The following is a 72,089-nucleotide window of genomic DNA, read 5'->3' as shown; positions in this document are numbered from 1 at the left end:
CCGCTTTCTAACCACTCTTCCCCCAGCCTGTAGAGCTGCATGGGGTTGTTGTGGCCAAGTGTAAGAAAGACCCGGCACTTGTTCTTGTTGAACCTCATGCCATTGGTCTCTGCCCATCTATCTAACCTGTCCAGATCCCTCTGTAGGGCCTTCCTACCCTCCAGCAGATCGACACTCCCACCCAGCTTGGTGTCATCTGCAAATTTACTGAGGATGCACTCAATCCCTACGTCTAGATCATCTATAAAAATACTGAACAGCACAGGCCCCAGAACTGAGCCCTGGGGAACACCGCTAGTGACCAGCCGCCAGTTGGACTTTGCCCCATTCACTACCACTCTCTGGGCTCGGCCATCCAGCCAGTTTTTAACCCATTAAAGAGTCCACCCATCCAAGCCCCGGGCAGCCAGTTTGTCCAGGAGGATGCTGTGGGAAGGGACCAGAATTGTTCAAATTCTGGTCCCTTCCCACAGCAAATTCTGGTCCCTTCAAATGAAGGGACCAGAATTGTTCAAAATTATCTAAGATTTGTGCTCATTTTTATCCTGTGAGGTCAGAAGATTTGAGCTCTATCACCCATTAGGAGGGATTATATTTCTATCCCCTAGTATACCAAGCCTGTCACTCCACTGTGAGATACAACAAGGCAAGTTCTCAAATCAGATGCTGTCTTAGCTAAGACTTTACCTATCAGGGAGGAGAACAAATCCCCAAGTTGCTTTCTAAAATCCCTCAAGTGTTTTAGTGTGTATCTGCATTACTGCCTTGCTCTCTTCAACAGGTTTTAATGACCTGGTTTCTTGGAGCTTCCTTCATCAGGAGTTCGTTGTTAGAAGTTAATGACCAGCAGTTGAATCTTTCCATTATCTTAACCAAGGCATTTCCCTCAGGTACGTGGTTTCAATCTCAAAGGGCCATTCAATAAAGTTAAGAAAACAAGGTGCAGAAGTCTCACCTCTTCACTTCAATCTCAAAGGGCCATTCAGTAAAGTTAAGAAAACAAGGTACAGAAGTCTCATCGCTTCACTTAGGTAACATGTCAGTTTAGTCTTTCTCTTTATAAATATACAGAAAAGTACAAAAAGTAGAGTGTCACATCATGAGCATAAAATATTACCCGCGTACTCTTCATTAGCTACTTTAAGAGGCTTCCTCAGCAAAACTCATTCAGAATTCACTTTTTCGATAAAATCATGATCTTCCCACAAGGCTAATCTATGAAGGGCTCAATTCTGTAAGAGGTACATGATTCACACACAGGCTTCCAGGTACAAAAATGCTGTGCTTCAGAACACAAACTCTTTTCCAGAAAGAGACAGAAAAGTTGAGCCATATCACCCAGCAGGATGGTCTAGATTTCCATTGCTTCTCTCAAGTAAACTGACTGCAGAATGAGGCAGACCCACTGGCAAGACACTATCCCACACCTTCTCCAGAGCTGGGGCTATAGCTGGCTCATTTGCACAATGCCAGTTCTTGTGTACCTACGACTCTACGAGCTTGTCCTGGGATAGCTACAATCCTCCACAAACAAGCTGTGCAGTCACAATTCAAGAACGTATGACCACACAAAATCTGTACCCTGCTGAGTGGGCAAATAAATAGCAAACATAATAAATGAATAATATAGTGCAAAATTGAGTGCATAATAACTACACAGAAATGTTCACAAGGCAATGGTAAAATCATAAATAAGGGGAGAGAAGGCAATGCCTCCAGTGACACATTACATCTCTTTTCCATGTTACTACACCCCCTGGAAAATAAATTTGTGTCTGGAGAAAGTACAATTCCAAATTTGACCAGAATCAAAAAACACTGTGGAAGAGTCTTCCTTTGAGAAGTAGTTTTAAGATAAATATTATTCTGTACCTGTGTGGTTTTCTTTTTTTAGATCCAGATTATTTCTCCTGATTTCACTGCAGTTATGCTATTACTTCTTTTGCACAAGGAAGGAACCAGCAACAATAACATTCAGAAAAGCCTTAAAAAATTTTGACATGGAGCCCTTGGTATGATTGCGGTACTGAGCCAGTTGTGTACAGCAGAACAAGGCAAGGCTAAGCAGAGGTTGCCTTTCAGCCACAAAGATCAGGTTATTCCACAGGGGAAAATAATTATTTTTTATATTTTCTTCCCTTGGATTTTTTTTTCCTGAAAAAAAGATTACAAATAATGATAAGGTATTAAAAGAATATCATGCAATATTTCATTACTTGAATTGCAAACAAGTACATTCATGCATAGTTATTTTGCTTTCTGTGTATCATGCATTTGCAGCAATCCTAAATACCCTAAATGGAGCCTGCAAGGAAACTTAAATTCAACATTAAATCCAGTCTTTGCATGCAATTCATATACTGTTCGCCTAGTTTTCTCACCTTTCTTGTTGACAATAGTGATATGCCCCAGGGATTTTACTACTACACGCGTATGAATGCTGGTGAGAACTAGAGGACTTACAAACTATAAATGTAATATATGTTACTTTACATAAAAAACCTACACATGTAATATAAGTTATTTTATGAGAGCAGCTTTCTGTTAGAATAAACTTAACATTGTAGTAATATACAAGACATTTCAGATCAGATGATCAGTGTGGATCAGGAGGTGAGATATAAATGAACGAAATACTTAGAATTCTCAAATCTAAATGAAAAAGTGCCTTTTCCATTTCCATTTCTTTTCATTCTCTCACTCTTACAAATAGCAATTAATCTAGTCATTTTTCCTACTGATGGATTTTTATTAGGGCTTAAAAAAGTTGAAATGTGTTTAACTACTAAGATAATGTGGGACCTTTTAAATGCAGAGTTAAATGGTCTCCCTGTAATTGCCTCTTCACAGTGAAAATGTTCTGGAAGACAAACTTTGGTTTTAAGTCCTGATTATGGCCTTGTTTATTGTTAATTTATGGGTGTATTCCCAGAATTTTCCCAACAGTTGCACCTTAAGCTGGGTTGTAGATGTACATTTATGAAACAAGCAGAGAGTATGCAATTTTTTCTCTATGAAAAAATAGTTATTTGCAGAAGCAACATTCTATCATTTATATTTTTGTTTCCTGTTTGAACTGTTTTACAAAGCAGGTGCCCTGAAACTCAAATTCAGAGTTTATTATACATTAAAATAAAACTTCTCCAAGGGTGGTTGTATATCTGAGAAATCTCCTTATACTCTCAGCACATTCCCTGCACTCCTCTGTTAGACTGCCCATCTTTTCAGATCTGAACTCATCTCCCAGTAGACCCCATTGCTACTTCTCTCTGATTTCAATTTTGATTTGGAGAAGTGGCATGAAACATATGCTTCCCAGCTGGATCTTCTGTGGTGGAAATTTTATCTGTTCATTGCATTCAGTTCCAAGGGACATCAAGGTCCCGTGAAGGAAAGGATCATAATGAGAAACTATCGTCTGGCTTTCGTCTTCTCATTTTTCAGCATCAGAATCAGAATATTACTTACTTCAAAAGCTTCAACTAATGTTATGCCAAAACTAAATTTTTCTATTTCTGGATCTGAACCAGAGAAAGAGTCACGATTAATTTAAATATGATTTTCACAATATAGGACAAAGGAATGTTTCAGCTAAAATACACATTTCCTGGTATAGGAAAATAATGTTTCTCTGTGATAAAAATGAACATGTTTTTGAAAGACATTTGAAAAGAAAATTTTTGCATTGTATCACACCAGATAAAAATAACAAGGATTGGTAATTTAAGTTAGCTTTACATATATAATACGTATGGAGGAATAGTAAGGGATAAGGCAGTAAACTGCAGCAGAAGTTTACTTCTCTTCATTCATTTTGTTTGCAGGAAGTTGTGGACAAAAATTTTCAGTAATTTTCTTGTTACAGTTAGTCTCATAAAATCAATAAAAAACTTACATAATAATAAATGGGAATTGCTTCTTGCAAAGTTAGCAGGGCTAGCAGATGCAATATTACTTCATCAAAAATGATTAATTCATAAATAGTTAACTCTTCCTTTCAAAGCCACAAGACTGATTGGATTATATATTCTGAGGCAGTACCAGTGATACTAGTGCATTTTTAATTTTTTTTTAAAATGTTTAGAGAAATCTGTCAGTTAAAAAGAAAAACAAAACAAAACAAAAAAACACAAACAACCATGCTTAGATTTTTAAGGAAAAAATCATCTTTTGTTTCCCATGTTGTTCTTAATTACCACTCAGCCTGCCTTAGACGAACACTGGATACCAGTTGGAGGTCCTGAGTGTGTAGGCAGACTGAAGCCAGGGGACTAGACCAACTCTTTGTCTTTAAGGTCTCTATGAGCCACTTCAGAGATTAGCTTTGCTGTGCTGTGAAGTGCAGGGTCCATGCCGGTTGAATGGGTCCTTTGGAAAACATGTTCTACTCCGTGACGGTTCCCAGAACCTAAGCATCTTTCTTGGTAGACCCCAGAGACATCATCTGCAGGCAGCCTGCAAGCTGCCAGCACATTGGCTGGAGGATGGGAGATGGTGAATTAGAGCTGGTTTTTTATCTGGTTATAGCTCAATAGTGGGAAAAAGCAGAAAATGACACAGCCAGTCTAGCCAGAGGTTGCAGGTGTTAACATTTCACAAGATTCTCAAATGTTTAATTTAAATTATTTAAAGACATGTTCAGTTAAACATCTAATGCCATAGGATCCTCATTCAAAATGGAAAATTCTGATGTTTAGCCATAATTAATAACCAGTACCTGGCTCTTGTATCTAAGAATATTAGTGGTTTCTCAAAGCACTATGTTGCTCAATGAGAGATGAAAAACTAAGTCCTACTGTAGGGATTAGCATTTCATGATTATGCAGATGCTAAAAGAATCTTAAGTCAAACGTACTCTGAGGGGACAGATACTGCATTAGACATGTAACTATATGATAAACAACAGCACAATGTATTTAAGAGGTTCATGAGTTTTAGAAAGGCTTTCTGTATTTAAGATTTAACTTGAATCCAAATCATCGTAATTCCTGCAGTACAGAAACTTTGTATTAGTGAGTGGAATGAGATGCCTGATGCCATTTTTAGCAATTCTGGATGGCTGAATAGATTTGGATAAAATGAAATGATCATTCATACTGCTCCCAACTTAAACTTTAGTCTGTCAGTCAATTAGAAACACTGGCATTCCGTCAACTTTCCATCATATTTTTATTAATTTCTCCCCTAGATTTTGATCAAAAATGGAAATACTTAATCCTATTCAAACAGTCCTTTAAAGTCGCTTTTTAATCTATGGGACAGATATCTGAGAAATGCTCTTCTAGTCCTTCTGGGAAGTCCATTCATTCCCTTTGAGCTCTTTTCAAGTTATTGGTTCAAAGTCAGCCCTTTGGAAAATACAAAAGGTACCTAAACATGGACTCAAAGACATTATGAAGGCTGCTCTTTTAAAGGCTGTATCCCTTATTTTCTATTTATGAAAGAGAAATCCAACACTATAGGAATCTATAGCTTCCTAATACTACGGTGTGGGAAGTCATTTGGACCTTAAAGGAAAATATAATGAAAGAGATGAATTCCACACTTAGTATCTAATATGGGTGGTCTGAATGACAAATGAGTCTCAGGTAATATTCACAGACCGTTCAGAGATGTTAAACTAGTGGATGATGTCCTCTAAAGAGCATTTAAATTAGATGTCTAAATTAATCAGAGTTAAAGAGAGAGTATATTCCCCATCAACTAGCTGTGACTTTTTTTGAGTAGTTTCATTCAGAGGGATTAAAATTTAGTGGGGTAATTTGTCTACTCAGAGCTGTGAAGATCAGCTCATCCACTTTTACTTGTGACTTAAAATGAAAAAAAACTAGGATTGAAACTAATTTTGTAGTCGAAAGTTTATAGCTGTTTTACCATAAACTCTTGGCTTAAAGGACTGTAGAAGAAGAGAAGAAAATGAAAATACTTATTATAAACCCTCTCCTCCATACACACCTGTGTATACATGTGGACATCTATAACTGTCCTCCAAAGCCAGGAAAATAATCATCTGTTACATCAAGATTCCAAAAAAGAAGCATTTAATGAAAAGCAGTGTTTGCCCATTCAAATATAGATTCACTACTCTAATAATAAGTAAATTTTATTCCTCAGGTGTCAAATAGGTGAAAGATTTGTAACATTGATATGTAGTGTACTGGCCCATTATGTTACATTATTGAACACCACTTCTTAGTTCTTTAGTGCACCATCTGTTCATAATGCTTTCATTAATTGTCTCCCATGGATAATATTAGTGTATAACAGAAAGTAAAGTTTGCTGATAATTCCCAAGGACATTGTTTTAAACAGAAATCTGATATACAGATAAGAAAACGTCAACACTTAGCAACCAGGAATAAGGTAGTTTACTTGGCTGGGTACTCTGTGCAGAAACTGATTTTCTCTAATGTGACACCTAAACTAGACCATGTGCACTGGAAAATAGCCAAAAACTAAGTCAAATTGTAAGATGTTGACATTTGTCAGAAATTATGGTATTCTATGTTATAAACATAGTAAAAAACAGAGCAAAATTTAAATTTCTAGCCATGAAATTCAGTTATTCTTTGACAACTGAACAAAAGTTAAGAACTTTTAATTGAAGAAAAAGATTGGATCATAGAAATCATGTCCACAGAAAATCACTATTATTTACAAACAATAACAAAAATGAAAATATTGTCATTCTGCCATGGTAGAAGTATTTTTATTTTTTTTAGTTTATTATGTTAAGCTAAAATTTTGGTTTTAATTTAATTAGTTGATTTACTTTCTAGAGGCTAGAAGTTTTATATAGTTCAATGGTATTCAACAAGAAAAGAAAAGAAGTAAAGCCTTCATGTTGTTCCAGTCTTATTATCTGACCATTGAATGTCTCATTTTGCTTGACTTCCATCTTATAAATTGAACAAAAATAGCACAATGCTTATCCACGGAGCGTGCTTTTCCTGAGTTCATTGTCATTACAAAATAGATGGCCTAGTTTGTGACTAAAAGACAACAAAAATGACATTTTAAATACACAGGCAACTGCTGCTTTTTAACCAGATCACATTATCCCACAGAAAACTAAATTAATCTTTATGCGTCTAAAGCAACGTGGAATATCATCAAATATATCCAAACACTCATTCTATAAAATATTGTTTTAAGATCTCCAGAAAGATAAATCTCTAGTATTCCTTCAAGTTCTAAAATGAGTAAAATGGAGGGGAAAAATCAAAACCATATCAGTCTCGGAAGCATAATGAAACATTCTACTACAGTGATATATCATTTCCAGAAAAGGACAGCTTTTTTTTCTGGGTTTGTCCAAGACTGTAGGAAGAATTCTTAGAAGATTTAAGACACCACCAACCTCACCTACTTTTCTGTGTTCACAACACCCTTTGTGACCTAGTCTTCAAGAGTCAAAAGGTATAATATGTCATACGTGTGAAAGAAATAAAACATCCATAGCCAACAGAGGATCAAGAGAAGAGTCATATGTTCCAGCTAGAACTCGTTTCTTAACATGCTACTGGAAGACACTCAGATACCGCAGCAGAAAAACATTAATAGAAGTATTATAGACATGTCTATATTAACAGTTAAAGGATACATGGAGGTTTCATCTTAAGACATCACAAAAATCAGTTTTGCTAATTGCTCAAGCTTCAAATTTATCATGAAACTTTTCAAAGTAAAATTCATATTATCTATGATGCCCCTCAAAGTTAAGCTTGATTATCTCTCTGAGCTTTCAGGCCAACGAGAACAAAGTTTAAATGACAAAGAAAATATACATACATACAAAGAGAACTCAGAAAGTCATTATTAGATAGAGAAAGTGCTGAGAGATGGAATGAACTTTCAATATAGCTGATGCAGTTAAGTAGTATAAATGTATTGAAGAAAAAAATTATAAAATTGAGGAGACTAATAAGTTAAAGACATTCATCAAGTCTGGGATTCTATGTAGAAAGCTGTCCTCTTCAAAAATAAATGCTATTTTTATTAATGTTACTATTATGTTTTTTTCTTTAAAGTGCCAAGAGGCCAGCTTCATATTATCAATTTACAAGATGAAAGTATTTCTACCATGATGTAGGACAGAATGATTCACTGAAGAGCTCCAAATAGTCATAAACTTAATGGCAACACGAGCTCAACATGGAATAAAGCCTCAAAGCCTCCCTCTACACATATACATGAATGTGTATTTATGGGTCTGTGCATATTTCTGGATGTGTTTAAGAAAAGAATGGACATGGCACTTAGTGCCATGGTCTAGTTGACAGGATGGTGTCAGGGCAACGGTTGGACTCGATGATCCCAGAGGTCTCTTCCAACCTGCTTTATTCTGTGATTCTGTGATTCTGTGATATATATGTGTGTGTGTGTACAGATAAAGCATACATATTTAGTTTCTTAAATAGTCTTTCATGACAATCATAATGTCTATCCCACCAGAATGGGGAGCATGATTTTTCAATAGATTCATGTGTGTTTCAGCAACTTCGGAGTTTAAGAAAGAATAAGCTGCATCTGAAGGTTTCCTACAGTTAAAGCACTTGTATTCCAGTTTGATTGTCCCATGTCTGATAATGCCCAGCTTCCTGCTGCGCCTCTTCTTCTGTCATAAAATGGTTAGGATTTTCCTCCTTTATTTGGCCAAACCTGTTTTTACGAAACTCTAGAAAACCTAACTAACAGTCAGACACCTTCCACTGCAAAATTTAGTTGAAACTAAGCAACTGACTCTAAAGATTTAGGTGCGATCATTTCTGTAGGAGACGAGATTGAAAAATAAGAAATATTCTAAGGACGCGATAAGGATACAGAGGAAGCACTTCAGAAAAAAACCTCCAGAGAAACATCCGTGTTGATTCTCCTCACTACACACAGGTTTTTATTTGTGGGCTTCAAAATACCTCTTATCAGCATAGGGGAAGGGGTTACATGTGTGTATATATAAATGTATATGTATATGAATACAGATATATAAACACACACAGACATATGCATGAAAAGCAATATATGTGAGAAGCACAGTAGTTCAATAGCCAAAATGTTTGTCTACCAGCTGGAAGGGCCCAGAACAATTGTGCAAACACTGATACAGACATTTTTATATAACATTTTGCACAAAAACTAAACACATTAAATGAAATCCTGACTCTTGTAGTAGAAACAATTGATTTAAGTATGGCAGGATTCTGCCTTTGAGTTTGACACCCACCTAGACTCTCTTTCTATGTTTTTTCTAGTAGATCTGCAAGCACAAAACTCTGTGAATCTGAAACAGAACAGTTATTGCTGTGTATGAGAACTGTGAAACAGCAACAGCAACATGGAATTTCACAGGCTTTGAAGTACTGCAAACATTTAACCTATGTATATTCTATTTTTTTTGTCATGCAATACTCATTGCCAGTACAAAATCTTTTGCATTTGAGTGGATCAGTTTTTAGAACTGGTGTTCAGCCCCTCACTGAAATCATGCAATTAAAATTGCAGATGACAGAAGTATACAAAACCATGACTGATGTAATACAGCAGAAAGACTAGAGGCTAATTCCGTGCCATGACTGGGTGGCGAGACTAAACAAATGGACATACTTTTTCACAGTGTAAGTAATTAGATCATAGAAATCTTTACCTCAGGAGATTTTTAGTGCTAGGTTAATAAAGGCATTGAAAAAACAAAAGTTCCTTAGAAAGGGAAAAAGTTGGTGGAAAGCCTACTAATTATGAAGAAGGAGATACATTCCCAGTGCGGGGAAACCCCACCTTTGAAGAAGCTGGGTGCCATCCCGGGAAGTGCTGCCATGTATTAAGCTGAATACATGCACTTCCCTTAGTCAACAGACCTGCTGGACTCACAATACTGAGTTTGATTAATCCTTGCTTCAACACAGAACAACCATTATTCTGGTCTTAAATCTGTTCTTTTTTTGTACATTCTGGCTGAGGCATGACAAGTTGGTTAAATATTAGACCATTTGTATTATAGTTCATTTTTTATCCATTAGATAACCAATTAAAAGGTAGTGTTTGACTTCTGTCAAATGGAAAACAGGGAATTTTCCTTGAATTTATTTTTATTAGGACTCTTCAAGCCATTTCTCTTTGCAAAATTAAAGGAAATGTCTCCTGAAAATGTTTTTTTAGTCATTACAGATAATATTTGTGCTACATTTTCATAATAAGACTTGGCAAAAATTGAGTTTGCATCATTCTCCCTAAGCAGTTTTCTGTGTCATATTTGATAAAAAGCACTATACAGAAGTTTTATGCACATTAGTTGGAAAGAATGTTGATATAATCTCTTTTATTAAAACCAACATATATTACTAAAATGTATTTTAAAGGATAGGAAAGAGGGACCATAATTCTTTTATCTTCTAAAGTGCATTTTTTTCATGTGTAATAGATTCTGGAATTGCTTAATCTCCTGACAAAAACTATAAATTACAATACTCTTCTATTAATCACGGGGTATTTCTTTCACTCTCAGGACATTACCACACTAGTGGGAATTATGGTCACACTTTAAGAGGATTTAATTCAGTATTAGGGTAGCAATTGTGTGTTAATTAAATACCAATTGATTATTTAAAATGCATGTGCTGAGTTTTAGTGCATTTGTATTAGGTACATATCTGTTGATCTTGATTACGATGTTTTGAATGATAGATTCCAGGTGCTGATATAGCAGAAAGTGTTTAAGTGAGCGATGCTAAAAAATGAATAAAGCAATCGCATGATGTTCAAGGAGACCATGGCAGAAGTAGGTAAATGGATGTTCCCTGTTAAGCCATACTTACCATTGATTGTAATGCTTAATAAAGTCACTTAAAGGCTTTACTAAGTCTAAGGGCCTGGTTTGTTTTGGTTTTCCCCTATATGAGCAAGCTACCATACCCTCCTTTCTAAAAATATAAAAAGATTTGAAGAAAAGGTGTGATTTCTGTCTTCTCACACCCTGGGGATTACAGACACTGGGGCAAAGAGGAGTTTCTCAGGTAGGTAGGTTTATGCTATATCCTGTGTTGAATAGCCAATAAGAACAAGCAAAGCTTTTTTGCTTTATTTAAACATGAGGTCAAGCATCTTTTATAAAATCTGATCCATACCCATTTGATTAGATATTAGATGAAAGCTTAAGGGTCATAAGAAAATACAGCCAATTTATGGCAATCAGCAAGGTTTTTGTTGGTATTTAATTTACCAGGGGCTATGCTGAGAGAGAAAAATTCATCAGGCGTGGCTTCTGTGTTAAGGTCTGAGCTACAGATCAGACTGAAACAATTTCATGCTTTCATCACTTTGCAGAACTCCATGATTTTTGGGTGATGTGTTAGCTGAGTCAGCATGCTTTGTGTGTAGGTGTGAAAGATGCTTTTACCAAGAAGAATAGAAAAAACTTAAACCAAGAGATTACAGAAGGAAACCAAATGGCAGTATGTGTCAATGCTAGCAGAATAGGTATTATTCCAGTAGAAAAATGCTTCTGATTTTAACATTTTTCCAGATTATATATGTACAAACAACTCATTCAATTTATTTAAATACCCACCAAAACAAAAACAAAGGAAACACAGAGAATTCCTTTGTATTTTTTCTACATTAGACTGTTGTTTTCTATTGTAAGAATTTCAGGGTTTAAATACATAAGTGCCTTACACTATGGGGTATTATAGCAGGAATGAAAATGACTCTAATAACATTTGGACAATAGCAGCTGTTTTTATCTGCTGTGCCAGATTAATTTTTGGCACCATTCCTTCTGTTTCCTGTGTGCAAACCCAGTGGGGTGAGGATATCAAGACTGAGTTTGTGTGAATGGTCATTGCCAAGGTTTTGCCTTTCTATTGAAAAGGAAGAAAAAGGGAGCACAGATCTGAACAGACACTGGGCTGACAAGCCTAAAGACTGAAGTTCTGTGTTTACCAGCAGAATGGCTGTATAACAGACAATGGCAGTCCAGGTTTCAGCGTGCAGGTCTGCCAGCATCCCTGTTCAGAAAAGATCAGGGTTGTGGGTGAGAGGCCAGAACAAATCTTCACCGTCATATATCCTGGTATCCTGGGTTGCATTAGGAGTGTTGCCAGCGGGTGGCACAAGGTGATCCTTCCCCTCTATTCAGCACTACTGAGGCCACACCTGGAGTACTATGTCCAGTTCTGGGCTTGTCAGTACAAGAGTGGCATGGATATACTCGAATGGGTCCAGGGAAGGACCACAAAGAAGATTAAGGGACTGTTGTATCTCACCTATGAGGAAAGGCTGAGAGAGCTGGGACTGCTCAGCATGGAGAAGAGAAGGCTCAGGGGGGATCTCATGAATATCTATAAATACCTGAAGGGGCGGGTCAAAGAGGACAGAGCCAGGCTCTTTTCAGTGGTGCCTAGTGACAGGACCAGAGGCAATAGGCACAAGCTGAAATTCAGGAGTTTCCATCCAAATATCAACACTTTTTTACAATGAGGGTGACCGAGCACAGGAACAGGTTGCCCAGGGATGTTGTGGAATCTCTGTCCTTGAAGATATTCAAAAGCCATCTGGATGTGGTCCTGGGCATCTGGCTCTAGGTGACCCTGCTTGAGGAGGAGGGTTCAACCAGATGACCTCCAGAGGTCCCTTCGAACCTCAGCCACTCTGATTCAGTGATACAGTCTTTGGCCTCCTTGCTGTGATTGCCAACAAGGACTTTTTTCCCATATAAAAGTTGGACAGAGACTAAATGCCAAAATTTTACATAGGACACTGAAAAGATGACTAAATTCAGTCACCAACCAGCAGAACTTATCTTAGGAAAACAGCCAGAAGTGTCAAAGTCTGCACTGTCATTGTTTGTGCCCCAAGTCACTCCTCTTCAGCAAGGGTGCCAAGGCCTCTGCTGAGACCACATTGTCCTCTCTGTCCCATGCTCTCAGAATGACAGGCTTTGTCTTTCACAAGCTTTGATAATAATCACTGTGGGCCAGACTCTTCACTCAGGTGGCAAGCAAGATTCAATACCTCAAAAATACTTCTACACACCACCACTCTGCAGTGAGATTCTTTGAAGTCAATTTTTCTTCTGTAGGAAAGGAAATCACCTGCTACCCCTTTATTTCAGAAGCCACATCCTAATTTTCAGCTAAGACTGTTTTGCCACCTCCTCCCTCCCTTTCTCAGGGGCACCAAGGGAGTAGAAATTACTACACTGGCCAGTCATACCTATCACGAACACATGAAGCTATGCAAGAATGCAGAGAGAATTTTGTTTCTCCCTCCTTCCTAGCAAGACTGCATCTGGCCCTGCTAAATTCCAACCTTCAGTACTTCAAATGTCAGATATCGGATTTTTATTTATTTTGAAGGTCACTGACCCCTTAGAAGGAACACAGAAAATGTTGGGTATGCTACTTTCTCTGAAATGCAAGTCTCTGATTTCAGTATATGTTACTCATTCATAATTGTTGGAAAGCCGAAGGAAAGGCAATAAGGGAAGTCTTGATTTTTGTGGAGGTGTTTTTTTTGTTTGTTTTTAACTTCAGTATCCTTCCTTCCTTCCTCACATCTCTCCATCAGTATTGTGTATAACTATGTGACTGGGTGGAAAAAGTCTAGCTAAAGGTATATGAAAGCCATTTGTGGTGTGTATCTTATTTTACTCATTGGGTACAAGACAAAGCTCCACTTGAAAGTTTGGAAATTGGGTATTATGTCTGCTGTTCAGTAGTGAACAATAACAGGTTCTTCATATTGCAAGATAAACACGGAAAAAACCTAAGCTCCTTATCAGTGAAAAATACTCTAAGAACAATACATGCACATTTGGATAGAAATAGAGAGTGATTACATTTTGACTAATGTTAAGAAAAAGGGCAGCTCTCAAATCCCTTAGAAGAAAAAAAAATGTCAGATAAATATATTCCACCAGAAAAAACAGTTTAATCATATATGCTGCCTACTGCTGTTTTGTGGTTGCAGTGACCAGTTTCCAAGGAATGGACTCCTTTGATAAATAATTCTAGAGATAAAATACTGCTTCTATGTGTGGAGCTTGTTAGTCATATCCTGATGTGTCACTGATGTCTCAGAGAGATAAAGAGAAAAAGAAGGGAAACATGGCTGATGGAATAGGTAGTTGTTCACAGCAGTAATTTACATATGAACACATGCAAACTTCTATGCATATATACATTTACTCAAAGGTATACATACAGAGACAGTTGTACTAAATCTATTCTCCATGAGAGAAGAATGTTTTTCAATACAACACAACACAGAAAATACTGTACGATCTGTTTACCTTTGAAACAACAGAAGAAACTGAAATCCAGCCTCCCCACCCCGCAAGGTATTCTAATTACAATGTGTAGTATTATATAAGAATACTGTGCGCAGTTAAATAAACATAAGACTGAGCAAATTTCCCCAAGTGGGAAAAAAGCTATTTGAAGACTTCAGCCTTTTTTTAGGTGGGTCAAAGTGTGGTCAGTAGAAGAAGCAGGCACAGCTCTGAAAGGAGTAATGAGATGGTAAAAGGAGATAACACCTGAAAGAGCATCCATTGTGTACAAAGGATGCTATTCTGCCTTTGTTGTGTACTGATCGACACATGTGCAACTCAGGATGGTGTCAGAAATAGGGTTATACATAGGGTGAGGAGTCAAAACCCGAAATCTCTCTTCCAGCTTCCTGTTCTGAAATTTGAGACAGTTACGGATGTGCTAAAAGCTCCTCACTCTGCTCGTGAAAGAGGTACAAACACTTGTGGTAGATGGGGAGGCCAGTGATCCAAACCATGGGTACTAATGCCAGCTGAGAAAAAGGAAATATTTTGCTGCTAATTCAGCAGCTTTACGTCTGATTTAAACTATACATGTACTTCAAATACTCATTGACTGCTGCGCGACTAAAACTTTTGAAATCCAAAGTAACAGGTTAGTAGTTTGCCAAATTAGAGTTTAAAACCTTGACACCAAGTGGGTACATTATGTGTGTGTATACATATATTTATGTGCTTTCCTTCCCTGGGAAAGTAAGTTTTTAAGAATGAATTGAAATGCCTTATTTTCTTAAGCCTAATCTGAATATAACTAATTTTAAAAAAGATTTCTCCAGCTCACCCACCCAAGTGTCCTAGACTAGGCATCTCATTCTCACACTACATATCATGAAGCATGCTGTGATACATCAAATCATATATCAAAATTAGAGAGGAATGAATCATAGCAGAATGAAATTTTGGATGGCTCACTTTTGATGTCTGTGGTTTGCAAATTGGGGCTGAGTAGCTCAGAAGACTGCTGTTTTCTCTGGCTTCTTTTGTACCTAAAGACAGCAAAGAGCCAGCAAACACTGGGAACACTCTCAATCCATTTCTTCCAGTATTTGCATGGGCACTCTCTTTCTGCTCTTAGCCAGTGGTCCAGATATTCTGCCAGTACTACTTCTCCCTCCAGGCATTGCTTCCCTTCCTTTCCACCAAGCAGAACATTATTCTTCCTTCTTCACATAGTTAACACTCAGTTGCGGCTCTAGTACCAGCCCCCTCACCTCCAATAGATTACAAACATAAGTAAGTTAGACATTACTGGCGGAACTCATTTAGCTGTTTGTCTGCTTGCCTCCTGTTATTTCATGCACATGTCTGAGATCTTAAACTCGGTCCACAGGCTTGCTATACTGCATGCCTGGTTGTCTCAGAAGTCAAGTGCTTAAATATAGCCTTAATCCACAAGTATAATATCCCCCATTTTAGGCCATAGCTAGAATCCCAAAATAGAAAACAGCAAAATAATGAAAACCTTCCAACTAGTGTTGAACCTCAGATCTATTTTTGAATGAAAGTTCTGTCCTGGCTTTCTCTTCTACAGGTCAGCTCAACCATCCCCTAGTGCAAACACAACAATCTTAAAAGAACAGTGGTGTGTCACCCAGTGATTCATCATCCTGCAAGTCAGAACTAGGATAATCATTTCCTAAGCAGGGAAGTACCACCATGTGATATAAGAAAAGCTGACATTTAAAAATTATACAGGGAAAGATACATTTTCAAAAGTTTACCAGTCAATACCCCTGGAGAAGTTGCTTAAATAAAACTGTAGCTTGTAAGTCTATGCTAAATGCTTGCCCTGAGGCCTTATTCCAATCCCATTGATGCTGATGGAAGCAGATTCTACTGAGGCAGAAACAGCAGGCTGGAGTAGCTAAACTTCAGCTATGCGAAAATTCACAACCTTTTGCAATCTCTTGCTACTGCAGAAAGAATGAGGCCAATCAAGTCTAGGCTTTCCCTATTCCTTTACTGTCAAATTCTTCCTTACTCTATGCCCAAATATTTTCTACTTGCTAATACCTGTTGTGTCTCTTACAGTCCCTGCTTTGTAGATCTGGAGGTTATTAATCAAGAAGGTCTGACAAATAAAACACATCAAAAGCATGAGAGGATCTGCCTTCATGCTCAGGACAATGGTTCAGTCTCATAAAGGATACTAAAATCTTTGTGTGGGTTAGCATTACCTTTCCTATGACATGTCCTCTCAATGCCTTCCACATTGTTAGTTCTTGATTTATGTCCTTTATATCCCTTTTTTTTTTCCACTTTATCTAAAGATGTTCTTATTATCCATATAAATGCCTGTTTTTCTTTCTGAACTCTATGTCTCAGTGAAATCTTATGGCAGTGGGTTTGACAGATTAATTATGCATCGTATAAAAAGTTACTCCCTTTTATCAGTTTGAATTTATTTCCTTTCAGTTTCATCTACTGTCTCATTATTCTTGTCTCATGACAAAGGGCAAGTAAGTTTATCTTGGTTTAAAATCCCTGCATATCACTCTTCCTTGATGTACACTATTACTATACCTCCATTACCTATTACAACAAGGATCTCAATATGTCTTGATCTTTGGATGTTGTTGGCTTTCATTTTTTGTTTTTCAGAGCCCTAAAATCTTCCTAGTAGATATACAGGTCCTGGTTAACTGGATTATCACTGTGTTTCAAATAAAGACGTTCTGCAGAAATTTAGAAGCAATCCAGAGACCTCAGGATCAGGGACTACCAGCTAAAAACATTGTTTCTACACTGACCTCTGATCAGTGTTCAGCACTCTGGATATTAACTTGATTTCTGGAAACCATGCTCATTCTGTGTTGATGTTTATGTTGCTGATCAGCTCTAATTAGCTCTTCTCCAAATTATTCTTTTTTTACTCTCTTCTTATCTAGAAGCTTTCATGTGGTTCATTTGCTTCATTATTCTTTCACCCTTTGCTTAAGTGTTCTGCAAGCACAGAGCAAACATGAGTCAGAGTGCTTTAGAGCCTACCTCCCTTCCATCTCACTTGGCACAGCCATTCAGCATGGGATAATGCACACTTAGCTGTGCAGTCACCCCTCCTTCATCCTTAGGGTTCATATATCCATATTCTGATATGTTTTCATTTTTCCTGGTGAAAAGATTAGCAGACTAATTATATGAAAGCATAAACCTGATGTGCACTCATAGAAGGCCTCTCTTTTAACAACGGAAACTTGAAGCTGGTATACAAACCTCCAGGTAGCTATAGCTAACCTTAAACTGTCAGTAGAACCAACAACGTCTGTTTGACACTATTCCACTAATTTTTGTTAGGCTGTAGTTTGAGCAGGGCTCAGTTAAGTAGGACCCAGGAGGGTTTAGTTTAAAACTCATTCTGTACTACTTCTCCTCTATTAATCTCAGCTGTTTCCCAGTGTGGCTACATTTCCAGGTGTTTAATTTCAGTAGAAGTGTTTAGCAATGGTCAGAAGGGCTGTATGGAGAGAATTTCTCTCAAGGACAAAAGGGTTTCCTAGATTTTGTCACCATTACAGTGATGTAGATGGCAGCCTGTCTTAGTCTTCTGGCTATGCAATGGACAGTACGGCTCTGGGAAAGATTCTGGTTGAGGAAAACAGAAAGTAAAGTTTAAAAGCTTTGATCACTTGTATTTGAATATAAATTCCATTTAGTGTAATCAGCAAAAAACATTTAAAAAACTGATTGAAGTTTCAGTGTTGATAGGCTCTGTATGAATATTCTCATACAATTTTAGGTCCATCTTACTTTTTGCCGTAGATTAAAGACAGTTTATGAACATATTATAAAATACCCTTTTGATACAGAACACTGAAGGAGAAAACTGATATCATCTTACTACTGCAGGGCAGATAATTTCCTCCTGGCATTATCTTTGTGCCTTATCACCAGAGCTGTTCATCTGACCACATGACTGGTGGAGGGGAAGGAAGCACAGAAAAGAGCATGACAAAAAGCAAATCCTTGCTCTGTTTAAACCACCTTGCTGTGCTTTAATTAGAGGATTTCAGGAAGCCCCAGATTAGTAAATGGAAATCTTTGTGATTTGCCTTGGTAATTATTGGAATGAAATTTCAGGAGCTGAAATAATTCCCAAGAGAAAGTGCATCTGTGCACTTCAAATTAGCTGCTTATATGCTCACTTAGTTTCTTTACATGCCTTCCAAACCATGCTGACATACTTAAAAGGTAAGCTTAGGTTGACAGATTTAGAAGGAGGAAATCCTTGGTAGATTACCTTGGCAGAAATTTCCCCCCAGTGTAGCATGTAGAGTGTTCCTCTTCCTCCTAGAAAAGATATCCCAAGGGAATTCAGCTCTTTCTCCAGGGATATCTGCCTAAATCCCAGGAAATCAAAATTAGGACAGTAAAAGCATCTTATTTGAGACCCTCAGCCTCTCCTAAAACAATGTACACCTGGCAGCTCTGGCTCTGGTCCCAAGCTGGTGTAATTTTGACTCCATGTATGAGCAGTAGGCTGCCACAGTTTAACGTTTCATGTCTTGTCACCTCGTAGGACTGACAAATGAAGTAGATACTATTGGAAAAGGGGTGGCTTTAGCTTCTGAAGGCACATAGATTGTGATTCCAGCCCTAACCACTTTCAGGTATCAAATTATGAAGACACGGCTTTTCTTTTCTACTGTTTTATTTGGAAGGTTTTACAGCATCCCTTATGCCTCTGAGCTATGGCATCCGACTTTACAATTAGGGTATTCCAAGGTGTTCCTGTAAGCTTAGTGCTTCCTGTTTGTTTTAACTCTTAAAAACCTTCCTTATTCTTTTACTTATTTGTAAAGTTACTATAAAGTACTAATTCTCTAGTATTTATTCCAGTTTTATGTTGGTATGAAGCTCTGAAAATATGAGACATAATTCACCTGGCTGAAAAGTTACACATATTTTAAATACATTTCTACAGATCACTTTTAGAGTTGCTGTGGTGTTTCCACGTGAATGTACCAGCTGTTAACCAGCATTGATAAAAGCATACATCTGACTATGAGGGTTATCCAGAAACACAGGCATCCAGTGTTGTTTGAGATATCTCACATAATGCCTCTGGCTTCCAGCAGCCCCTTCAGAAAGGTGTGAGTCTCCTGTAGTCCAGTGTTGTGTTTACCAAGCCTCTGTAGCTGTCTTGGGTTTGCTTATATGGTTTCATAGGTGCTGAATGCTTACCTTGAGTTAACTGAATCCCTTACTGAATATCACTGGAAGCTGGGTTGTTAGCTCCTGCTGAGGCCTTTTTAAGACATTATAGCTTCAGAGATCTCCACCAAAATCTGTATATCCCTCTATCCCTTGTTTTCTATATAGACGCAATTAAATATTGATGTGTTCCATATCCCACAGGAAGTGTAGGGAGCATTCCTGGCTGCACTCCTAGTATAGCTCAGTCTCAGTCTTGAATTCATAAATAAAAATCCCATGCAAATTAGCTCATTTATTTGCAGACAGGATGATGCTGGCACTTGTCATAATCATGTATTCTACATTTATTTCTATCTCTCAGCTAGCTTTTTTTTTTCCCCAACTATTCATATTTTTATCTCCTGTTATTTATTATCTTAGGGTGTAGCTCATCTTGTCCATTACTGTGGCCAAAGCTGAAACTGCAGCATTCAAATCAATCAGCTTTCTCATCTTCTCTTTTCTTCCATTTTTGAAGAAGAAAACAAAAAAATAATAGGTCTTCTAATCTTTGGTCTATTCAAGAAGAGAGGGCTAGTCTCTTTTAGTCTGTGGAAGTGAGACTGTTATTTTTATTTTTTCCCCCCTCCAAAATTCCATTAATAAACCGTAATTTAGATGATGGGTAAGGAAGAGCTTTGATATAGGGATAGTGTCAACACACCTGGAGAAGCCCAAAGAAACTTAATTTTCCTTTTGGCCAAAATACACTGTAAAATAATAGTTTTTATATCATAGTACTTTTAAAAGTTGGTTCATTATTATTATCCAGTCATTTTATGCAGGATGAAAATCTGAGTGAAATGTCTTGACCTAATTCCTAGAGAGTCAATGACAAGTCTGAGGTCAGGGACAAAATTGCTTTGTTACAGTTTTCTCCTGCTGACTGAGATTCTTAAAAAGAAGCAGTTTCTTACAAATTGTATTGCCTTTAAACTTCTTCAGTTTCCAGAAACATAAGCAATGTTTGATTGTGTTTAAGACTGAGGGATGCCCTTTTTTTTCTTTTCACAGATTGGCTTAAAAAATTCAGCTCCTAGACCAAACTGAAGTACTGTATTAGTAGCAGTCAAAGCAGAAACACATTGGTGGGAGGCGATGCATCAAGGCTATGAAATCTGGCCCCATCTCAGCTAAGATGCTGCTGTAAAGGAAAGGATCATCTGAGCAAAGGAACAGGGAACTGGTCCAGGGACACAAACTCCATCGTGCTCAACAATAAACCCCCTCTTTAGCCTTGGACACTTGATTTACTATCCCTCCTTCACTTTCCCTATCTCTGACAAGTTCGTGTTTGCAAAGTATTTTGGAGCTAAAAGGGGCAATAGAAAAGTTCTGTATTATCACCATCGGTCTTCTTCTGATGCCTAAACTAGAACAACGGATTTTTCTATACAAGATGTTTTTGTTTATCCAAAAATGGTAGCCTCAAATGCACTGTGCTTTTCATTAGATAATGAAAAATGCCTGAAGCAAAGTGGGAGATAAAGGTCTGAAAGAAAACAAAATAATAAACCCAAAAGTTAATATAATATATAGAGGAAAAGTCTGGAGAAAAAAAAATACAAAGAGATCGAACAAAACAGAGAATAAATTTAGAGGCAAATCAGAGGTTTTAGACATTAATCAGTACATGATGAGTATAAACGCAAGGCTATGATGGCTCTATTTTATGATGAACAAAATTATAGCATGCATTTTTATGGTCTGACCTAATTGCTGTTTTGAAAATAGCTTCCTTCTCACTAAAAGCTAGGGGAATGTGAACATGCTTGTAGACCTTTGTTCTCTTATTGAAAGATTTATGCTGCTAACCTTCAAACACTGGGTGATATATGGGTTCAGATCTTTACTGACAAATTCCAGGCTCCCTGAACTCTAAAAGTTGGAATGCAGGTATAACAGCACATGCAACTCACTTACCAGATTTCTCAGCATGAGGAGAACTTAAATAAAAAATATCACAAAGGGATATCAAATAGCTCTGACCTATAACCACATCTGAAAGCTGAGAATGGACTTGATCTGTGTGTACTTTTTCTGACATGTAGAAACTGCTAACAATGTAGACAAAAGAACAATGGCATATAAAGAAAATATTCTAGGGAGATTCAGATATGAAAGACAAGATAATTTATGATAAGCAGTAGAGGCATCAGGGACCTCTTTTTCCAGTTAGACAAAAATACAACATTCTGTTTAGCAGACAAGAGCCACAGATGTATTTGGGAAACCCTGATACTTGTAAATTCGTATTAGAGCAGACGGAGGAAGTAAATGAAGCCAAGCTATCAGCAGTCTTAAAAATCAAATGTGCAAGTAAAGCAGTAAGATCAAGTAAAGGTCAGATTTTATGGCAAAAATCAGGGATTAAATCATGGGAGCTGTCATCATTGATGGTATCATATATTTCCTTTTTAATACGAAGTGTGGTCATGGACTGTGTTTCTGTGGTAACAGGAAAGGTTGACATCAGAATTATGATGTAAATGAATGGATCCTCGTATACCTTCTGATTCATAGTCAGAGAAGGATGCGCGTAAGGAACTTAGATGTAACTTCTTCAAGAATATCATTAAAAAGAACAAAGAAGAAAGGGTCTGTGCACTGACAGAGGGCTCTGCATATTTTTTGACAGGATAGCAATGAGAGCAAAGCAAGATGTTCTATTGCACGCTTTGTTTTTCATTTCTCTCCCCCCATCTTCTCCCTTTACTTCCTGTTCTGCTGTCTTTCAAAGATTATATTGTTAGCCTTAAAATATTATAAATAAAATTGAATTAGATTACTCGATAAAAGGAATGAAATATTGATTACAGGTAAAGGGGTCTACTTTTAATGCAATTTTCTCCATAAACATATGTGTATCAATAACTGTGTTGAGTGCAAAGCACATTGCTATACAAGTGATGACAAAATGTCCTTGAAAGCATAATAAAGTTGGAAATGGGCTAAGGATCAGTACAGAGATGATGCTGGTTTTCCCTTGGAAAACCTGTCTTTCTATGCTTGAAAGAATTTGTATTTGTTTGCATCTCTTCTTTCAAGCCAGCTATTATGTGCCAAAAAGTAACTCCGAATGAATGACATTGTGGGGTTCCGTATTTTTTCTCTCTCAGTGACTTCTAGATCAAATGCATATGTGGTACAAGTCCAAAGATGATTTTCTGGCTGCCAGAGCTTTAAATTCAATCTGGGATCAGAAAATTAAGCATTGTTCTTTCCTTGGCTGGGATAGAGTTAATTTTCTTCATAGTAGCTAGTACGGGGCTATGTTTTGGATTTGTGCTGGAAACAGCGCTGATAATGCAGAGACGTTTTCGTTACTGCTGAGTAGTGCTTACACAGAGTCAAGGCCTTTTCTGCTTCTCACACCACTGCACCAGCGAGAAGGTGGGGGTGCACAAGAATTTGGGAGGGGATACAGATGGGACAGTTGACACCAACTGACCAAAGGCTGTAGGCCAACTGGTGAGGCCACACCTCGAGTACTGTGTCCAGTTCTGGGCCCCTCACTTCAAGAAAGACATTGAGGTGCTGGAGCGAGTCCAGAGGAGAGCAACAAAGCTGGTGGAGGGTCTAGAGGGTATGTCCTATGAGGAGCGGCTGGGGGAACTGGGATTGTTTAGCCTGGAGAAAAGGAGGCTGAAGGGAGATCTTATTGCTCTCTACAACTACCTGAAAGGAGGTTGTAGCGGGGTGGGGGTCGGCCTCTTCTCCCAGGCAGCTAGCGACAGGACTAGAGGACATAGCCTCAAGCTGCACCAGGGGAGGTTCAGGTTAGATATTAGGAAAAATTTCTTCACAGAAAGGGTGATTAGGCATTGGAATGGGCTACCCAGGGAGGTGGTGGAGTCACCATCCCTGGAGGTGTTTAAGAAAAGACTGGATGTGGCACTTAGTGCCATGGTCTAGTTGACACAGTGGTGTTAGTTCAAAGGTTGGACTTGATGATCCCAGAGGTCTCTTGCAACCTAGTTTGATTCTGTGATTTTGTGATTCTGTGATTCTGTGATGGCGTTTGTCTTCCCACGTAACTGTTACACGTGATGGAGCCCTGCTTTCCTGGAGATGGCTGAACACCTGCCTGCCAATGGGAAGCAGTGAATGAATTCCTTGTTTTGCTTTGCTTGTGCGTGTGGCTTTTGCTTTACCTATTAAACTGTCTTTATCTCAACCCACGAGTTTTCTCTCTTTTACCCTTCTGATTCTCTCCCCCATCCCGACATGAGGGAGTGAGTGAGCAGCTCTGTGGTGCTGAGTTGCCACCTGGGGTTAAACCACAATAGGGCCCATGTGAAATGTTCACAATAAAATGCCAAACATATCAAAAACACAGGTCGCTGCATTTTCAGTTGATCTTGCTTCCATGGTCTTGTTTTCAATTAGAACTGCAAAGATGTTATTTTCTTGGACATCAGGACTCAAGAGTGGACATGACACTTAAACTAGAAAATGAAAATGTATGAGAATAATCCTGAAATCTGATATTTTGAAATGCAAGATATTCAGATGCAGATCTGCCCTTGTATTTTTACTGTGGAAGTTTTTTATATGATCTAATGAAAGCTAGTCTTTTCACAAAAATGCACAAAGTATTTAATAAAAAAGTGCTGAATGTTAAGATTGTTTTCTTTTTTTCTGTTAATTACCTTTTTATATTTTTTATAAAAAGATCACTCCCCCATTGATTTGACAAAGATTCTCCAACTGGAGTTTTGATGAAATTTTCATCAGTTGTGGCTATGGCATAGGATTAACTTTGTTCACTGTTCCGACTTTTACTAAATCTTATTTATATCGCATCTGTTTTGGCAAGCCTGAAAAAAATCATGTATATATCCCAGTGAAGAAATAAGATATGCTTCAGCTATGATCTCTACATGTTCACATGACCTCTTCTGACAACAGAGAGTGAAGTGTGGGACCTGAGGCTATGGCTGCAGTAGAAGGCCCAGTCCAGAAGTTTCTTCTGTTAAGGCAGCCTTTTGAACCCATATTAGCTCAGTGAAGCCTTGCAGAAATACAGCGATTAGTCTATTCAGAAAAAGTTGGAGAGTTCAGGTCCATGTTTTAAATAAAAATGTGTCATAGGCCCAGACTAGAAGTAAATACAGAAATAAATGTGAATATGGTGAGTAAGAATGCACTGGTTTTACTTTTAATCCTTCTTCCAACTGTAGCAACACTTCTGTTTTTTAAACTCCATAGACCTTTTTGAATAAAAGAGAAATTTTGCCATCTACATTCATATGAACTTTTAGATGAATTAGTTTTAGCTGTATTTACACCTTGCTGGTTTTTTTCCTCTATTAGTCTGAGAAGTCAAAAGTCAATCATCTCCTATATTAATGTTCAGGAAAACTATTTTGTATTTGCACTTGAAAGAAGCCATTCCAGCTTTGTTTACATGCACCACAGTGAACAAACAAATGCAAGTAAAATCACATAACTTAGGTGAATAATTGCCTCGGCACAATAGAATTCTCGTCCAGTATGTGCACCATAAACCCTTGGAGTAAAAGGATATTGCAAAAGAATACCATTGAAGAAATTCAGATCATGACCACAGTGGAGAAGATCACAGGGTCTTTTCAGGAATTCCATAAACCAACACAAAAATATGCTACATTTATCTGATAAATGATTCATCATGAAGAGTTCATTTTGAAGAGAAGACATTCTTCTCACGACTTGAATGTTTTCCAGAAGGAACAAACGTGTACATAACTCATGGGTGTGTGATACCTGAAGTTCTTGGGAAATGCTAACACATTTTTTTCTTTTTTTTAAAAAGAGGTTTTCTACATTATTATTTTCCTTAAATAATATCAAATGTCATAAATGACTATGGCAATTAACAGCGAGTTGTACAAAGGAGAAATTGCTCAATGGTCAAAGATCCTCAGGATGATAAAGAGACAATCCTAAATGAGTCCCACGATAGGCATGTCACACAGCAGCAACTTGTCTGATATCCTCACCATGCAATATTTCATCTCTATGTATCAGTGTGGACTAGTCTAGAATAGGGAACATCTGTCTATGCAGACCTTGAAACTGATTTGTATAATCAGACAGCAACTTGATAAAGTTTATGAAAATTGTCCTCAAAACCACACTAAACCTAATTTCATGCTTTCCTCTTCCAGACACCTTTAAGAGGGCAGTCAAAAATATCTTCTCATTGCACTTACACTTGTTTTATCTCAGTTATGCTACATACAGAGATGAGATGAAAAATCACCATCTATATGCAAGTTGAAGAAATATGCTTTGGCCTTGTACTCTAAAAGGAGCAGATGCCATCTGCAATTAAAATTATGTAAACCTATTTTGTTGAGGAACAACTAAGCAGCATTTCTAGGAGCATTTCTGATGACATTTCAAAATGAAAGAATGTGGGGTCTCAGAGTCGTTTATTTTAAGGTTAGTTCCGCAGTCACATTGTCCTGTTATTTCAGTGAAAAATAGAGAAAGTATTTATTTGCATTCATTTATTATAGATGTACCTGTATATATATAACAGGCTGACTAAAAAAATGTTTAAGTGTTGGATGACTATGCCAATTAAGAATTATTCAAAGTTATCAACTTCTACTGCATAAAGCAAGAACCAATGAAATCCTGTTGTTCTAAAATGGAGATGGAAGAAATTATAATCCCATCACAAAATTAGCTCTTAAGCAAATTCTGCTTTCCCAGTACTCAGCTTTAAATGCTGATCCTTGAAGCATGCCCTGAAGGCAGAGAGATTCACAGTTTCAGAGGAGGGAGGATGAGTTTCAAAACTAACAATTCAGCTACGAAAAAAAACCTATTTCAGTTCCCTCTCTTGTACTGAAAAAAACTCCCATTTAGATGTCCATGCTATTTTAGCAAAGGTTTACACCACTCTCATTACCGCTGTGAGGGACTACCTACTACCAGGTTGGTGTTGCTCAAGTTGGATCCTTCATAGTCCCTAAGACATTAGAAAATATTGAAATTACAAGAAAAAAAGACCCTTCCACTTCAGCATGTTTTGCAAGTAAACAAAAAAAAAAAGGAAAATAATAAAAGTACAAAAAAGTTGAGAGTAAATGTTTCCAATAAAACTTTATTTCATTTTCATTTTAAAAAATAAAAAGTGTTGCAAATCTTTTTGCATTAGTAGAGGCTGAGAATCACTGTATTGAGCAACAAACTGTTTATTTCTCAAGGAAAGAGAGCTCAAGATATTTAAATTGTACGTATTACAACCAGAACTTAGGAACTGTGAACAACTGCTGCATTTCACCAGTGGAACATCTTCATTACCTGTCTTCCACACTGATGAAAGGTCTAATATTTGCATGACGTGCTGTTTCCAAACAAACATAGGGACTAGTCTGAAGTAGGACACCTTCAACTGGCAAAGTCTTAAAGTGACAAAGTGGCCTTCAGAAATAAAAGTATAATTTCCTCACCACATGCAAATAAGGGAAGGCAATCCTGGCTTCTGCTGAAAGCTGATCATCCAACAATAACAAGAACTGAAGCCCTGGATATCCATACAAGTATCAGATATCAGACAGAGGCAGATATGCCAGATCTCCTCTAGCCAGGATCATATCACTTGTTTTATCCAGAGTGATTCTGAGCCAGCTGCTTTGCTGCAACTTCTGACAAACCCTGGCAAAAAAAAAAAAAAAAAAAAAAAGCCTCAAACATTGATTTGGAAGAATTAGAGCCATGAGGTAGGAAGGTTTAGCTGCACAGGGACAAAACGCACTGTAACTTCATCTTCGCCTGGAGTGCAGTCCTGGTTTCCTTCACTTGTGAAGAAAAAGGAGAACATGATGATGATCATTAGGACCCTTCAAGAATTATGTTTTAAAAAGAGCAAATCAGCAGCACTATAATTTGAGATCTTCATGTGCTAAGTCAGTGAAACCATGTCAGATCAATCCTGTTGATTTCCTACAGGCAAAACATTCTAGAGGTATCAAGAAAAATATTTTCAACCTCCAAAGGAGGAAACTGTTTATGAAAGTATTTCTCATCATTTATTGCTAGACAACCCAAATTTTCATGTCAGCTCTCAGAGTTCCAAAAATGATGTTTCTTAACATCTTTTAATAAAAATCTCCCAAAACAGTTTTCTGGAGGAATCCACAGAACACATTGTGGTTTTTACGTAAAATTATGTTATTAAAAAGAAAAAAGAGACAGAGACGTTCTGTTAACTTGTTAAGTGCACAATTTGAATGTTAGGGTGATAAAACATAGTAGTTGTCCTTACATTTCCAAATTGTGACATGAAATTTTAATTCCAAGTTGAAAAAATCTTATAGTACCCTAAATTGCCCATGGAAAAGGAACTTAGAGCAAAATTTTGATATGAGGGCAATTAAAAGATTTACAATCAATAAATGTAATGAAATACCCATATGCCCAGACTCACGGAGAGTATCCTCATTCATTCCTAAAGAGGGCTTTCCCTGGGATGCTCACAGAACTCAAGGCAATTTCCACTACGTATCAAGAATAAGTTTCTTCCGAGACCTAGAGTTTCTTCCCAGACCTAGAAACTAAAAGAGAAATCTGGGTGGAGTAGAAACTTAGAAGCTCCTAAGCTACAAACATAAAATATGTTCTCAGTATGATGTACAATTGTTTCACAGGTAGGATTCAGAAGACTCCTCCTTACAGATGAAGATCTCCATCTGTTTTGACAGGGATTTATTAAAATTTGCTTGATATGCTTCCTTCTTCCAGTAAATGCATATTGTTTCATCAAAAAGAAAAAAAAATTAAAATCTCATGGAAAACTATATGCCAAGCTGTTACCCAGATTGACAAGGAGGTCAGCAATGTGCTGAGTGTTGCTGCAAAGATTGCAGAAAAGTGCACTAAAAGTGCTATGACTGTCAATGCCTTGATGGCTTCAGATCACATTATGGTGTTTAAGAGTTTCTGTTAGCACTGAGCTCAGTATTTCACCACTGGATTTTCCTCAGCCTAGTCTGGCATGGATTCAGATCATAGTTCTGATGTAAAGTTCTTCCCAGACCTCAGACAGAATGCAGTGTTTGAAAATAAACAGAAACAAATGTATTATTTGTCCCAAAGGACCTTGTTCTGCTTGTGCAGAGGCAGACTGCTCAATCTGAATCCAATCAATTTTTCCACAATATAGCTGACAATTTTCCCCATAATCAAGAAGAACTCCAATCAGTCAGTGAATAGATTCATTCAAGATTAATCAAACAATATGGCACCCAAGAATTGTTCTGATTGAGATTTTATGGGTGCTCTGACAGGGCCAAACGTATGCCAGGTCTTGAAAAGATTAAAAACATATCCTAATGACACAAGATTCCTGTCTTTGCCACATTAGAAAAAGAAGGTATAAAGCCCTACTATGTCAATACCTTAGGGAAAGCAGACACATAGCATTGATACTATTTTAAAGCCTACCAGCCAATGGTCAAAGTGAGCTATCAGAGGAAAGAAAGTCTCAGAAAAGAAAGAAACAGAGAAGAAATTATTTGTAAAATCTAGAATCAATAATATAGACACACATGCTACAAGAGGAACCAAAATCATAGCAATACTTACAAAACATAATCCTGCTTGCCAGTGTGTTTATTCCAACTTCTCTGTTTTATGAGAGCCTTATGTTTCGGGCTGGTCAGGCAGTGTTACCATCTAATTTAAACAGACTGTGCTGATCAAATGCTGTTCTTGTCGCTCAGCATCTGACTTTTTACTTTTTATTTAAAAGTGACACTGTTTGCCCTGCGTGTTATACTACTTTATTACCACTGATAGTGTTTCCTCATCAAAGACGACAAATTTATTTAAAGGAACATACAAATCTCAATTTCGAAAGCAGGTATTTTTTAAATTTTAGTTGATTTGAGTGAGCAACATATTATAATATTCATTCAAAATTGATGTCATGGATAAAAATGTATAAATGGAGGAGTACTAAAAGAGGAGGCTGTATATCTGAGGGTAAAGAAATTGATTCCATACTGAAATAATTAATTACAAATTACTCAGAGGAACATCTTATGTTAGTTATCCAGAAGTTTTTCATATACTGTGAGTGATTGTTCAACTTATAACAAAATAATATTATAATTGCAATAATTTAAGCAGCTGGGTTTGGGGGAAATAAAGAAATAACAACCAAACTGGAACGCCTTCATTTTAGTTTGTTCAAAATAGCCTCTTTTCAGATTTTCACTTTGCCTTCCAACATGAAAAATCAGTTACTTACATCACCTTTCTTAGGAAAAAACTCTTAATGTTTTACATTTATGGGCTTTTGAGCGGCCTCTTAAATTTAAGTTATTTGCTATATTTTAAACAATTCTGTCTTAGCTTAAAGCACAGCTTAAGAAATTTTTTGTGCATGTAGATCAAGATTCCAGAATTCAAGTTTGATAAAAACTTTCTCAGATCTCTGCAGAAATCCAATGATTGTTTTTCCAAAATGATGAATAGGTGTGTATATATATACACACATATGTCTCTACATATACATATTTATATATCCCTATCTATATCTGTATATGTATCTGTATATGTATACATACATACAAAGAAATTATTATCATTTCCAATTAGTGGAAAAATGTGAATGTGTTCTATAAATATGAAATTTGACACAACTGCTTTGCACTAAAATCTTATAATGAAAAGTTCATCTCTAAAGCTGGTGGACAATGAATTCAGACTATGATTTTTCCCATCCTGTCCTCTTATGCTGTACTCCAGTTTTGATAAGTTCTGAATCTATATATATTACAGACATTTTGAAAACATTTGCTCATCTCGTCAATCAATTCTTGTCGTTAGCAAATATTTCCTGTGGTTCTTTCAATGTTATATTTGTTCTTGTGCTTTTCAAGTTGGTAGCATCAGGCTAATCAATCTTTCCCTGGAACTTTTCCTGTGTGCATAAAAAGGTGCATTTAGGTGTATGATTGATTATTAATGGCTAATAAAAACAATAAACATTCCAGACAAAATTCAGAAAAATAATGTTGGAGTAAATATTCTCTGCATGATACAGATGACAGTATTCAGTCATTTCAATCACTTCCAAGGAATCCTCCTACCCGGCTATGACCACCAGTAGAATTTGTGAATCTCATAATTATGTCAAAAATAACCCTTTACTCTTAGTCATCTTCCTTCTTTTATTCTCCTTACCATACCTCTGTCACTATGCATCAGATATTCTTTGCAAATGCCAACAACATTCCACCTAGAAATCTAACCACCTGTTTCCATATACTTTATTTTTATCTTACTGCTCTGTTAACGTCACATTAAGCATATTTTACAGCAAGTCAGGCTTCCTGCAATCTAATCAAATGCTGTATAAACATTTCTCAGAACTATTAATGTGTTATTGGTATGAAACCTCACTTGATTTTTCAGCTGATTTTACTTCATGGTGGTGAGCTGATCAGGAAGAGAATAGACAATAATTTACAAACAAGATGGTGACTAATGCTGTTTAGAACTGAATCAGGTTCTGGGTCAGTCCCTGATGTGCACAGCATTAACAGTCCTGCACAGCTGCTTCATTCTAAGTCAATCATTTTTGCAGTCAATTCAAAATACAGGAAACTGACTGCTTCTTTATAAATTATTCCACATTTCAAGATAAAATGTCATAACATTATTTTAAACTCAGATAGCATGTGGCCACATACTATGTATAGCATCAATTAGCATAATACCCAATAACATGAGGTGATATGCAAACAGAAGAAGAATGCAGTATTGGCATGGCCCAGCACAGCAAACTCTGACATCTGTTTGGCAATATTTTCCACGTGTAAATTCTGCAGCTCTGTCTGTTTGTGTTTAATGAACTTGTCTGGAAATTCAGAGCACCTAACTGAGAGACTATCTAAAGTAACAGCACAGCAGCAGTCTGTTTTAATTTAGGCTGTCTGCAAGCTACTGCTATGAAAATTAACAACTCTTAAGTGTGTTAAGTAATCCCTGGCCTTCGTAATAATTAAACAGGCTGAAAGAAGTCATACAAATTGTATTATCTTGTTGTCAAACACCAGCTGACTTTTATTCCCCTTGTAGACTGATTTGGAGAATTAAGCTGCTTCTACTTAGATATGTCAGCCTGGAAGGATTTTAAGGACACCTATCAAAGTGCTAGGGCTACCAGTTTAAAGGTAGCAACATCAAATGGGAATTTATTTCATAGTAACAGGCACAAACTATGTTTGTACCTCCTGAGCATCTCCAAGAGAGGGCAACTGGGACAAAAATTAATTGCTCTTCTGCCTGTCTATAAGGCATTGGGTCAAAGAGCAGTGGCTGAGAAAAAGCCAGGTTCAGCTGTATGAAGTTGCTAGCAATGCTGTGCAGCCCCAAAATGTTCTGTATGTTCTTCATAAATTGTGCCTAGTAATGCTTTCCCCAATCAATTAGCTGCCAGCACTGACTTATTAGATCAGCCTTTTTATGTGCTTGAGTCAGAGAAAGAGTGTCATTCTGGCAGCAACACATGTTTGATTAGTGCTTACTTGGCAATATGTTACCACCTGACACTGAGGCAACCTCATACTCAGAACAGGTGGGAGAAAAGAAAAAGAGGAGGTGCCCCCTGGCCCTGGAAGAATCACAGAACCCTATTATCATCAACGGTGCTATTGTGATAATACGAAGAAACTCTGTCTGAGGCTAGCATCTTGTGGTGCCAGGCAGAGTTTACATACAACTATAAGACATGGTTCCAAAAGTCTTGCTTTCAAAGTTTAGAGAAATACTGCTGGAGAAAGTGCATGTATAACACACACACGTTCTGAAGTGTGAATGTAGAGTAACAAAACTCAGGGAACATCTCCATTCTGGACAAAAACACTGAAGCTTTAAACCACTGGAAGGAATGACATGGATGGTGCTCTACTGTTGTGCAGCTCTTCCAAGCTCAAAGAACTGTAAGCTTCCTTAGGCATATATTATCTCATTATTCTGCAATACCTTCTGATTGATGGGCAGTCTTGTTTTGTGGTGACTTCAGACAAAGGGTCAGGAGGTGATATTGATTTGGGGAGAACTAGAGCTGAGGTGAGGATATTTCCTCTTTCTTTGGCACTGAGAAGAACTATTAGCTTGCTTTTGCAGAACTTCGATTTTTAATTCTCTAGTAAGGTATCTAGAAACTAGAACGGTCATTTTTTTTTTGTTTATTGAACAGAAAATATCCAAGATATGTGTGTATTGTCATGGGATAAGGAGTAGTTGAAGAGCTCAGTTCCTGGGATATAAATACATGTGTGGATGGATAGGTGACTGCAAGCAGGTGGAAAAAAATCCATTCTGCTCCAATCAGTTTCCTGGATCACTTCTGTAACTATCGTCAGGCAGACACCATTACAAATTGATGGTGCTGACAACTAAGCTCTTGCTGTGGGATCTGATAGTGAGCAGAGAGGTCTTGGAAAAAAAAATTGTTTCTACTTCTTTCCTTTAATTTCAGTTCAACAATAGTTCATATCAGAAATGTTTTGTTTCTATGCTCACTGTGGAAGTTTCAGGGAAATTTTGCACTTTATAGTACTTTACCTTATATGTACTCTGTACTTACATGACTGAAAATGACTGTCAGCACATTTTGAAATATTTGATTCTGAATATTAGTAAAACAAAGGGCACAAATATCTAATTTTAATTCACCACAAGTAATCCTTATACAAGTACTCCTACTATCTTCCAATAGATAGATACAACAAGTCCTTTAGGGAACTAATTGAGAACATGCAGATTGCAGAAATGTACCCACCAGTGAGTACAATTTAGTGACTTTGCTTGCAAGACTGACAAAACTAAATATTTTATTAATAAAGAATACACATATAATGATATCAGTGTGTGGATATTTTTTCATGCATATATAAAAACTGGTATGTTTATGGAGAAATTCATCTATCTAGTGTATCAGATAAGGTCCTGCAGTAGTCGGACTCAAGGGAAAGGAGTATATTTCATATGAGTTGAAAAAACATTTTTTGTTCCAAGAGAATATTGTCAACATTTTTCTTCTTTTTCTTGACATGAGACTTTCTAAGTAAATGTTATTTTTCGTATAATACAACCATTTCTCCTACCAACAATTTCAACAGACAGAAAACATTGAAGTGAATGCTATTTTTATTCTTTTTGATTAAATATTTTTTGGTAGCTATGTGCTGTATGGAATAAAAGACACTTTTCAGCATTTAAAGATTTGAGCTGAACAAGCCTCATTTTATCTGTCTGGTTTTGATTTTGTTCATGGATTTATTGTCAGAGAAAAGTTCTCCTCCTGATTACATAGCCTGAGTTGGAGGAATGTTCATAAGTCATTACAGAAGGATTGCATTTTTCACACGAGGCGTATAAAGAAGAAAGCATACATTGGTTATTCTCTCTATAAATTAAGGAATGGCAAAATAATTCTTATCCTTTGCTAGATCCACATAGGTGTAGACAAGGAAGAGATTAATGAAGTGAACCAAAGACCAAAGTACAAGCTTTTCCCTGATTGTTATGAGACCACCGTGTTTGTTATAATATGCACAGCAGGACATTGCAAAGCTGTATACCTTGCATGTCTGAAGCAGAGTGACCTTATAGTGGGGGACAAGAATTTCTCATCTAAGTGTCTTGGAACTGGCTGGGACAGACTCTCTTGTCTTGTTCATGTATTGATTAGTAAAGGCCAAACCTAGGAAGAAAACTATCTTTTACTCCATCCAAAGACATAAGGTTCTGCTTTGTGAAGGAGAACAGTGAATTCATCATATATTGCACATGTCAATTCAAGGCTACTTCATACATAATCCTTGTATCACATTTCTTGAATCATTATTAGAGAGTTAATAACTTTTATTGTATCAGATCATACTCAATGGTGCTACTCAGGGCGTAGCACCACCCCCTGTTGATCGGGTGATAAAGAGCCTCTGGGAGGACAGGGACTAGTCCCTGCCCAGAGGGGAGAGGGTGAGTAAGCAGTGACTGTGTGTGTCCCAGGGTGGGGGAGGCCACAGCCGTTTGCAGCTCGTTGGGGAGGGGGCTGACTCTCTCCCAGTGCACAAGGCGAGGAAGGCGCCAAGAAGCTGTGAACCAGGGGTGTCACCAGCAGGTATTTCCCAGCTCAGTGAAAGAACAATGGTCTCCACCCAGCGGAAGAAGACCAAAATGGATGTGGGAACCCAGACAGAGCTCCCACGGAAGGAGGCAATTGTGCAGGTTGCAGGCTGCAGGGAATGTTACAGCGTCTCTGTGGTGATAGGGCGCTGTGTGCGCTGTGAGCAGGTAGATGATCTGCTCGGCCGAGCGGCACAGCTGCAAAGCCAGGTTGAAAGGCTTCAAGCCGAAGTAGAAAGGCTTAGGAGCATTCGGGAGGCTGAAATAGAGATAGACCGGTGGAGCCAGGCTCTGCCCTCCCTGCAACAAAAATGGGAGCACCTGCCGGAGAGCTCCCAGGATCAAGGGACCCCTGTACTCTGCCCCTCTCAGGTGGAAAACAATAACCTAAATGAAAGGAGTGAGTGGAGGCAAGTCTATGGCCATGGCAAAAGGCGAGTGCCCTCCTTGCCTACCTCGCCTCCACAGGTGCCTCTGAGCAATAGGTATGAAGTCCTAGTGGAATACAGCCGGTCCAATGGGGATGTGGTGGAGAGGCAACCTATATCAGAGGTCCCACCACAGTCAGAGAGGCAACCTATATCAGAGGTCCCACCACAGTCAGAAAAACCTGAAAGGCATATAGCTACCTCCTCCACAAGGAAGAAGAGAAGAGTTTTAGTGGTTGGAGACTCCTTCCTAAAGGGAACTGAGGGCCCAATAGGCAGAGCTGACCCCCATCACAGGGAGGTCTGCAGTCTGCCTGGAGCCCGAATCAGGGATATCACCAGGAAACTCCCCAACCTGGTGAAGGCCACAGACTACTACCCCCTGCTGATCTTCCAGACATGTGGGGAAGAAGCTGCATCCCATAGTCTGAGGGGGATGAAGAAATACTACAAGGCCCTAGGACGGTTGGTGAAAGAGTCTGGGGCACAAGTTGTTTTCTCCTCCCTCCTTCCATTTTCAGGTGATGACGTGGGATGGAATAGTAGGATTCTCTCTATAAATGCCTGGCTACGAGACTGGTGCTACAGGCAGGGCTGTGGGTTCTTTGATAATGGCTGGTTTTATAAGACACCAGGCGTGACGGTAATACATGGGAAAGGTTTATGTCGTAGGGGCAAAAGGGTTCTGGGACAGGAATTAGCAGGGCTCATTCGGAGAGCTTTAAACTAGATTCGAAGGGGGACGGGGTGGTAGCTGGGCTTGCACCACTGGGGCAACGCTCTAGTGTTGAGGCAGACCAGGAGGCCTCCCATCCCCCTGGGGTGAAATCGGTGTGCTCAGCTCGCTCCCTGAAATGCCTGTACACCAATGCACGCATCATGGGGAATAAACAAGAGGAGTTAGAAATCCGTGTTCGGTCGGGGGGCTATGATTTAGTGGCAATTACAGAGACTTGGTGGGACGCCTCGCATGACTGGAATGTGGTCATGGATGGCTATGTCTTGTTCAGGAAAGACAGGCCGCTAAAGAGAGGTTGTGGAGTTGCTCTTAATGTGAGTGAGCAGCTAGAATGTATTGAGTTTTGTCCAGGGGTGGATCAGGAGCGAGTTGAGAGTTTGTGGGTGTGAATTAAGGGGCAGGCTGGCAGGGGTGATACTGTTGTGGGTGTCTATTACAGGCCACCGGATCAGGATGAGGAGGGTGATGAGGCCTTCTACAGGCAGCTGAGAGCAGTCTCGCAGTTACAGGGCCTGGTAGTCATGGGGGATTTCAACTACCCTGATATTTGCTGGGAGGCCTACTCAGCCAGCCATCCTCAGTCCAGGAGGTTCCTCCAGTGCATTGATGATAACTTTCTGATGCAAATGGTGGATGAGCCAACTAGGAGAGGAGCGCTGCTGGATCTTATCCTTACTAACAAGGAGGCTCTGGTTGAAGAGGTGAAGGTTGAGGGCAGCCTTGGGTGTAGTGACCATGAGATGGTAGAGTTCAGGATCTCATGTGGCAGGAACAGAATAGCTAGCAGAATCACAACCCTGGACTTCAGGAGGGCCAACTTTGGCCTTTTCAAGCAATTGCTAGGGGAAATCCCATGAGACAGGGTACTAGAAGGTAAGGGGGCCCAAGATAGTTGGTTAGCATTCAAGGACTGCTTCTTCCGAGCTCAAGATCAGAGCATCCCAGCAGGTAGGAAGTCAAGGAAGGGTACCAGGAGACCTGCATGGTTAAACAGGGAACTGCTGGGCAAACTCAAGTGGAAGAAGAGGGTGTGCAGATCATGGAAGGAGGGGCTGGCCACTTGGGAGGAATAGAAGTCTGTTGTCAGAGGATGTAGGGAGGCAACTAGGAAAGCTAAGGCCTCCTTGGAATTAAACCTTGCAAGAGAGGTCAAGGACAACAGAAAGGGCTTCTTCAAATACACTGCAGGTAAAGCCAACACTAGAGGCAATGTAGGCCCACTGATGAATGAGGTGGGGGTCCTGGAGACAGAGGATAGAAAGAAGACGGAGTTACTGAATGCCTTCTTTGCCTCTGTCTATACTGCTGGAGGCTGTCCTGAGGAGCCCTGGACCCCTGAGGCCCCAGAAGAAGTCAGGATAGAGGAGGAATCTGTCTTGGTTGATGAGGGCTGGGTCAGGGACCAATTAAGCAACCTGGACGTCCATAAATCCATGGGCCCTGATGGGATGCACCCGCGGGTGCTGAGGGAGCTGGCGGAAGTCATTGCTAGGCCACTCTCCATCATCTTTGCTAAGTCGTGGGCAACGGGAGAGGTGCCTGAGGACTGGAGGAAAGCGAATGTCACTCCAGTCTTCAAAAAGGGCAAGAAGGAGGACCCTTCTTGGGAGGACCCAACTATAGACCGGTCAGCCTCACCTCCATCCCTGGAAAGGTGATGGAACAACTTGTTCTTGGTGCTGTCTCTAAGCACATCAAGGATAGGGGGATCATTAGGGGCACTCAACATGGCTTCACCAAGGGGAAGTCACGCTTAACTACCTTGATAGCCTTTTATGAGGACATAACCTGGTGGATAGATGGTGGTAAAGCTGTGGATGTGGTCTATCTTGATTTCAGTAAAGTGTTTGACACGGTCTCCCACAGCATCCTCGCAGCTAAACTGAGGAAGTGTGGTCTGGATGATCGGGTAGTGAGGTGGATTGTGAACTGGCTGAAGGAAAGAAGCGAGAGAGTGGTGGTCAATGGGACAGAGTCCAGTTGGAGGCCTGTGTCTAGCGGAGTCCCTCAAGGGTCGGTACTGGGACCAGTACTATTCAATACATTCATTAATGACTTGGATGAGGGAATAGAGTGCACTATCAGCAAGTTCATTGATGACACCAAACTGGGAGGAGTGGCTGATGCACTGGAAGGCTGCGCAACCATTCAGAGAGACCTAGACAGGCTGGAGAGTTGGGCGGGGAGAAATTTAATGAAATATAACAAGGGCAAGTGCTGGGAGCTGTGTCTCTTCAGCTTAGAGAAGAGGAGACTGAGGGGTGACCTCATTAATGTTTATAAATATGGAAAGGGCAAGTGTCATGAGGATGGAGCCAGGCTCTTCTCAGTGACATCCCTTGACAGGACAAGGGGCAATGGGTGCAAGCTGGAACACAGGAGGTTCCACATAAATATGAGGAAAAACTTCTTTACGGTGAGGGTAACTGAACACTGGAACAGGCTGCCCAGAGAGGTTGTGGAGTCTCCTTCTCTGGAGACATTCAAAACCCGCCTGGACGCGTTCCTGTGTGATATGGTCTAGGTAATCCTGCTCTGGTAGGGGGATTGGACTAGATGATCTTTCGAGGTCCCTTCCAATCCCTAACATTCTGTGATTCTGTGATTCAAAAGTAAATAAAAGTCTTTAGGAGAGTAATAAAATGTATGTACATGAAGACCAATCTGGCACGCATTTTTATGATATTTAGCACCTAGGCAAAGTACTGTTTCCATGTTTATGACTCTGTCCTTGAACTAAATCCAACCTCCATGCTCATTATTTCTATTCAGCCAGTGTTGCAGTCATAAGAGGAATATTGTCCATTTAGGACGGTTAAAGAAAATAGATTTTCTTCATTAAGAAAAATTAGAATGAAGCTGGTATTAGGAAAAGCATTCTAATTACGACAACAATGAAAGTCATGAACAGCTACCCAGGGTGTCTGTGGAATCTCCTTCACCAGACGTATTATGTATAATTAAGAAAATTATACAAATGTTACTGGGGTTATCTGGGATGACTGATTCTGCGTCCTACAAAAAATGGTCTAGATGACCTCCAGAAGCCTCTTGCAGCCCTGCATTTCTACAGTTACAGACCTCAGCCTTTGCTACGCAGTTCTGTTGACTCAGTAACCTTTCTAAAATCCTATGAGCATGTGAAGCTCCCAAATGTGTTCTATGAATTATTCATTAACAAAATTCATATTTTCTCTTTCAGACTAGTAACGCAGAGGCCTGATCAGATCCTTTTCTTCCATCAGTCACATCACCAACCAGATCTCCCTGCATTTGGAATATTTTACTGAATATTGTTTTATTTATTTATTTATTTATTTATTTATTTTCCATCCCATTTACAAAGTAAGCCATTTTGCAAGTGTGTGTCCTTGTCCTAAGGGCAATCTGCCTGTCTAACTTTGGTCCAACAGGAGTTTGTCATGCCACAATTACTTTCATATTCCATATTTCTCCTGCTTGCATTACATTACTTTATTATGTCCTCAAGGCAACTGCCCTTTGAGGTTTGCTGTGTTCAAATGAGGCAGACAATATGGGACAGAAAGTAGCATCAATAATAGCAGTGGTCATGTGATGGTTGTAAAAGGTAAAGACAGGCCTTCAGAAGAGTTACAAACCTAAAAGGGCTAGAGCCAATGATGATTTTGTCTTTGCTGGGCATGTTTCAGCACAAGCAAATCTTTGATTTGTGGCTGGTACTTGTTCATACATCAGCAATATTTACACGATCCAAGTTTCTGTCCACCTTGAGATAGCTTCTGCTTTGTTTCATTCCAAAATCCACATCAGAAACACCACAATCTGATGGGATTATAGGGTGATGATTTCAGTATCCTCACTTACTCCAAGGAAAGGGATCTAGAAATAGAGCTACCCAGAAACTGCCCTAAACAAGAAACAAATCCTTCCTGACAAGCATCAGGAAGATGTTCACTTTACGCAAATGAACATGAAAGTGGCATATGTTTGATAGCTGATATGCCCAGCAAGTGTTGTATTGAACATCTTTTTGACTGCCTCTTCTTGGCTTTATTTTTGACTATTTTACAGACAGATATTCCTAATCTACAGTCTTCCTCTTCTGTGGAGAATAGACATTCTGATATCTTGATCTTCACTGGTGGGTAAACAATTGTTATAATTACACTGCATCTCCCAGACTATAAGTGTTATGTACATGAGCATAAAAGCTCTGTCATATGACTATAAAAAGAAATATTTATCCATGCCCTTGTTCTTCATTTGTATGAATGTCTCTGTGAATTTAAAGAAGCTTTCTCTCTGGAGCAAATACAAATTAAATCATTCATGATTGTAACCATTACTCATTGAGTAACTATGATAAAGGTTCTCCAAAAACTTTAATTTGAGCTGTAAGTTCCAAACTTTTTAATTTGACATATGCATTCTAGAATAAATTCTGCATTTCTTTATGCCAGTTCATGGAAAAAATGACTTTGGTGAAGTTAGTATTGATAGATACTCATTTAATTTGGAAGATAATAAACCTGGATGCCCCTTCATTTCGACCTAAATTGTATACATAAGAATACTCTTACATGCATAAAAGTGGTTTATGGGATTTTAAGAGCTTTAGTATGAAGTATATTAAATCTCCCAAGACTAAGAGAAAAATGAAAATATGGGAAAGTAAAATCACAAGATAGACAGTGATCATATATTTTTTTAAAGTTCTGAATTGTTTTTATTTGCACAAGGTAATACTACTGCAACCTTGGTGACTGGAATAGTTTTGTTATCTGAATGTTAAAGGTTTATCATCAATAGCATTCTCCCCCTCAGTAATATTCTTTAAAATGCACGTTGTGCTTATAAGAAATTACAAAGAGCAATCTTCCAACAATAGCAAGACTAGGAATGGATCATTAGCTATATTACAATGTACAAGTCTGGATCTATTCTCCAGGAAAAACTACTGGAACATTAATCTGGTTGAGCAACCTAACAAATGAAGCATCGGTGTTTTTCTAATGATACTGGGATAAGTTTGGACCAAAGAGAAAAGAAGAACAGATTTTCTTCCTTTTTTTTTTTCCTAGTGCTATATTAAGCAAATACATTCAAAGAAAATCTGATTGCAATCGCTGACATTTTAGAAATACAGTTTTCCTGTTAGTAAAGTAACATGCTGTTACCAGCAGCTATCAGAAGAGAAAGTGTCTCAGTTACACAGGTTTCAGGCTTGTTATTTATTTCCTGAAGAATATCACCTAGTGCAATTTCATGTCAGGGATAATATAACTGATATGTTAATAAAGCACTGAAGTTCAGAAATCCATCTGGAATCTCTTTACAATGATCTATCCTTAAATTTTCATACATTTGGTCTTATTACTCCAGTACAAAAATCACAATGGTTTAAAGTGTTAAGGAGTTAATCATAAACACAAAGAAAGATGTTACAGAAAGACTTGATTGAGTGCTTTGTGTCGAAATATTTTTTATTATATGTCTTCAATAATTTTTTTTCTTTCACTCTGGTCACTATCTTTTCCGGCTTTTCAATGGAAAAAAAGAATAATATTTCTCTTGTTTTCCCCCATATGTTTTCAATTATCCTCTAAAAGTGAAGTGGGTTTTTTTATAATCCGGTAGATGTCTTTTTGAGAAGACTCACAAAATCTGATTTTATTCTATGACAAACAGTTTTGAGCTTCTGTATATTTTTCAGAGTCTTTTTAATTCCATCTCTTTTTTTTTTCCTCTGAAAATCTTCCTAGACAATTTGAAAACAAAAATTGGTTGGAGATTTTTTTCTTTCGTGGTATGAAAGTAATTAGGATTTCAAAAACAACTCTAATCATCATATAGGAGCATGAGAGTTCTGACACAGTATTCTTTGCAGTTCTATCATCTGAACAATGCTTGTGCTCACTGCTTGCCTTACTAAAGGCAATGAAAGAACTCTGGGAATATTGGAGAGAAAAAGTTTGTGATGAAGAAGCAAAGAAAAAAAGGCAAAGGCTGATTCAAACCAATCGTTGCGAAATAAAGTGTGTCACTTTATTTTGAATCAATTTAACTCAATTACTTAATGAGGCATAGAGGAGGAGGCCAGTCACTTGAGTGATTCAATTGTTTAAAAATATTGGAAACAGTAAGGGGGAAATACGATATATTAGGAATTATAAAGTGTAGAAGGAATAGCAGGAGGTAAGAGAGAGCACACTGGAAAGTCACCTTTCACAGGAGCAGGTGGACAAACGAGAGTCCAGCATTATCTCATACCTTCTTGTCTTTGTATCTTTCAATTTTGTCTATGGGAACAATTTGCTTACCATGAAAGAGTGATTTAGTTTCGGCTTTTCTTACCTTGCTTTGGCTAGTGTCCTGCATGGGATGGTAGCTTAGTTTACCAGAAAGGCTAAGCAGGGACCCATTCAGCTATGCTGGCTCACGGGTCATATCGGCATGCATTAGAAGTCCAGAAATGATGGAGGACAGAACAAGTAGCAGCAGAAATATGTTGCAGTTCAATTATTTTCCATAGAAAAGAAACAAATACTTCCCCTGATACTCTCCTAGCTGCATGCCAAAAACATATTTGAAATGTTGAACTATTGTTACAATTTGGGAAGCATGAAAATTGCAAAAGCTGCAAGCTGAAAATGCTACAGATAACAGAGAATCACAATTTAGTGGATTTTCACTCCTTCTACTAATAACTGACAAAGGATGCTTTGATCAAATAGATTTTGTTGACAGAGGCTTTCCACAGCAGACAGAAGCTCTTATCTTCAAGCTATGAAACACAAAAAACGTTCATAAAGATCACTTTGAATGCCATTTTCTCTGTTTTATGCAAGTTTTGGGATTACTGAGCACAAAAAGGTGTGTGATGAAAGATACAAGACTTGGAAGATATTCTAGTGCACAGTAATTCACTGCAGTTATTACCATTAAATTCCACATTCTGCTGGTAAACATTGTTCCCTGTTTAGCAGATGTGTCAATGGTTCTAGCAATTTTCATAAGCAAAAATACTGCTCCAACAAATGGATTAACCTTAAAACAACACAGGCTTTCAGCATTAGCTGCAATAGTTCTTTTCCCTCTTAAACCCAAGCTCTGTCTCTGGGATACTACAAGTTATTTAGCATGAGTTTCATTAACTTACTAAGTAGAGAACGAGGGTCTGTTGCTGGGTAGAAGCACTTTAAGAGTGCAGTGCCTTGTTTGCTTTTTCAGAAGATCTTAGTAAACCAATTAAAACAGCTTATATTTTAAACATTTGTTACCACATTCAGTGCTTTTTCCAACACCATAAAATTCTTTAACTAGCCTTTCAATATTGAGTATCCCATTATAATTTTACAGTTGGCCTTCCAAAAACAATAAAGAACTTGATGAGGTTATGAATCACAGATTATTTGCCTCTCTGTGGACTAATCAATCAAAAAGATTGAGATCGGATCTTTATCTAAAGGGCTGGTGTTAATTCAAATTCTGTGGCAAATTAAACTGGGAGAGTGTGTGATTACCTTACACACATATCCATACTGCTCCTACAGCTGACGTTTAATTACTCCTAAATCATTGCAGTTTTCAGACCAAAGTATTAAAGTTAATCAGTAATCCTACATGAATCTGCAGCATATTGTATGGTTATGTCATTCTGAATCAATACTAGCCCAGAGGACTCCTCACTGTCTAATACATGATGATACTCACTGAAAACCAGGGTACATCTCGTATCTTATCTTTGGGGCTTAGGTACCTAAATCAAGACTGCTTTACACATATTGCCAGTCTTATAACAAACTAGAATTTATCACTCAACACATTATGAAATACAGTATAGATACAACAGCTTTCCTGAACCAATGGAGCTTCTTACGAAAGCAGGTCCATTTTATTTTGTGTGACCTCAGTCTGTAGCTGATGCCTGTGACATTTTTCCACTGCCACAGACATCACTTCATTTCATCTCTTCTCAGAACGAAACAATCAAAATGATACTGATAAGAAAGACAATATCCAGCTTTTTTTTCTTTTCTTTTTCTCTTATTGTATTTTGGTCTTTATCATTACAGTTTTGTTTATATTGTCATTCAATGACCATTCTTAAAATTATTAGCTGCTTCAGAGTTTTATTTGATTTTCATCTAAGCAATACCAATAACATAACTGACAACTGCTTTGAGTATTCATTTCTCTACCAAATCACTGATGCGACTCAGCTATCATCAGTCACCTTAGCCTATCAAAACAGTCAATCTACATAATGGGAAAATGTAAAAATCCTGGGGTCGGAAAAGAGCTCTTTATACTTGAAAGATACGAGGAATATTCTATTAGTGTACCTTGCAGATTTCAGCTGTGTGTTCACAGCGTAGGTCAAACAAATGTTTGTTGTGCTCTCCTTATTTGTTTAAACCACCTGGAAAACAGTTTTAAGTTCTTGAGTGTTTTTCCCTGTCTGTTTCTACTGTGTGGTTTGGAGGGTTTTATTTAGAATTAATACATTTTTGTGGATCAAAGAAAATGACCGATAAATACTGCTACCTGAGTAGGAGTAATTCTTGACTTGAAATAAAAGTTACACTTTTCTCTATTAAGACAGGTTGTAGGGAGTCCAAAGAGAACAGCTTATAAAAAACTAGTGAAATTCCCTTTTAAATCTCTGAATCTGATTCAAAATCAGTTGAATCTAAGGCAAAATTCCTATCAACTGTCATGGGTTTTCACTGAGGCTTTAATTTGTGAAAAAGATTTGTTGCAACTGTATATTAATTAATCATAATTTAACTTCTCAAATCAGACTATCATTTCTAGCATTATCCATGCATGTGTGGGAGTATATTGTGTTCCTCAGAAGGAATAGTCCCTGCCCTTTCTTTGATATTCTTTTGTCTACAGTGTGTCTTTAACAGTAATGGTGAGAAGAGTATTAAATCTCAAAAACTAAAAGCAATGGACATTGGGGAAAAGTGGAAGGACTTCCAGAAAAAATTATATGACCTTTAATGGAGTTCCAGGAAGGAGTCATCACATCCTTTCTGCCTGCTGATTCTGAACCCATCTACAAGATAAGGTCTCCAATTTGAGAATCAAGTCACTTCAGCTGAATCATAATGCAGATGTGTGAAGTTGGTATAGTCAACAGAATCACAGAATCAGTCAGGTTGGAAGAGACCTATGGGATCATCGAGTCCAACCATTGCCCTGACATCACACTGTCAACTAGACCATGGCACTAAGTGCCATGTCCAGTCTTTTCTTAAACACATCCAGACATGGTGACTCCACCACCTCCCTGGGCAGCCCATTCCAATGTCTAATGACCCTTTCTGACAAGAAATGCTTCCTAATGTCCAACCTGAACCTCCCCTGGCGAAGCTTGAGGCTATGTCCTCTTGTCCTATTGCTAGTCGCCCGGGAGAAGAGGCCAACTCCCACTTCACTACAACCTCCCTTCAGGTAGTTGTAGACTGCAATAAGGTCACCTCTGAGCCTCCTCTTCTCCAGGCTAAACAACCCCAGCTCCCTCAGCCGTTCCTCGTAGGTCAGACCCTCCAGACCCTTCACCAGCTTGGTCGCCCTCCTCTGGACTCGCTCCAACACCTCAACATCTTTCTTGAAGTGCGGGGCCCAGAACTGAACACAGTACTCAAGGTGCGGCCTCACCAGTGCCGAGTACAGAGGGACGATCAATTCCCTAGACCGGCTGGCTACACTATTCCTAATAGAGGCCAGGATGCCATTGGCCTTCTTGGCCACCTGGGCACACTGCTGACTCATGTTTAGCCGGCTGACAATCAACGCCCCCAAGTCTCTTTCCTCTGCGCCGCTTTCTAACCACTCTTCCTCCAGCCTGTAGAGCTGCATGGGGTTGTTGTGGCCGAAGTGTAAGATCCGGCACTTGTTCTTGTTGAACCTCATGCCATTGGTCTCAGCCCATCTATCTAACCTGTCCAGATCCCTCTGTAGGGCCTTCCTACCCTCCAGCAGATCGACACTCCCACCCATCTTGGTGTCATCTGCAAATTTACTGAGGGTGCATTCAATCTAGATCATCTATAAAAATATTGAACAGCACTGGCCCCAGAACTGAGCCCTGGGGAACACGGCTAGTGACCGGCCGCCAGTTGGACTTTGCCCCATTCACTACCACTCTCTGGGCTCGGCCATCCAGCCAGTTTTTAACCCATCAAAGAGTCCACCCATCCAAGCCCCGGGCAGCCAGTTTGTCTAGGAGGATGCTGTGGGAGACAGTGTCGAATGCCTTACTGAAGTCTAGATAGACTACATCCACAGCCCTGCCCTCATCTACTAAGCGGGTCACTTTGTCATAGAAGGAGACCAGGTTGGTCGAGCAGGACCTGCCTTTCATGAATCCATGTTGGCTGGCCCCAATGCCCCAATTGTCCTGCATGTGCCATGTAATGGCACTCAGGATGATCTGTTCCACCACCTTGCCTGGCACCGAGGTCAGGCTGACAGGCCTATAGTTCCCTGGATCGTCCTTCCGACCCTTCTTGTAGATGGGGTCTCCTTGACCCTCCTTTTGCTGTTAATGTATTAGTAGAAACTTTTTTGTTATCTTTGACTATAGCAGCCAAATCAAGCTCTAATTGAGCTTTGGCCCTTCTAATCTTCTCCCTACACGACCTGGCCACGTCCCTGTAGACCTCCCAAGTTACCCGACCCTTCTTCCAGAGCAAATAGGCTCTCTTTTTTTCCTTAAGATCTAGCCGAAGTTCTCTGTTGGGGAAAGAAAGACCAGGCCGGTCTTTTTCCCCAACGGCTTGTCTTCCTACACACTGGGACAGCCTGCTCCTGAATAATTAGCAATTCCCTTTTGAAGCATGTCCAGCCTCCCTGGACTCCTTTGCCCTTCAGGACCGACTCCCAAGGGACTCGGTCCACCAGCCTCTTAAACAGGCTAAAGTCTGCCCGCTGGAAATCTAAGGCAGATGTTCTGCTCTTGCCACTCCTTACATCCCCCACTATCGAAAACTCTAACATTTCGTGGTTGCTACTCCCAAGACAGAATCACAGAATCACAGAATGTTAGGGATTGGAAGGGACCTCGAAAGATCATCTAGTCCAATCCTCCTGACGGAGCAGGATTACCTAGATCATATCACACAGGAATGCGTCCAGGCGTTTTGAATGTCTCCAGAGAAGGAGACTCCACAACCTCTCTGGGCAGCCTGTTCCAGTGTTCAGTTACCCTCACTGTAAAATAGTTTTTCCTCATATTTATGCGGAACCTCCTGTGTTCCAGCTTGCACCCATTGCCCCTTGTCCTGTCAATCGATGTCGCTGAGAAGAGCCTGGCTCCATCCTCATGACACTTGCCCTTTACATATTTATGAGCATTAATGAGGTCACCCCTCAGTCTCCTCTTCTCCAAGCTAAAGAGACCCAGCTCCCTCAGCCTCTCCTCATAAGGGAGATGTTCCACCCCCTTAATCATCTTTGTGGCTCTGTGCTGGACTCTCTCGAGCAGTTCCCTGTCCTTCTTGAACTGAGGGGCCCAGAATTGGACACAGTATTCCAGATGCGGCCTCACCAGGGCAGAGTAGAGGAGGAGAAGAACCTCTCTTGACCTACTAACCACACCCCAGGATGCCATTGGCCTTCTTGGCCACAAGGGCACACTGCTGGCTCATGGTCATCCTGCTGTCCACTAGGACCCCCAGGTCCCTTTCCCCTACGCTGCTCTCCAACAGGTCTGTCCCCAACTTGTACTGGTAAATGGGGTTGTTCTTGCCCAGATGCAGGACTCTACACTTGCCCTTGTTATATTTCATTAAATTTCTCCCCGCCCAACTCTCCAGCTTGTTGAGGTCTCTCTGAATGGCAGCACAGCCTTCTGGTGCATCAGCCACTCCTCCCAGTTTTTTGTCATTAGCGAACTTGCTGACAGTGCACTCTATTCCCTCATCCAAGTCATTAAGTTGATAACTGTACAGTTTTGTGTACATCAGTCAGTTAAACTCAAAACTCCCATTGACATCAACAGGAGTTTTGTATGAGAACAACTCTGTGTTGTCCATGTTATTTATGATACAGTGGTTCTGATCACTACAGTGACTTTTTTTTTCTTTCAGTAACGATAAGGGAACAGCATAAGGGAGCAAACAGGGAAGGTAGAACTCTACTGAGTGTTCCTAAATGAAAAGAAAAGCAACCTCTTGATTCTTATCAGAATTCAGGCCTTAGTTAAAACTGACAAGGTTTGTAGAAAAGATGTAGACAAAAATAGTCAAGTTTTAAAAAAATATTAACAAGCCAAAGATTTCTGTTCTGAATACTGACATCAAGTCTGCGTGTTCCATTCCATAAACTACATGAATGCCCTTGCTACGTAGCTGTTTAGTTGGATATTTTTATTAGAAAAATTGAAACAAAACCAAAAATAACCCACAAAATTTTTAATCTGATGACTTTACACTACATTTTTGTATCATTTTCTACTACATCTTACTTGTGAACACCGATACAGACCATATGCCTGGTGACAATAACCTGTGTGTTGACACTGCCTTTCATGAGAATGTGCTTTAGCAAAAACCTGGAATTAGAAAGATTGTTTCATTAATTAGCTAATTTGTATAACACTTTGAAGATGCACAGTACAATATATGTGCAGAGTAGTATTATTATTTTTTATTTCATCATCTGCTCTGGCCATTTGTGCAACTATCTTATTCAATTAAAAAGGAATAACCAGGGAGTGCATGAGGCATAATTACCTATTTTATGAAAATTTACATTTTTTCTCATGTGATTTGACTAAAATTAACACTGGGATATCTAATTCATGGCAATCCCTATGAGAAAATACCTAAACAATTTTTAAAAAAAAGAAATAGAGCAGCTTGAGGTTGAAAATAGATTCAGAAAAAGGCACAGATCTTAAATTGTGCCTATCCTTTGTGTTTGTAAAGTCTGATCCTGCCTGCACTGATTTTTAATCAGAAACCTCCTATCTTCACATTGGCTAAATGAAAAATACAAAAAATTCTTGACCTGTATCACATTAGTTACCCATATAATGTGGAACACATTGCCACAACACTTTTCCTCTGCAAAGGATGAACATCAATGTGAAAACTTGGCTCCTTTACAAGTAAAGGAAACCTTACCCCAGTCTTCCACAGGCATTAATATTTAGTCCAGATGTCCATACTGAGCTGTCATATCCAATGATTGCCTTTGATACTAGTGGTCCCAAGGTACTATCAATTTAGCTGGAAAACGGAGAAAATTAGAGAGTTTTCACTGGCCATCCTGTTTCCATCCCTCTTCAACTGTGTCATGTTTAGATCCACCTAAAGACCCCTCTTCCTTGCTGTGTATCTACACCTAGGGTGGAATTATGAACAGAGGTGACTGAGTATTTTGATGATATATAAGTCTAGATCATTCAGTCTGCTCTTAGTGCTGAATATCTGAAACAGTACTAAGGCAGTTAGAGGAACCGATGAAAGACAGATGACAAATTCAATGTAACACACAAGTAAACAGCTAAAATAAGCAAGTTACTTGGAGGATGTTTACAATTGTTATAAATGTTTTTTGTAACAATTCAGAATCTTTTTTTCCCCCAAACTCTCCATCGGATACTGAGAAGGCTTAAGAACAACAAGAGATACCTCCTCTCTCTTCTTCTGAAATATGATCCTATTCTGCAAAGTACTATAAATAGCAAATGAACAAGGTCATTTATATTTGCTCTCCCTTTTCAAGATATTCAAGCAGACTTTTTTTTCAGTATCAGCAAATTTCTACAAAGCTGCTGCACATTCAACCTCTGTGTGCTTTAGTACCCTGCTTGGAATGAAGCCTTCTGACAAAACGATTGTGCGGTAATATTTGTTTATAAACAAAATATGTAGTGTGACAAAAAGATAGAATGGAGTAAGAATTCATCTTTATTTTATGTTTCTCAGCAGGCACTAAATAAAAACATAGTAGTATTTCTGATTCACAACCTCAGGAGAAGTTAAAATGAGCACATTTATTTAAAGTACACCTTTCACATACCAGGGGAGTTTTGACAACATCATTTTAACTTTTTCCTGATAAAAATGAGGGCTAACAGTTAATTGTCTACAGCAGTCAAGTACCCAGAGTATTTTTCCCTCTTTGTCCATTTCACTTTCTTCTACATTCTGTTTTCAGAACATGATAATTACACTGGCTTGTCAGTGGTAAAAGACAATGATTTCATCACAAGAAGAGAAATCAAACAGAGATGAACTGTGAAGAAAAGCATAGAGAAAAATACATGTCAGCCATATCTAACAGTCGTAATAACACTAGCGGTTTAAAAAATATATATTTTTCGGCTTAATGTGGAAGGGGTTTTTTATCAGTCAGTTCTTACAGATCTATTTGTTATAAACCATCTTTTTAACTGGTTACTAAATATGCATTAAATCCCTGCCCTCCTAAACAGACCCAGAAATGCAGTTTGATTTTGCTTTTTCTTCTTTCTTTGTCAGCCTAAACAACCTTCTTGCTGTATCAGCCAGAAGGAGGTCAGACTGAAATGTTGGTAGTGCCCTGTGTCCTGCAGGTGGAAATACCACACAGTGAAATGGAAAAACAGAGATGTGAAATGTTCATATTTTTAGCTGAAAAATATAATAGTCTGAAATCAAACACTGCTCATAACAATTGACTGTCTCGCTGACTGACTGAAGAATCCTTAAATATATTCATGTTAAATGTGTGGAGAGGGAGGAAGGGAAAATAATTACCAGATACTCCCCCCCAAAAAAGCCAGAAGTTAACAGTATTAGAAATCTATTCTGAAAGCTGGGAGAGGAAGGGAAAAAAAGAATAAAAATATACTCTAAAATACAACTGAAAGGCTTTGGGCTAAATCTCTCCTGAAAATTACAGGTGCATACTAAAACTTACCAAGAAAAGAAAAGGAAAGCTCAGCTTCATAATATAGCATTTTTGTAGTTTCCTGAACATGAGGCTTACCTGCTATATTGCATATCCAAGAATCTACGAGCTCTTCAGCTTCCCTTGAGCTCTGGTTCTTCCCTTAAATGCTTTGGTAGAGTTAGTGCCTGCTGGCCCCTCTGCTGTAGCACCTCTGTTGTTTCCCTCTAAAGTCCTCAGTAATTTGAGGCAGAATATCAGCTCTGCGGGTGATCATTGTGTATTACCTGTGTCTTTAGGGGCACATGTTGGTGGTGTAAAACAGACAACGTGACTGTGTAGGGGTTTTGAAAAAAATATTGCTCTGTATTGTGTCCTTCAGAACTTGCCAAATCTGCAACTTCAAATCCCCCATTTAAATATCCACCAAAAACATACCCTCCATTTTCATGCTCTTTATGTTTCTTCATTTTTTTTTCCTCTTTCTTTACAAAAATGTGAATAGATGAGTACTTATATTTGATTCTTATAATCAAGGACACCTGTGTTATCAGAAATATTTGAGATTTATTTATTTATTTTAAGTTCAGAATCATAGTAATTAGGAAAATACATGAATATTTTTAACTTCCAATGAGGAAAGCACATGCCAGCAGTGTTAAAATAAAAAGGTTAATAAGAAAGGGTAGAAGACTATCAGCAGCCTAGGAGTGTTTTCAGATAGTTGCCTGGAAAATACGTAGGTTTCATAAATCATCGATAATGATCAAATGGTTAGCTTTCTTCCTGTTACAGGTTCCAAAGCAGATGAGGTCCAGCTCTCAGAAATCCCCAGGAGCAAAGACTTCTGAAAATATAGGGTCAACATACCTAAATTCACATAGTTCTCATAGGATTTGCTTCCACTTTTAGTGTGGCCCAGTTTATTCCACTGTTTCACTTATTAAAGGTTTCATAAGCAACTAAATTTTTAGCGGTGGCTTTCCCACAGCCTTCTTAGCAGAGAGCAGGGCCAATTGCAAGCAAATTTCCCAGCCTTGGAACACTGTAGGAGCAGTGTGTGCAAATCTGGCAAAAAGAGGTGTCCACAGGGGCAAGAGAAAAAGCGTATGTTAGTATTTCTGGGCTACAGGGAGGACAACTGACAGCTGAAGGATTAGCTGTAAAACGGAACAGCCCAAAAGGCAGATGCAGGATTATTTTGGAGGGCATTTTTCCCTCTTTCCCCCATCCAAAGAGCATTCAAAGCTGTATGTTTTGTTTTCTCAAAGAGGGCTTCTAAGTGACAACTAACATCAATGAAAATGAAGCAAGATGGCCATGGCATCTACTTTGGCTTGTAATTTAGCGCTCTGAACTCTTTCCCTCTCCCTCTCTCCCAACTTTCTGGAGGTATCTATTGCTTTATATGTCAGCTCTATGATGAATCTATTGTATATATGTTTGGTCCCCTGAATCACACCTTGGTTTGACATCCAAAGGAAACAAAGTAAACTTCTCCCTCAGAGTCTGTTAGACTCTCCCACACTGAAGTAAGGAGCTATACTTATTTTCCTCTCCTTTCCTCACAGCAGGCAAACTCTGTCACTTTGAATTAGAATTGCTATGAGAATTTTCCTTTGGGTTTAAAAGAGAAAAAAGGACATTTTTTTTTTGTTGCTCACCCAGAATACTAAGCTAAAAATGAAAACTTAGCCCCAGTCGTGAATGCTTCTTTGTTTTTTCTTTTGCCACTCTAATTACTCATATACTGATATGTTTGCGAAAACAAGGCTAGAGGAAATCAAACATAACTGATACACAAGTATTCTTTCCTATACAACCATTATGATAGTGGTTTAAAACCACCTGATTTCAGTGTACTTGTCCTCAAAACAGACCATAAGGTAGCAAAGCCATCGTACACTCATTTAGTAACTTGAGGAAAATTCTCAGACCTAGTTATTGGAAGTCACACTGGGAGCTCACATAAAAACAGGGAATTTATGGTACAAGAGTCTCAACTCTAACTCCTACGGACTCTGTCATTCTTTTTCATTACCCAAATGGTAGGCGAAGCACAGCAAAATGTGCCTAAGCAGCACTGGAGTTCAGGAAACAGCTATGTTCTTCCAACTTTAATTCTCTCTAAGCCTTAACTACTTAACTGCTTGTCATTATGGATCTCAGCCTGTTAGCCAAAACAAGGTACAATGTGTACTCTGCTCTGAGCTATCCCTGTTTTCTTTGTGTTTTCACTTGCTTTAGCAACATCCAACTGAGGAAGAACTGTTCACATTTCTGCCACAGTCAAGCCAAAGTTGCACTGACTTTGCTATTCTTTCAGCCCTAAGGGACTAAGAGTTCACAGGTACAAAAAAAACAGAACAGCTGAATTGGAAAATCGAGTAGAGTTCAATTGCTCTTAGGAAACTAACTTCTTAAGCAAAAATGGATCTGTTATTTAAAATTGGGCCACTACAGAATCATCCATTGAAGCATTTATATTTTTATTACTACTTATGGTATTGAAAGTCGTGAGTGCATGTTCAATTCTATGCAAGAAAATGTACTTATATCAACAGCACAACAGATCATGGGGCCTACAGGGTACGGATCTGAAGAGACATCTAAACATATCTCCCTATTAAACTCCTGATATGTTAGAAGTAGAATACACTATCCTTCCTTCAACCCATGTCAACATAATTGACCCTTTAAAAAGAGAATTGCTAATAAAACAAGACATTCTTACGTTGGTATTAAGAGATGTTGTGGTAGGAACCCAGAGTCCACACCATAAGAAGCACCTCTGCTTTGGAATGGTTTACAGCCCTGTCTGTGAATGGAGAACAAAGCAAATGTTGTTTCTGTTTTGCAGATGGGGAATAGAGACACAAGACAATGTCCATTCTGACAGACTTCTTTGTCTTCCAAAATAGGCCTAAGGAAGCCAAATATCCTGATTTCAGCCACATTGCTGATTGTTTGGACACATGTAACTGGTAATACTTTCCTAAGTTGCAAGTTCTAGAGGAGATGCGATTACTGGTACTTGCATTACAGGCAGCCTGAACTCAGCTTCAATTTAGGCTGCATAAAAATCCCTTCTGCCCTTGCCACAGGTGATGCCAGAGACCCTTTAGGAACTCAGGCCATGTTGGCCTAATGTTGTGATGTGTCCGTAAGAGTGCAAGGAAAAGATGAATGGGCTAGGCTGTTCTGGGATCTAGTAAATGGCAAGTCTCAGTCTCACGGTTTTTCTCTTCAGAATTCATACTAGCCATGACCTTGGACCGAGGGAACTCGTGTTCGCCAACCAAGGGTGCACATTATTAGAACAGGAATACTTCTTATGTGCTTATGACACAGTAATGTCAGTGTCTGCACGTCAGCTGTTTCCAGTATATGCAACACTGTTCACCCTGTTCCCTCACTCTTCTCCAATACCTGCATAGTGTACAAGAGAAAACACATATCAAGGCACCAGTCTAGCTTGGACTTTCCCATAGAAAGCACCAGAACTCAGTGTAAGAGATGTGATGATGTAAATTTAACTGCTGGGTAGGTTTGGACCTGAGGCTAATGCTTGACTGACAGTGTGTACATACACAAGCAAGAGCAGATGACATCTCCAAGACCACATGGAAGGTGTGCGGCAAAACCAAGCTCTTCTAATAAAGATTTTTTTTTCTGCTTAACATAAATCTGATGTTGTGACTGAACTTGCTGTCTTTCTACAGCTGCACCATCTTGACTTTCTTCTTTTATGCCATTATTCACAGCAGAATTTGATTTAAAATATCTATAGGAGCTAAGGCTACATCCACAGATATGTGAGAAGTAAATAGCTTTGTAGATTTGGGTTTCTGTTCTCAAAGCCCATTGTCTCCATTGTGCTTTCTTTCCACACAGTAGGCATCTCTATGACAAATGGTTATGGCTGTGTTTGATTTGAACATTGACTGACGAGTACAAGTTGGGCAGGGGGGGAGCAGAAGGGTATAGGGAGCAAATATTCAATTTAAAAAACTTGTTCCATAAAACACATCATAATTTTCATGTGAAAAGGACATCTTCATTTTCTAAATGGGCCTTTTAAAATGATGGGCAATAATGGGAGAATAAGTCCATTATTCATTTATAAGGGAATTAGCATAACAAAGCTGCTTAATGTGAGAGTTCAGAAAGCTCTGATTAATAAATTAATCCTTATATTTTACAATAGGTCTCATTTTTTGTGAATAATTTCTATAAGAAACTATTTCAATAATCTCAATGTTTTTCTTCAGAAAATTTAACTCTTTATGAGCTACCCAGAGCAGAGACCAAGATAAATTTCATGTTGTGTAGATGGGTGCAAATCAATGTACCTTCCAAGCACTGATAGCAATGCACAGGGAAAAAGCTGGAGGCAGGAGCAGAGACAGCTCCATTGGTGGCCATGCAGCATGTAAGGGTTTCTCACACTGGTGGTAATAGCTATGCAGCACAATCTAAATTAATCTGAATAGTAATGAATATCACAGAATCATAGAATGGTTTCAGTTGGAATGGACCTTAAAGGTCATCTAGTTCCAACCCCCCTGCCACAGGCAGAGACACCTTCCACTAGACCAGGTTGTTCAAAGCCTCATCCAATCTGGCCTTAAACACTGCCAGGGAGGGGGCAGCCACAACTTCTCTGGGTAATCTGTTCCATTGTCTCACCACCTTCACAGTAAACAATTTCTTCCTAATATCTAATCTAAATCTACCCTCTTTCAGTTTAAAACAGTTACCCCATGTCCTATTACTACGTGCCCTTGTAAAAAGTCCCTGTCCCACTTTTCTGTAGGCCCCCTTCAGGTACTGGAAGGCTGCTATGAGGTCTCCCTGGAGCCTTCTCTTCTTCAGGATGAAGACCCCCAACTCTCTCAGCCTGTCTTCATAGGAGAGGTGCTCCAGCCTTCTGATCATCTTCGTGGCCCTCCTATGGACTTGCTCCAACAGCTCCATGTCCTTCTTCTGTTGGGGGCCCCAGAGCTGAATGCAGTACTGCAGGTGAGGTCTCATGAGAGCGGAGTAAAGGGGCAGAATCAATATGAAAGGCAAAAAAAAAATTACGAGACTTCAGTTTTGAGAACTGTAGCCTGAATAGACAAAGGGTTTTTTTCTTTCTCTTTAAAACTCTTTCATAATTGTTCTTTCTATAAATTGCTTTTTAGTGTGGACACAGTCTCTTAAGCTTCCCTGCTCTTTCTTAGACAGACTTTACAGTACAATTAAAAGTCTTTGCTTTTCTGAAAAAGATCTGTTCCAGATGAAACACTTTCCACATCAAGTCATTGCTCTGCTGTCTTGTGAAGGCAAGTAAGGCATCATTCTCAATCTCCTTTTCTTAATAAAAAAAAAAGCCTTTTACTCTGTTGTCTTTTTTAAGCTTCAGTGAATCAAGCCTTTTTATCTGAATAACCCATAAAAGGGTTTTATCCAGGTTTATTTTATTAGTAGTATTGTTCCTAAGTAGATGTAAGTAATGCCATTTGATCTATGGCAGCAGTCCATGTCTATTTCTGTATTAATAATTGTATATAGTAGCCTTTCTCTTTTTACAAGAAGACACTAATGAAACCAGCACTTTCTGATTCCATTCCTCTCTCCCCCATAATTCACCTCTGATGCTGTTATTTCCCTCCACACAGGTCTAATGGGAATAGACAAATCTTTCTGATTACTTTTGAAGGGTCAGAAAGGATGCTTACAATAGGAATCTTGTGATAAAACGTTAGTCAAAATGAAGCAGAGAATGGTGAATTCTGCACAGGCACACCACGCACCATGCAATGCTTGATGCGACTTACTCCAGTTTGCTTTCAAAAGCCTTGGGGAGAAGGTTAATGACGTAGCAACTTAACAAGGAAGGCAGAAAAATGAAAATAATGATGATGATAGTAGTTTCACCTTGAACAATGTGAACGCCACTTTTACTGGTATTATCAAAACACTAATAGTGTGGTTTGACCGGACAATGTGAAAAAAGGGCCTGATAGGCACTTGCTGGCCTATGTTTAGGAGTCCATTCTCTGCGTGATGACAGAAAGTCTCAGCCACTGAGTTTATGTCCTTCCTGTTGGATTATGCAGATGGAGTTTCCTTCTCTGGTCTACTGCTTACATGTTAACAGCAGAACAAATTTTCTTTTGGTTTTCAGAACAATGTGGTCTCATTTCTGATATTACTGACCTTTGCTACTTCACTGGTGGTCTCTTCTGGTACATTCAACTTGTCTGTTCTCATCACACCTTTATTCTGTAAATCTGAAAGACAATGCACTGCTTTGTTGAATGGAGAAGGACAGCAGAGGGAAAAAAAATCATTGCACACAAAAATAACAGTGTGCATCTAGACTGTATAGCAGTTCTTCACAAATTACTCTTACTTCAAATGCAAGCCAGAAGCAGCATATCTTCTAAAGGAAAGCATTTGACAGACTACATTCCCTAGTAAGTCTCATATTGCAAAACAGAGGGGAAAGCTCTTTTAGAAAACTGTTCCTAATTTATGTTTTATTGCAAATTAATGATGCAAACAGGAAAACAGAAACTCCATTACTTATCTGCATTAGAATTCTTCCATCAAAGAGCCTTCAGTTTGAATTTTATTTGTGATTTCTACCATTATTGTTTTGGTTTAATTTATGACTTTTATCTTTATTGTTTTGGTTTAATTTATGGTTTCTTGTTGCCTAGAGTGGTTTAGAAATATCTGTGAAAGCTTGCTGAAATCTATTTGGCAAAGCAAGACCGTCTTTACAAAAATATTAATAAAGTTTGCCAAGCTCATGAGCCTAAGGGTTGTATCATTTAAATCCTTCTCTTATGCTCAATGAAAAAAAAAAAAGAAAAGCCCTTAGAAATTACTTTGGCATTCAGTACAAGCCTCCATTTAATTGTTCTTCCTTTTGGCATTGCAGTGGCTCATGGGAATTAAAAAAAAAAAGAAACCTTCACAAGTTCCTTTAAGGTCCTTTTCATATTCTTCCTCACTTCGTTCCTACTGTCTAGTCCTCTTCAATGGCTCTCCACCTCATCATACACACAGGAGCCACCTTTCTCTTCCAGCCCTGCCCTAGCCACAAAGCAGAGATTTGGTGGCAGTTGTTGCCTTACCAGCTTGGAAGCTCTGTTGGTTCTCATGCTTGCAAGTATGATAATTTTCACTGTGTATGGATGTTTGCTCTATGCACATTTGTGTATCTGTGTTTCGGTATGACTGTAGTCTTCACTGTGAATCTACAGACAAAACCAGCAGAAAGCTAAGACTTAAGGATATCAGTTTGCTGGAGTTCACTAGCCAACTGCTAATTGTGGATTTATTCAAGAGAAGAGATTCATTATATTAGTATTTTTACTTTTTCTTCACTATTCAAAATTCTGAACAGCATTTCTGTCTCAGTAATGATTTAAGATCTATCTATAGTCTTTAATTGCTCTCTGTATGTCATTTGTTCCTCAGACCCAGAAGACATGTTCTCACCTCTTGACTAAGTATTTAACATTAAGTATTTCATCAAAGACTAGACTAGCCAGGGTTCACAGTCGTAAAACAAAAGGTAGAGCCTGATAGAATGACATTGATTCTCGGTCCTTTCCAAAGATATGTGACAAATTAAAAACAACACAGTATAAGTTGAGGCACATGACATTTCATTTCTGGTTAGCTAGGGAGAGTAATACATGAGCCACAGGCAGGTCCATTAATCTCATCTGGCCAGATATGAAACTCCATGTATAACAGCACCTCAGCTAGTTTTTGTTTTCTTTTGCTTTGCTTTGTGGCCTTCCCATAAAATTAATCATTACAATAAAAATGAGAAAATGGAAATTTTAGTGGTGTTTAAACTTTGTCGATAAAGTATGTAAATATTTTGCACACTACATAGTAAAAAAAATTTTTTTTCACATATGCCAACCTATTAAAAATTTCATTCTGGAATCTTGCTTTCTTTTGAGTATCAGGTTTGTAGTGACACTTGTTTCTAAGCATGAGGACAATACAGAAAAGGGTGCACAGACATAACCAAGTGCAACCTTTGTAATTTCTACTTTCCAGGTTAGCCAGGGTCCTGTTCAACCATTGGAGTCAACTAAAGGTGCCTCAGAGCAGCTTTGCCTACAGTTCCTTCTTATGGTGAGGAACATTATTGTCACACTCTTCACGAGGCAGGGAAGCAAAGAAGAAAGACAACAGTTCAAAGTCCACTGTCCATACCAATGTCCTATCTTTTGCTTCAGGCTCAAGTCCCCCAGCCCAGCACCACAGCAGGTGCTGAAAGCAGAATAGTTGCTCTATAATCGAGTCATGTCTGTATCCTTCTGCTAGTTTAGGGCATCAGAGAAAAGGTTTGTGCGGGGTTTCATTGGAGAATTCAGGTCTGCTCTTTGCTCAGTCAGCCATTTAGTTTATAGTGGTGGATGAATGGTAGATATGTAATGCATGACTGTTTCTCTTCTCTTCTTGAGATGTGAGCACACCTGTGGGAGGAGAGAGGTCTATCAGTTAGCTAGGTAAGGTGTCAGTCAGCCAGCCTGCCAGGAGTAAAGGAGAACCAATGCATATATGGATTCACAAAGGCAAAAAAAAAAAAGTGTCTTTCAGCTTCATGACTTAAAGCTTTAGAAAAGATGACCCTGTGCTAAGTGTATACTGATGCAGATATTCACTGTCTGTAGCACAGCATGCAGGAACTAGGAGTAAGTGTGTTGTCCTGGTCTTGTGTCAGACTGCATTACAATTTAGCCTGAGGCCTTAAAACCTATGGACAGAAGACATAATTTAAGAGCTAACTTAGAAGTTAAACTTCTGAACTTGCCCAACTTGTGTTAAGAATTAATCTAATACAAAGCCTAAGGCTGTGAGAACAAGCAAGTGCACTATTTGTATTTCTCTCTCACCAAGAAGAGTTTCCCCTTATAATCTTATTTAAAATGTTGCCTATGACTACCCATGTGCTTAACAAGATCATCACACTGTAGATTCCAAATCAAATGGCATCCAACAAATTTGCTGCAGTGCCTGTCTCTCATGAATAATAGTGTATCCCCTTAAAATTCAATACATGATCAGGCAAACCAAGAGCACTACCAGAAACAAGAAGAAAACAAGGAATTTCTTCTTTCGAAGCAATATATTTAAATGTAATCCCCGAAGCAGTCCTTACAAAATAAGCACCATAGCTTCATAACCAGTAAATGAAGAAAATGAAGGCAGCGGCATCCAGTTTTGTAACGACCTAATTAGGGCGGGCAGTAGGATTGTTTGCCTCACCTCTGGGATTTTTGAGTGCTTCCTGCATTTATATAAAGGCTCACAATGAATACAAAATGGTGAAGAAGAAGGAATGTTTTCTTGGGAGAACAATTTTTATTTTTTTTTAGTTCTGAAAACTCCTTAAACTGTTCAACGCTCGAACCTAGTAAGATATGTCAGAAGGAAGTTCACTGAATATTTAGTATCTCTGTATGTCCTTGGTAGAGGCTTTGCCACTGACTATGCTAAGAAAACAGGTAATGTATTCAGTAGCCCCTGGATTTTAACGGAGATTATTACCTTTTTTATTTTCCAGTCATCTGTATTAATAGACCTTACTTATGTTTTTTGTATTTTTTTAAGTGAATCTTTTTGTAAATTTCATATCCCGTAAACTTTCAACATGGATTAGTTCCTCTCGCAGAAAAACAGTTTAGCTTTCCTCATAGCAGGAAAAGTAACAACTTCATGGGAATGGTGGCAGGTTATCCTAGATGACGGAAAGTGTTAGGCATTTGTTACAATGAGTCTAAACATGTTTTGTAGTTACATTTTGCATGTATATTGTTGCATGGTACTTGAAAAGCTTCTAAAGAGTTTAAAATACAGAATACAAGCTCTGAGTCTGGAATCTACTGCAGAGTATCTTTAAGACATTTCTGGTATTATTTGCTCAGAACATGTAGAAGGTGCAGGATGTACATGAGCTGGGCAGAACTACAAAGGTCTCAAAAGTTACACTCTTAGGCATGTAGCTCAAAAAACACTGGACACATAGGACTAAGTATAAAACCAGCCAGTTTACAGCAAACTTTATTTAACTACATGTAAGTATTTTAAAAGCTACTATCTGTAAATAATGACATTATGATTAGTTTACTTGAAAATACACTTTAAAAAAAAATTTAGGTGTTTACAGAAAAAATCTGGAGGAATTACTCCATCAGAGATGCCTAATTGAAATTGCAGGAGGCTTAAAATGGTAGCTCTGTTTCCATTCATCTCAGGAAAGCCACTGATTGATAGACACTTATGTCAGTGTCAGCATTGTTATCTTCAAGCTTTCAAAATTCATGAGTCAGCCGAAAAGAAGTTTTATCATTGACTTAAAAATCATTAGGTTAAATAGAGGTGAGTTGCTCATCCATCCTTTTCCATCTCCCCCTCTGTAAACTCCATTTGTTTTCTGGAACTCTTTTCCTAAGTCTGGAGACCAGAAAACTGTGCATTCTTTAAATGAAAATTAGGAAGTCTCTTGGCACCCCATTAAGCCCCAGCCACAGGAATCAGGAAGAAACACTGTATAAGGTAGTCTTTGTGATCAAAACAGTTACTATTTCATTTTTGATATGAGAAGAGAATGAAAAGGTTTCATGACTGTGAATGTTCAGTTTGGTATCATGAGTAAAGGCAGTTTGACAGATACCAACACTTAGTCTCCCCGTTTCAAGAAGAGTGTCAGAATAGTATCTAAAATGTAGGAAGTCCTTCTAAAGTCAAAGAGAGGGATCATATGTTGCACTTATACTCACATTAAGAACATCTGCTGTTACTCATTTTTCAGTTTTGATGGAGAAAGAGGTAATTACGGTGGACTTTGCAAACATTCCTCCATCTCGTTAGTTAATACATTACGTTTATATAATTTCAGCATTTTTCTTATCCACTTTTTCATTAGCATATGCAAGGAGAGTTAGTGGATTCAGTTCAGCCTAGACATCACAGAAATTGTGACAGCAATAATTAGCCAGATGATCCAAGACCTAAAAGCCCAAAGAGTCAACTCTCTCAGCTAATAAAACAATTTCTAAAGGCCTGGAATGGAGCATTTGAGAAAACTTATCCTATCATTAATAGTTAAAGAAATGTTTCTATCTTTTGTCCTGATGATTTTAAACAAAAAAAATGAAATTGCAGAGGGAGTATCTGGGGCTGTTATTCTTGCTGCTTTTTATTATTTGCCTGTGGGCAGTAGTATATCCCTTCATCAAGTGGAGTTGGTGGTTAGGAGGTTTCATTCATCATAGACCTGCTGATGAATGTGGCAGCTAATTTAGTGCCAGCAGACACAAATAAGACTAAGGTACTCAATGCTCACTCTGCCTTGGTTTTTGCCAACAAAATTTCCCAGGCCTTTGCTCCTGGAAAAGGATTAGAAGAGCTTCCAGCAGTGAAAGAGAACTGAGCCATGTGTCCCTTGAGAAATCCCTATGGGACACCCTGAGGGTGCTGAGAGGTCTGGTTAATAACATTATGAGGCTGCTCTCAATCATTTTTGAAAGACTGTGGAGATCAGGGAATGTAGCAATGACCAAATAAAGGCAGATGTTCTACCCATATCCACAAAAGTCTGAATAAATAATTGAAGGAACTTCTGGCCAGTGAACCTCATCTCAGTCCCTGAAGAAATCATCTAGCAAGCCCTCTTGGAAGCCACTTCTGGGCTCATGAAGTGGAGGAAGGTGACTGGGAATAGTTAGCCGGGACTGAACAGTGTAAACCATGCCTGACCAACCTGATGACTGTCTTCTGTGATGAAATGACTAGACCTGTGAATTAAGGGAAGGCAGTGGATATTGGCTACTTTGGTTTTAGCACAGCTTTAGACACAGTATCTATGTCAGAACATTATGGTCTAGATGGGTGAACTACCAGACAGCTGGATTTTCAGGCTCAACAGAGAACGGTTTATGGTTGGTACTGTACCTGCAGGCTGGTTACAAGTGGAGTACCTGAGGAGTCTATACTGGAACCTCTCCTGTTCAATATCTTTATCAATGACCTAAAAGAGGACATGGAGTGCACTCTCACCAAATTTGCAGGTGACACTAAATTGGGGAGTGCAGTCAATGTTCTTGAGGGCAGAGCTGCCTTTCAGAGAGACCTAGACAGTCTGGAGGAATGGACCAATAATGAACTTATGAAGGACAAATGTGAGGTCCTGCACCTTGGACAGACTAACCCCTTGCAACAGTATGGGCTGGGGACCAAAGAGCTGGGGAGTGAATCTGCTGAACAGGATCTGTAGGTGCTGATGGACAGTGGGCTAAACAGGAGCCAGCAGTGTGCCCTGACAGAAAAGCAGGCTAGCAGCCTCCTGGGCTGTGCCAGGCAGAGTATAGCAAGGGTATCACTGAAAGTGATTATTTACTTGGCATTTGTTAGATCATATCAGGACTACTGTAGCCAGGTTTGGGAACCCCAGTACAAGAGAGACATTGATAAAGTGGAGCAACAAAACAGATTGTCCAGAGAGGCTGTGGGATCTCCACCTTTGGAGGCTTTTGAAGACTGGACGGGAGAAAATGCTAAGCAACCTGGTGTGACTTCACAGCTGACCTTGCTTTGAGCAGAAGATTGGAATATCTGACTCTCTGAGAACCCTTCCAACCAGAATGATTTTATGATTGCTATTATATTTACTAACCAACATTAAACACATTTTTTGCAAGCAATTACCTAGGTCAATGACAATGCATACCAGTGATGTGGATAGGAACTGGCATGCATTGCAGTTCTTTACCCAAACTGTTAGATAGGAATAAAAATTTTATGGGAAAAAGCAAATTGTGAATTGTTTCTTTTCCCTTCCTCTGCGTCCACAAAATTATCACCTCCAGAAAGTTTCCTGTCCAAAATACATGTTGACTTCTTTCCTTCTGAGCAATTCTTCTCATAATTAAAACATGTTTCTTTTGCTCTCCATTCTTTTTCAGCTCGTCTTTACCCACGAATGGACATTTCCTGGTAATTTTTTTTTTTTTTTTTTTAAGTGTAGCTTTCGTGGGTTTTTGAGTCAAATAGTAATCCAAAAATTGGGTGCTGGGATCATCTGTTTTTAGGAACTGTCCTAAGTAGTGTATAAACTATCTACCTATTATTTAAAAGTAATAGTAGAGCATTCTAGTATATTACATTAATATATTAAGTAGTAGAGTAAATATTAATAAAGAAATAACAATTAGTTGATGTATTTTATATGTATGCATTATTATATGTATATATGCACATTATATTATTATACCTACTACTACTCCCCATAGTAGCTGATATGGTTCTAAAACTGGTTGTTTGCTTGTTTGTCTGAAGAAGGAGCAAGTGGCAAAACTACTGACTGAATACATCAAAGAAAATTAAAATCTAGTGGACTGTTGAAATCATGATCCCTCAGAATTCAAACCCTTCATGTCAAAAAGACAGGTTTTGGATATTTCAGATCAAAAATGGTTTTGTAGTAACCATTCAAATATAACTATTTTGTCCAAAATTAAAATAAAAGTTTAGCTGTCTCAAAGCAATTTATTTTTACAAGCTTTATGAACAATTTTTTAAATATTTTAGTCAACAAGAAACCCCTTAGTATTTTTTATTTGCTAGTGAACTTAAAAAGCAATTATTTACACATATGTGCTGAAGTGATTATCCTGAGAAACGTTTGTTTCAGGCTGTAACTTGTTACATGTCTTCATTGTTCCAAGAGATTGCAATGTGATTTTTTTTCTTTATTAGAGGGACGTTTATGATACTGAAAATTGTGTAAATTAGAAGGTGGAGTCAAAGTTTCACTAAAATTTTTTTCCTTCTTCCTCTTCTGTCACTATGATAGGTTTGTGTATGTGTGCAGGTTTAAACACAAGTGTTTTCTTATTTCTTCCTCTGTCCTTTGTTAACATGTTATCTGAGGTATGAGAATACCATTACTTTGAAAACTCAAGTGCAGATGGATTACATTGAGCTCAAAGTATAACTTCAGTTCCTCGTTCTATTAACATAAACAGGAAGTTTCCAGTCTCCAAAGACTGATGTTTCTACAGGATAGGAGGAATCCTGTCTGTTGCTGTTAAACAAAAAATAATGCTGAAAGTAATTCAGACTCAAGGAGCAAGGTGTATAAACAATGGTTCAAGCAGCAAATGTACAAGTAGGATTTGAGACTCTGATGAATGAGAGAAGAAGCAGGGGTGAAATATGGTATTCTCTTTTTCTGTAAAAATAAAGTAGCAGGAAAGGAAGTATGCCAAGGTGGACAAAGGAATGGAGTCTAACATCAAGTTCATCTAAAATGTCCAGAAAATTTCAATCAGGATCATTTTCAGGCAGTGTGTCTCTCTCCCAAAGCAGCTATTTTTTCCTGGAATACAAACACAAAGAAATCATTAGTGGGATGATTTTATACCCTCATACAGCAAGTCCACAGTGAGGCCTTTGCACAAATTGTCCTTAAAATATCAGTCTAGAGAGGAAAAGGATGATAGCTTAAGAGCAATAGTGTTGATGTGCCATCTGGAAAAGGAAATTTTGAAAAAGGAGGAAAAGAGCCATGAAAACAGAAAAAGTCTTGGTGCCACAATAGTATAAATACAAACCCAACTCTACCAGAAAGTATTTTCACTTTTAGCTTCCATAAGTCTGACTCCTACTCCCAGAAAGGGTCTCTCTGATGCCTAAAACTTCTTACCTGAATCAACAGAAAGGGACTTTGTTCACAAGTGGAAACTAGAGGAATAACATCTAAAGCAACATCAGCAAGAAACTTAAATGTACATTCAAAGAACAAGTGTAATCCTTAATTGTGAAATTCATGAAGTGGCAACTTTGAGATGCAGATCAATCAAAGACAGGATTGATACAAGGGTAGATATAGATCCCTCCATCTATTCATTCACTGGACAGTATGTGTATATTGCATTTTGCTGCGATTGTTTCTAAGCCCAGGACCCTTATGATTCATTGGCAGAAGCTATGCTTTGTCAGCCAAAACTGAGTCTTCCTCTGACAGTAAAATCTGCATCATGTTTCTCTTAGCAAAATTCTCTCCTTGCATATCCGACAGGTTATTCTGCAACTATGTTCTTAAAAAAAAAATCAGGTTTCTTTTCTGAGACAGACATGGTTTATTTTCTGGAATATCTAAGAGCATTTTTAGAATGCTAATGAGTTCTTTCTTATTAGCAGCGACACAAAATACCTTTGTGTAAATTGATCATTCACTGATTTCTTCTGACTTGACTGGAAGGCCAAGTGTGCTTCTTATCACTGGTACTATTGCTGAAGAAACAGTTAAGAAGAATCCAGACCACCTTTCTAAAACTGAATATAGCAAACACACCCAGATTGTATGTTCGGCCCTGCAACTCAGAACAGCAGGCAGGTAGGTGAGAGACTAAATAAGATTAATAGGCTGCAGCTTTGGCTAATCTATTGCAGTGTTGGTGGGAGGTAGACAGGGAGGGGAAGCTGTACTATAGCAGTCAAACGCACTTCCAGTGCTGTGTATTAGGTATACATATATTTCAGATGACAAACTGGAGGGAAGTGCTCTGTATCAGTGACCTCTTTTAGGGACACATGGTTTGTGAAGGAACTGCTACTGAAAAAATGAGCACAGACAAATATGCAAATAAGTACCCATCGTATTTCTCCCCTCTGATTGCTTCTGTTGCACTGCTTTGGAGTCATCACCAGCTTCTGTATCATTGCTGATAAATGATGCTACATAAGGGCAAAGCATTGATTTATTGCCTGCAGTGCTAGATTGAAATTTGTAAGAATGGACTATCTATGGACTTTTATAGACTGTTATTTGTAGCCATAGTTTTCTGATGGCCGCTTCTGCTAAAAGAGAAAAGCTGATGATGTGAAAGGAAAAGGAAAAGATAATATAACTTGGAAATTCTTAAGTACTGAGGGACTGGAAAGTAGTGAGACGTTGTCAGTCATTTGACCTTCAAGTGAGCAATGGAGGCGTTTATTGTATTAAAAAAAAGCTCTTTGGGAGAGTTCCAGCAGGGAGACGAGTGGGTCAATTTACTGCTTGGCTCCTATCTGTCTCTGCTGCATTTCTGCATTCTCCACAGCTCCTAATAACATCAGCTAGGTCCAAAGAGAAGGAAGAGTCTCTTTCCTGCTGAACTTGCATATCTAATTCAATGCTACCACATTAGATCTGAATTCTGCCTTGGTGATGGCCATGTTATAATCCCCCAATCAAAAGTGAGACAAAGCCCCACAATGTTCGCACAGTTATTTCCACTGAGCCAAGAAGTGATATTTTCGTCATTTATCTTTGAGGTTATGAGACTCATTAAGAAAGTTTTATATTTCTTCACTTTTCTCTCTATTTGCTTTTTATTCTGTATTCATGCATGAAGAGAGTTAAAATGAAACTTTTTTGTTAAACAGGTATTTTATAAGCATCAATTTGTATCTCATCTGATTAATATAAAAATTTTTGAAAAAAATGGGTTTTAGTTTTAAAATATGAAACTTGATCAAAACACATTGCAAGTGTGTGAAACTACTACCTACAGTCAACGTTGTACAATCCACACATTTACACAGTTCACATCAAGTATTTGCAAGACATTCATTGTGATTTATTTGATCCTTGTGATTTGTTGGAACTAGATGATCTTTAAGGTCCCTTCCAACCCAAACCATTCTACGATTCTATGAAAACTTTGACTTAAATCGTGAAGTGATCTAAAATATTTTGGAAAATTAATACATTCAGGAATTTTACCGGCCACGAGCAATTTACGAACAGAAATGTAGGTAAGATCCATCAAATCAGTTATTAGCAGTCTTACATTCCTAATAACAGTTATGATAAGATGTGTTTTGATAAATTATTTCAAGCGTGTTCATTTTTTGGAAGTTGATTCTTCTAATTTTAAATTTTTTCAATACAATTGTCTTTACTGATGAGATTTCTTTGAAGGAGCTAAAAGCAATTCTGTGCTATTAAGAGGAATATCAGGAAAAGAATTTTTGAGAATACATTTCCCAAGAGTGGAACATAAAAGCATAGACAAGATAAGGATCCTGAACTGACTTCCATTATTATAAAACTAAGTGAATGTATCTTACTTTAAAAGAAATAGAAGTATAGAACTGAACATCAGTAATGCCTGTCCTCAAAAACCAATTCCTCATGTGACCACTAAACTACGTTAGTGTACATTCTGAGTTTATAAACACTTTTCCCACAGGTGGTCTCTGGTGTAGCATCTACTGAGCTGGTTTACAATGTCAGGAGGTGCACCTTGTAGTCATATCTGTCCAGAAAGAGGTACTCTTGTCACCTGGGATGCTGGTAAGTGTCCTTGGCTCCCATAAAACATAGATTTCCCAACAAACTAATTACTGGAGTAAGGATTTCTCATACCAGTTATGATATTAATGCACATGCAGGAGTAACAGTTTTTCTGGAGAAAGAGCAGAATAAATATAAAGGAAGCCGAAGCATGTAATGAAAAAGAAAAAGACTTTTCTCTACCAATTAATCAAACTTTTTTTTGATGTAGCATCATATCAGGTGCTAGCCAATTCTGCACAAATATTATATATTCTTGGTTTCTGACTGAGATTATATATTTCTGGTTTCATGGTTCACTTTCAAAAAAGCTGTATAAACCTGGGTAAAGCACTGCACTTAATCACAGAATCACAGAATCACAGAATGGTTACAGCTGGAAGGGACCTCTGGACATCATCTAGTCCAACTCCCTGCCAAAGCAGGTTCCCCTAGAGCATGTTGCACAGGATGGCGTTCAGGTGGGTTTTGAATATCTCCAGAGAAGGAGACTCCACAGCCTCCCCAGGCAGCATGTTCCAGTGCTGTGTCACCCACAAAGTAAAGAATTTTTTTTCTCATATTTAGATGGAACTTCCCATGTTTTAGTTTGTGCCCATTGCCCCTTGTCCTGTCACCAGGCACCACTGAGAAGAGTTTGACCCCATCCTCTTGACACCTGCCCTTAAGGTATTTGTAAGTAATGATAAGATCCCCCCTCAGTCTTCTCTTCTCCAGGCTAAACAGATCCAGCTCCCTCAGCTTCTCCTCATAAGAGAGATGCTCTAGTTCTCTGATCATTTTTGTAGCCCTCCACTGAGCTCTCTCCAGTAGTCCCTTGTCTTTCTTGAACTGGGGGGACCAGAACTGCACACAGTATTCCAGGTGTGGCCTCACTAGGGCAGTGTAGATGGTGAGGGTAATGTCCCTTGACCTGTTGGCCACACTCTTCCTAATGCACCCCAGGATATCATTGGCCTTCTTGGCCACAAGGGCACGTTGCTGCCTCATGGTGAGCTTGTTGTCCACCAGAACTCCCAGGTCCTTCTCTGCAGAGCTGCTTTCCAGCAGCTCAACCCTCAACCCTCAACCTGTACTGGTGCATGGGGTTATTCTTCCCTAGGTACAGGACCCTACACTTGCCTTTGTTGAACTTCATTAGGTTCCTCTCCGCCCAGTTCTCCAGACTGTCCAGGTCTCGCTGAATGGCAGCACAGCCTTCTGGTGTATCTTCCACTCCTCCCAATTTTGTGTCATCAGCAGACTTGCTGAGTGTACACTCAGTCCCTTCGTCCAGATCAATGATGAATAAGTTGAGCAAGACTGGACCCAGTACTGACCCCTGGAGAACACCACTAGCCACAGGACTCCAACTAGACTCAGTGCTGCTGACCACAACCCTCTGAGCTCTGCCATTCAGCCAATTCTCAATCCACCTCATTTCAGTTGCAGCTCTCCACTAATGGGTGTCTGATCTTACCTACTCAGCAATATACAGCTTGTCTAGCCTAAAAGCTCTGTAGTGTTTTTTATACACATGCCAAGATACTGAGCAAGATTAACGGGTATGCTCTGGTTACCTTACAGCACAAAGGAAGCACAATACTTGCCTACTCAGAAGTTTTGCCAATGCCTTTCTAAATACCTTGCATTATCAGATCATAGTAGATGCAAACTCAATTCAAAAGGAGGAGCTGAGTAGCTGCTACCGCCTCATGGGCCAGTGAAGTGTACAGGCAGAGTTCTTGCATTTCTTCCTGCAAAACTAGGTTGCGATAAAGGCCTTGGTGTTCTACAGAGCATGCACATTGATTCTGTCAATCAGGAAGGTGCTATATCTGTTGTTTTTCAGCATCTCTGAAGGGAAACATGTACTAGCCTGCTCTGTTGCAGGACTGCAAGGAATCCAATGCCTGCCGGGGAATGCCAGTGCCTGTGTTGCTCAATGGAAACACACATATGCAGTGGCCGTATGCCAGGGGCTTCAGGGTGCCAGCTTGGGCCAGTCGGTGTTATGGCTCTGGCTGGACTGCCAGATTCCCAGAAATCACAGAGAAAATCAGTGAACTGGTAGCAATAATGTAGGCAGAGCGAAGCGCCAGGACTGTAAGCAGAAAATATGTTTATATTTAGTTTATAATTTATCTTACTTATTTCCATGTGATATCAAAGGCAAGAACGTAGTATCCAGATAGTTTTAATAGATAATTAAAGAAATGTCCTAAGTGTACCAGAACCCGATACACTGTCAAGAAAATTGCCTTACTACTCATTATTTTTGCATCCTTTGTTTTGTTATCTTCTTCCATGCAGTGCTGGAACATTTATTTCCACTGAGAAATGCAAGTTTACTTTAATCAGAATAACGTACTTGTCCATTTTGGTGCTCTATTCAACTGGAAAGAAAGTCTAAAACTTTATTATTTCCTTGATTCATTTGAATAAAGTTAAAAGACATTATTTTAATAAAGTGGAATAATTCTGATTTGGGGCTTAATTTGAATATTGTAGGAAAATGTCTGGATTAAGTAGGTATGCTGGATTAAATTTTAAGTGCATTACAATTTTTTACATAATGAAATAAAGAGTTACTTGAAAGACTTGACAGGACTATTTTCTATTGTTTAAGGCACTCAAAATCAAAATGTTTCACAAAATCATGTTGATGCCACCAAGAATTATTTTCAGAAAAAATTATGATGATGTTGTAATGTTTCATTTTTACATTTTTGTATTGAGGCATTTGACATTCTTCCTTTAGAAATCATGCTTCTTCTTATTATTATTTTTTACATACCTAATAATACAGTAGCATTTCTTAAACTGTATTAAAAATGAAACAACCAAAGTGAATGAACATTTCTGTTAGTTATGAATTTTTTCAGGTTCTGTTCAGAATAAAAGAGACAGTCATATTTACACCATTTTTTGTTATATTTCTACTCTGTTCACTTCCATTTTCTGCCTCACTGAATAAAAATAACTGATGTTATTGAAATGAAAATAATTCATCATTGCTAAATTAAGTATTTCAAGTAAAATAAACATTCCATTTCAGTTTTTAGGAAGTCTTTCTTTTTGCAGGAAGGTTTTTGTGTTGTTTTTGTTTGGTTTTTTTTCTGTGACTATAACCTCTTCTTTAGTTTCTATGTCCAGATTTTCTGTGAAAAGAGGTTTCCATTTTCTGACCAGCATAGTAACTGCTGGTAGAATACGGATGTGTGCTTTGCAGGTACATAAAAATAGCATTTTTTCAGTTGTTATCATTTTATTGTTTTGTCCTAACTTACATGTTTCCATGTCAACATCCTGTCAGGTCCAATGGCAACGACTGTGTGCAGCCTAACACACAACACATGAGGACAAGGTGTAGAAGAACCGATCAAAATCTGTGCTTTTCTGTTTCAAGGCAGCTACCCACTCACTGTTATTTCTGGCAACAAATGTCAGAAGTGCTTACCCCCCAGCCGGCTCAGATTGGTGGGTGCTTCCTATTCTCTGTGACTGAAACTAATTTAGGTTCATTGTGTGTTTTCAGAGTCCTCCTTTCATCCTGAAGGGGCAATACAAAAGCCCTGTGCTCTGCAGCCACCTCCTGCTTCCAGAGTGTGGGTCGTGGGAACCCAGCCTTTGCCCCTTCCTGCAAGAAAGTCTGCTGAAGCTGCACAAAGTACCTTGTGAGTGATTCTGGAGTAACTTCAAAGATTATTTGCCTTCCTTCATTTTATTTAGAAAGCTCATGCTTCCTCAGACACCCTTCCTAGCACTGAAAACTAAAGCAAACTTGCTTTGTGGCTTAACACATCAGCTTTTAAACATAACCTCTTAAATCTCTGTTAAAGTCACAAATTTCCTGCATTCTGTGACGTGGGCTGCATTATTTTCCATGGTTTGTCTTACCTCTAGGGTACATTTAAATAATTGCCTAGTCAATCACAGCAACCTATTCTAATCTTGTTTCGGTATTATTTTGGCCCGTATAACCCATTCAAAGGAAAACAGCTCCCTCGTCTCTAGTTTCTAGGAAACCTTTTCTGGTAATTC

Source organism: Nyctibius grandis, chromosome 3 (genome assembly GCF_013368605.1).
Source record: "Nyctibius grandis isolate bNycGra1 chromosome 3, bNycGra1.pri, whole genome shotgun sequence".
Taxonomy (NCBI): Eukaryota; Metazoa; Chordata; class Aves; order Nyctibiiformes; family Nyctibiidae; genus Nyctibius; species Nyctibius grandis.
The sequence above is the reverse complement of the archived record's forward strand: the minus strand, read 5'-3'. Positions refer to the sequence as shown.